We start from the raw sequence: 53,665 nt of genomic DNA, 5'->3' as shown, positions 1-53,665 counted from the left end.
TGCTCTTCTGTATAGATGTTTTGAAGCATCCAACATGTCAACTCTCTTCTCTCCCTCTTAGTACGAGCGGTACCTGCAGTACGGGGCAGAAGAGTGCCTGCAGGAGATTGGAGGACTCATGTGCCCGTCACCTGGCTGTGGGGCGGGGCTTGTCCCACTTGAGGGCAGCAGAAGGGTGGAGTGTGACAGACAGCTGGGATGTGGCTTTGTCTTCTGCAAAGACTGCAGGGAGGTGTACCATGAGGGGGTTTGTCACACAGAGCCCGTCCCACCCCCAGATGAAGCCTCACAGGTGAGAGAACCCATCAATCAAGGACAAATCAGCCGTAGACCATTAACTGTAGATTCAGCACTAAAACAGACATCTCAGTGTGAGTGCAGCTTACAATTCGGTCGTGGACCTTGGCTACCAATTCCAACTCCAAATTCATATCTGAAGTTGTTAGTCATACTGTAAACGTTGAATAACACACAGAAAAGGATGTCGCCGCCCATAATATGCCAGCTTCAGTGAAAGCCGCAGTGACTGTTGCTCCCAGAGACAAAATTACAATAATATCAATATACATTTTAAAAAATAGATCAGCTGAGCTGCAGTTTTGACAAAAATGTAGTCAGAATATTCCGTGTAACACAGACATGCACACATATTGGGTCACTATTAATTTTTGCAATTAATAGTGAAGCCCCCCCCCCCCCCTTCCTCCCCCTCTATACCTCTCCTCAGGGTTTTGTTTTGGAGGAGGAGGCGTCCCTCAGAGGGAGGTGGGATAGAGCCTCCCTGCTCCTGGTGCAGGAGTCAACTAAACGCTGCCCTAAGTGTTCAGTTCCTGTGGAAAGAAATGGTGAGACATGAGCTGATCCTAACTTGTTTGAACTGTTGTGAACTAATGAGAACAGATGGATGTACCAAGAAGCCAGTTCATCATACCCTGGCTGTCTGTCAAAAGGGGGTGTGTGACGCATCATTTGACTCTTCTTTCGCACAAATTGTAGCAATCACATGCCGCCTACTTCACTCAGGCTGTTATAACAGACAGCAAGAAGAAATATTCAAATTCTCACAAACCCTGCTACTTCAATTGAGGAAATAGGGGAATGCTGCGGAAAATGACCTGACAACTGTGCCAATTTGAGCTTCTGAACATATTTTCAAGAGAGTCAACAAGAGCACGGTACTGACTCAAATCTGAAACTATGAACATTACCAGCTCCAGATCAAGTCACGAGTGCAACATGAATTAGCAAGGCGATCCAGTCAGTTACCAATAGAGCCATAATCGTAGCACTCATTAGAGAAAACAAAGAGAATTATCCATCCTTTTTTCAATTTAAGACACATTTTTTTCCCTCTCTAGAGCTTATTGTTAAAGATAAACTTTATTGATCCCCCTTTGGGGGACATTTTTTTATTACAAACAGCTAAAAAAAAACAGCAATATAATTAGCAAAAATAGCAAAAAGTTAAAAACTAAACATATTTACATCAATTAAGTAAAGGGAGAAAGATACAATAATAGAAACACACTAGGTATGTACACTTTCACTTGCGGAAAGACAGTTATTAAGAACACACACACAGTGTGTTACTGTGTCTTTTAGTTTTATTTTGTCAGTTGTTCAAGCACTGAAAGCTATACATCAGTGCTGGGAATCAACTTAGCTTTGCTTTCCAGGCTGAGCAAAGTCTGCAGGAACCTCCTCCCTCTCTTTGTTATCTCTAAAGGACAAATCAGTAACCCAGACAAGATAATGAGAAAACATAAGCTATGGTGAAGAATTAGAGATTTCAAACTGAACAGTTACAGGTCAGAACATGCCTGCATCACATCTGTGTTCTATCATGATCTCAAAACATGCAGTTATTTGATTGAAAATGTGTTTTTTTCTGTGTGGGAGATGTTGTGAGTTATAGGTTTGTTATGTTTTGTCTCCCTCTTCAGGCGGCTGTATGCACATGCAGTGTCCTCTGTGCAAAGCAGAGTGGTGTTGGCTCTGTGGAGTCACCTGGAACAGAGAGTGTATGGGAGACCACTGGTTTGGATGACACCAGATGTTCCCAGTTGTTGTCCATAGACACTTAAGCACCTGTAAGAAGAAATGAAACCACTGACCCGGCAAATGCAGCTGATAATCAAAACTTTGGGGGTGGGGTCCTTTCTGGTTCCGGCAGGTGAGTTTGGATCTGAAGTCTGTTGAGCTTATTTATTATTCTTTTACTAAATAATAAATTGGAATAATTGAGAAGAATTTTTGAAACAAACAGATCATTGAGGACTTGAGAAGTCGCTGATTAAAGTCTATTAAACAGAGAATAGTTTGTGTTTTCTGTGGCCGGGGATGGGGGATGCACATTTTAAACACTGACTGTGTATTTTGGATTGTTGTCATCAATTCAACACTCAACCAAAAACTGTGAATCCATTTACAAAAAAATAAACTGGATTATTCAAATCAAGGATTCCATCTTTCCTTTCTTTAGTGTGCAGGTAGATTATAACAAACTCACACTAACACAGTCTTTATCAAGTGATCTGCATGTTTGTCTGTTCACACAAGGCTCTCTATCCTCTGCTCTGACATTCACCTACCAGCCCTCTCAAACACCTTATTTATCAGTGTGGGTTTTTTGACAACATAAGGTCAGGACTCAGAGCGTTGTATTTGTCAAGCTGAGAGAGTTTGTCTTTTTGTTTCGTATTTGTACAAAATATTATCTAGAGCTGATTATCTATATAGCTAGCTATAGTGTATTGTGGGATGTAGATAAATAGTGTTTGCCAGGGTTGGATTTTCTGCTACTTTCTTCTCCTATAGCCACTTCACTTCATCTTAGAGAAAGATTGAATACTTTTCACCTCAAATCAGAGATTCAGATTGTTATAAATAATATCAGCTACTAGTTGAAGAAGTTTTGATAAATGATCCAGCAGCATATGGAGTAGAAAGGAGATTCACCTGCTGTCACATTAAACTAACAGAACCAGACAGATAAAAGGACCCAAAAATACAGGCTGACACAAAGCAGGATACAATAAAAAGGCAGAAAATCCAAAAATATCCAAGAAACAAATCCGAGAGGATCAGGCAAAAGTCAAACACTAGAAAACACTACAACCTGACAGCATTAGGGAAGATACACAGGGATTAGACACATTCAGGGCATAACAAGACACAGCCGCGCATAATCACAATCAGTAAGGCACAAGGCGAGAAAACAAGGAGCAGATCTGAAAGACAGAGAAGGGTACGTTCAAAATAAAACACGAAATGACAATAATACTAAAATAAATAGACAGAAACTAAACATAATCTTAAATAACTTACAGGTTAAATAATGACAGGTTATGTCATAAACACATTAACATGTAAATTGATATAATACAGTATTGTATTTATTCAACTGAAAAGTTAATACTTTTACGATTGGTACTATAGATTATGTCCAGGTGCTAATATTTTTTTTCTTAAATTCTTCACTGGAGCTTTAAAAAAAATCACTGCAACGTTTTTATTTTAGATGTCCCTCTGTTGTAAATATGAAGATATCTATTTTGTGGAACTCACAAGTTCAAAACAAACAAACCAGTTAACCAAAGTGTTTTTTTTTCTTTTACATATTTAAAGTTCTCTAAATAATATGTGTAGGTCAGCTGTTTGTTAAAATTCAGCCCCTCACTGATGGAGGGAAAAAAAACTTAAGTTCTGACAATTTTGTTTAGATTCTTCTAAATGATAGACCTGAACCTGGACCTGAAGCCTCCACCCTCTGATAAGACAAACCATTAACCTTTGAACAGGCCAGCATGCTGATGAATGTCACTGTCAGCGGACTTTATGGTTTTGTTTTGATCACCTACAAAAACCATGAGGTAAAGACTCAGACAGAGCAGCTGGTCATGCTTTCTGAACCACCAGGACTCCAGCAGGATTCAGATTCAGTAGTGCCTGCCTGAACTTCTAGGCCAAGCTAGTTTCAGGAGGAGAAGCTGGTCTATCAGTGTGGGAGTCTGGAGTTCTGACCTGAGGAGCGGACACTCTAAAAGTCAGGATGAAGAGGGGGAACCAGAGTGGACTAACAGGCCTGCAGAATCCTGGATTGGAGCTGGAGATGACTGAGAGCACCAACACAACCCAGGTGAGATCAAACAGCAGTCGGGTCCACATGCAGTGTGAGGGTTTGTTTCAGTCTGCTGGGAGTCCCAGCTTGGTGGAGCTTAACCCGTTAGCACTAGAAAATATTTTTACATGACACACTTTGAGATTGAAAATACATAAAGACAGCAAAGTTAAACAATAAAAAACCACAAATGTTAAGACAAAAACAGTACACTCCATCGTCCTTGTAAAAATAGAAAGATAACAGTGCACTATTGCGATTTTTTGATCCAGCATGAAACCAAAACAACTCGCGCTGCATTGTTGTGTTAGCATGCTAATGCTAGCGATCTTTATTATGCTCGTATCTTCACACTGCATGTAAATTTACCTGAAATGAGCGTGATCTAGAAACACAGTTAAGCAGTGAGTACAGTATGTTATTCTTCTTTTCTCTAGTCCCTCAATTAAACAACTTTTATACACGAGGGGAGGAGTCAGCCGGCCGTCCTGGTGATGTAAACAAACTGAAGATAGGACTCTGAAAACTCTGAAAACATCACAGACAGTGGGACTCGGGTGTTACACCCATTGTAGACAGTCATGACTCACAGAGTTATTTTCAGAGGATATACTTCATTTATATTATATTTAAGTGTGAAAAATCACATATAAAGACTTTAACTGTTTTCCAAATCAAGCTGATGGGTAGTCGTGATAGCAGAATTTGAAATGATGACCTGGACTGAATGACTATATTAAAATCTAATTATATTGATACTTGTTTATGCCATGGCAAAAACATTGTAATTCTTTGCCAAATATTGGGTCATTTCTTATCTTTTATAATCAAAAAAATACATATAAACTCCTGTACCTAAATTGCAAAAATAAGTTGGCAATGTTTTTATACCGAAACATTTATCTTTTCAATTTAGAGAATGTGCATTAGATACTTACAGTTTTTGATGAGTTCATTCCTCTTCTATTCACCTGTTTTAAAAAATAGATTTGGTTTTACTCTTAAGCTTTGGCACTTTTCATATCTATCGTTAAAATAACAAATATTGTATTCTTTTAAAACGTTGAAATCCAAAAAAGTATCGAAACACTTGGGAACCTTATAAAAACTATTACAATCACAATGTTATTGCTGCACTTGTTTTTGCCTTCAGGTTACTGGGTGTACTGTCGTGGATTTTTCTGTTTGATGAATAAAAGATCTCAAGTCAAGCCGTTTGTCTTTGTGTATTTTATTGCAGATAATAGATGATCTTTTGATCTTGTGTTAGTGTTATCTATGAGTTAGCACTCATTGTTCTTTCACTGTAGCGCACCTACATGATGCTCTCGTCCATCTGACGCACAAACATCTGTTGCAAAGCAAGTCAGTGTGACTGAGGTTATGTACGGTCACAAATAAACAGCAGAAGTGAGCACAGTATTTTTCCACTACAGTACTCAGGACTTTGATTTGCCCTCAGGTCTCAGGGAGTCCTCTGGTAGTCGGGTCTCTTCAAAGGTCCAAGTCCAGGATGGCAGAAGCAGTCAGATCTGCAGCTTGGTGGACTTTGTACACCTGCAGCCGCTGGAAGCAGAGAAGAAGAAAACTAGAAGGTGAGACTGAGGCTCTGAGTCCGAGCATATCTTCAAGATCTGAATTTTCTTAAAGTTTCAATGTTGTGATGAACATGCAGGTGTTCAGTTGGAGACACGGTACAGAGGTCTGGCTGAGGACGATGAAGGTGATAAGGAGCAGAGGGATGAAACTGACACAAGTAAAAACCAGCAACTGAATAGAAAACTTCTTAATCACTTCAGACAGCTGGCTGCTTCTAACTACGACACTGACCAGGTAACACAGAGCATCCTTAACCGACCAGGTACAAATATTAGAAAGGGCGTGTACAGACATTTTAATCTGGGGTGGTTTTACTGGGGCACCGACCTATGCAGGGGGAGGGGTATGTGTGCAGGCATAAACATGAATAAATAGCATGTATTTTTCCTGTTTGTATCCACCCCCCCATATCAATCAATTCAATCAATTTTTATTTGTATAGCGTCAACTCATAACAAGTGTTATCTGGAGACACTTTACAAGAAGCAGGTAAAATACCTTACTCTTTGTCTGTTAACATTACAAAAAGTTTTTTAAAAAGTGACTTTAAAATAATAAAATAGCACTTTGACTATCTTTCTATCCATACATTACATCTCCCCCTCCTCTGCTCCTCGCTGCTTCCAGACTGTTAACTTCATTTTAAAAGATCTTAAAAGACCTTACTCATTGTTATGTTACAAAAAGCAGGTAAAAGACCTTACTCATTGTTATGTTACAAAGATCCGGCCTATCCATCATGAGCACTTTAGCAAAGCAGCAAAAGTTACAGTGGTAAGAAAAAACTGCCTTATTAAAAGGCAGAAATCTTCGGCCGGATCCCCGGCTCATGACGAAACAGTCTTCACAGGCCTAGACTGCACCATATCTACTACCACTTCTTACATTGACGCATCATACAGAAGTTATATTACTGCCTATCATGTTTTAACATTAAGAGTTAGAAAACATAGTGGGGGTCAAGTTATGTATGGTTTCACTCAGCTCCTGCCCAAACTTGATAAAAGGCTTGGTTTCACATTAAAGGACGTTCAGGACAACTCATCCTATTTTCTCCATTTATTGAAAGTCACACATTATTTGTAGTTTTCATTGGAGCAATAACTTAAGATTATTAATCAGGTTGATAACCTTCGAAAAAGCACAAAAGAACATGTGTTATCATTAACAATCATCACTCAAATCAACATTTCTTTTCCACTACTCAAATTAATCAGACAGCATTGTCATCATTATTCTTACTGAAAATTAAAATGACTGAAAATTGTAAATTAACTTTCTGTCAGCACAACATAATTTCCTCAAGGTAACAGAAATCATACCAGCAGTGTCTTTCCTTGAATCCTTGAGCTGTTTCTTCTGACTCCTTCACCTCTATGTGTGTGACAGTGAAAGGTCCAAGCAGTTGTTCAGGATTCCCTGATTGTCTGATTGCTTGCTGGTCTCACTCAGAGCTGTTTGCTTCTTCTCCATGTAGACATTTTGTGAGTCACAGAGTTCTCCAGCTCCTTGTCGCCAACAGCTGGACTGGAGTTGGTACTGCATTCTCAACTCACTCCGTTTTGACTGAACACTGGGAATACATATTCTTAGCTTTTTTCTACACCAAATTCTGTACAGATGTCCAACCTCATGGTTTAAAGAACTAACGAAAGAAAATGAATTAAAAACTTAATTGAAATGCAAAGAAAGCTTACATAGTCCAAATAGTTCATTTTAACATAAGTCAACATAACATAAGATAACATAAGCCTCTGAAAAGGCTAATAGCCAATGATAGTTTAGGATTTTGAGGTGGCAGCTGGGGTGGCTAGACAGATTTCAAGGGGGGGCTATGCCACCCCTCTGGACACACCCATAGGAGACTGCCTAGGCTAAAACTTAAAGGTGACACAGACCATTTTCTCAATTATAACCACTGCATAAGTACAAAACAAGGTCTGAAAGAGATGTAAGCGACTTTGTACCCCAAAGTTGTGTTCAATGACAATAACCTTGAAAGGCAAATGTGCAAACTGGGAAGCAAAATTTGACCAATGCTACAAACATTTTGAAGGCAGTGAAAATGTGTGACGTAGATGGTGAGGTGTTGAATTGAAGCAATGTTTTTTAATTGATGAGTCTCAAACATTATATTTTAAAGGTGAGTATAATTGCTCCTCGACACCTTTTGTGTGTTTTTGATTAGGTTGACCTTCAGTTTCTGGATGAAGTGATTTCTGACGGGGCTGATCCAAACAGCTGTGACCGATATGGACAGACCATCATGCACGAGGTCATCATATGACTTTTTCCATTTTTTTTAATTCTACATTTTTTTGTTTGGTTTTGCTTAAGATGTTTACTATAACGGGGTCATGCTACAAAAAATACAGTACAATGAGTCGCAATCCTCACATTGAATTTAAGTGTTTCTTGAGGTGCGCTGGTTAAGCTGAATTGGTAGAGCAGGTGCCCCAGGTACAGACTACAGTATAGCCCTCATCGCACTGGTCTTCAGGTTCAACTCTCGGTCCTGGCCCTGTTTGGAGCACAGCATCCCCCACTCTCATCTCTCTCAAAACTGTTCTATCAAATAAAGGCTATAAGCTCTTAAAACATTTTGTGCCAGCAAGTGCCTTTTAAGAGACAGTCAGATAAAAATAGAATTAACAATTTTTTTTTTTTTACAAATAAAAGTTTAATTGCGCACACAAACACTGCTCTGTTGTTATTTTTCAGATTTCCAGGGCATGGAGTGTGGATGTATTGCGATTCTTCTTAGACCGGGGCGCAGACCTCCTCCGACCAGATCAGTTTGGAGTCACAGCACTTCATGTGGCCTCGGCGCTGGACTATCAGGACATGGTTCAGTTCCTGCTAGACCATAACGGTTAGTGTGAACAGACAGAGTTAAATGAAGGCTTTGGGACTATAGAGAACACAAGGAGACACAAAATGACCAAAATGATTCAGCTGGACCTTTTGCATTTCTCCAAGAGGTTGGCTGCAGGACTATGGGGGGGGGGGGAGGGGCTATTTTACATTCTTGTGCCTAAGGTACAATTCTCGTAATATGTCCCTAAATTATTTTCAACATTGTAATTAATGAAAACCTGAATCCTGAACTTTTCTTTCCAGGCTATATACAAAGTTCAGCTGCCTACATAAACATTGTAATAAAATCAGTGATTGTTTAAAAGCATTGAACAACTAACACTCCTGTACGTTTCTATTTTGGGAAGAATATCGGAAACTGAAATTGTCCAGATTTGTTCTGTTTATTCAAACCTGATCTGATCAAAGGGTTTGTGCATTTGCTGTCCTCAGCTGACCCAGAGGCCCGGACTCTTCTGGACCAGCAGACTCCTCTTCACTATGCTGCCAAGAATGATGCTGCAGGTTCAATCAGACTGCTGCTGCAGGCTGGAGCCTCCATCAGCTGCATCGACTGCAAACACAGAACTCCACTGCAGCTTGCTGCCAACCTTGGTACTACCGTCATCATCAACCATAACAGACATCCCCCCCCCTACTTCTACACTCTTATCACCACTGATATCACCATGACTACACAACTGATATTACCACTTATTCTACCGGATCAATACTAGCTGTGTGTGTTTTCAGAGCGCAGTGAAGCAGCTCGGGTGCTGTTGGAGCTTGGAGCGGAGGCTGGGATGATAGACTCTGACGGACAGCTCTGCATAACTGCTCTGACCAGTCGGATGAGCCCTGTGGTAACAATTACTTAACTACTTACTAATTTACAGGGTTATGATTGGTCCAATAATAAATGAGTATTGACTTACAGTAAAAAGAAGAGAATACAATAGAACAGGGTGTATCTTGTTTGTGAATAATGAGATTGTTGTGTTCAGGCCCTGCTGGCACTCAGCCAGTTCCATGTGAGCGACAGATTAACCAGACAGCAGTTCTACTACCTAAACCTGCTGGAACCAGAAACAACCAAGGCACCCCAACAAGGTAGCACTAACACTAATGCATTCATTTTTCACTGGTCCATGACTCTCCATGGCATCTTTAATGGTCTTTTACAGGTCATTTACTGGTCTTCCACTCACTACCAATTGGTCCAGAAGAAAGATGAGACCAGTATAGTTTTAGTCTTATAGTCATCTGGGAAAATACTGCGATGGCATTGTTGTCTTTCTTACTGTAATTGATGTTAGTATTAAAACTGCTGATACTGATACTGCTTTTTTCCATGTACTGTATGATTGTATACATTTTCACTTTTCTGATATTCTGTCTGACTGACCATCTTTGTGTTTTAAAGAAGCCGTCATCAGTGAGCCAACATCTCCAGTAAGTTTCACAAATTAACTTCAGTTTATTATAGTGTGTGAAGTTAGCTGAGCTGGAAACTATTAATCAATCAATCAATCAATCTGTATTTGTATAGCGCCAATTCATAACACATTTTAACACAGGGGCGGCTGTGGCTCAGTTGGTAGAGTCGTCGCCTCTCAACCGGAAGGTCGAGGGTTCGATCCCCAGCTGAGCAACATATGTGTCCTTGGGCAAGACACTTAACCCTGAATTGGTGTATGAATGGGATTAGTTACCTCTGATGGATGATACTACATAGTGATCACTACCATCAGTAGTCGGAAGACTAGGAAAGCGCTATATAAACTCAAGTCCATTTACCATTTTATCCCAAAACACATTACAAAAGAGAAGTTAAAGACCTTAATTTGTGTTATAGTATTTAAGAATATAAGACCCAACATTAATCCATCATGAGCACTCAGTAACATTTAGTAAAGTTACAGTGGAAAGGAAAAACTGCCTTATCACACTACATTGTCTTGCACCGATTTCAGCTTTCATTGTGCAGGTAAGTGTATGATTTAACGAACTACAGAGCGCAGAAGTGTTAAAATTGTATGGTGGAACTTAAACAGTGTGCAGTTTATAGTAAAGGAAAATATAATGTGCAGTGAGGTAACAGTATAACAAACCAGTAACCAGTGTGCAGTGAATATAGTGCAATGTGTACTCACTTCAGTGTGCACTGAACATTGATCATTGTACTGTGTGCTGTACAGATCAATATGAACATGTGTACAGTGTATAGTGAACAAACCACAGTCTGCAGAGAACATACAGTTAGCAATAAGAGTTTACAGTGAAAATTGTGCAGTGAACAGAGTAAAGTCTGCTGCAATCTGTTTACTGTGAACCATGTTTTATGAACCATGTATAGTGAACAGTTACAAATGACCTGTGTAAAGTTGGAAAGCGAGTTTGTCTTGACCCTTGTATATTGAACAATGTATAGGGCGTAATGAACACTGTATTGTGAGCGGTTAACAGCAAACAGTGTAACTTAAACAAATCTGTTTGGTCCCTGCTCTCAGCTGGAGGTGGTGGTGCACCAGGGGAAACTAGACCTCATCATGCATCCAGTCTTCCTTAAACTGATACAGATCAAATGGAAACTATACGGCAGGTAAAGTCTAATCTGGTTTTGTTTAATTCACTGTAAATCTTCACTGAGTCAACCCTTAGATGATCATATCCCTGCTCTACCTGCCTGTTTGTCTCTACCAACCTGTGTGTGTGTTGGTGCCAGACTGGGGGCTTGGCTTCTCCTTATCCTCAATATCCTATTCAATGTCTCCTGGACGACTGTGGCTATCTCTGTGTCTGTCCACAGAGACTCACCCGATCGCTACACCCTCCCTGAGGTGATGTATCTGTCTGTCCGTCTTACTGTCTTTACCTTGCTGACACTTTTTTTTAACCATCTGTCTGTTCCATTACTTTGTCTGTCCCACTCAGGACTGGTGGCGGGTCTTCTCTGTGGTCCTGGCACTCGTGTTGACTCTGGAGGAGGTGCTAAGGGAGGTGCAGGACATCCTGTGCTCAAGAAAGAGGATGCACCTCTGGCGTCAGTGGGCTGAGCGCCGTCTCCATGATGACCTGCAATGCTCACATCCTATGTGGCCTCAGGTAGGAAATCACAGGTTCAACATGAAGTAAAATCTATTTGTACCAAATATGAATCTACGACCACCATCTGGATTTCAAAGCTTGTAGAATACAAGTGTGTGTGTGTGTGTGTGTGTGTGTGTGTGTGTGTGCGCGTGTGTGCGTGTGTGTGTGTGCGTGTGTGCGTGTGCGTGTGTGTGTGTGTGTGTGTGTGTGCGTGTGTGTGTGTGTGTGTGTGTGTGTGTGTGTGTGTGTGTGTGTGCGTGTGTGTGTGTGTGCGTGTGTGTGTGTGTGTGTGTGGGTAGGACAGAGTTTTCCTCTCAGCTCAGAACCAAAGGATTTACAGAATGAGAGGAAACTACCGTCATGACCTCTGGTATGACCCATATACACACAAACACTTTTTTCTCAAAGGTAACATTTTGAATAGTTGTATATAAAAAAATAAATTCAATGATTACAGTGATAGAGTCAGACTGTCATAACAACAATGCTTTTATTTCACATGAAAAATTCATCAATTATAGTCCTAAGACACATACCAGAACAAAAGAGTTTAGAATGTTCTTCTCAAGGTGTTTCATGATGTAATGAAATTATAAACAAATTAATTATTGTTTTTAATGTTGTTTTTGTTGTTACGTAAGGAGGCCAAATAACTACTGTGTGTGTGTGTGTGTGTGTGTGTGTGTGTGTGTGTGTGTGTGTGTGCGTGCGCGTGTGTGTTGTGTGTGTCAGGAATGTGTTTGATTGGGTGGTGTACTCTCTGCTTACAGTGTCGTTTAGCATCCACATGGTCGACGTGTTTCGACCGTCTGTCACTCTTCATACCCTCAGCCTGCGTCTGTTCTCTGTCAGCATCATATTTCTGTGGCTGCGGCTGATGAAGCATGTCAGAGCCTTTAGGTAGGCAGACACCTGTTTAGTTTCACGGTTACAGACTATTGTTTAACAGTGCTCATGTTCCTTTGGGAGGGATAGTCAGTGGTCAGGTTACGTTGGGATCATCGTCTTTGATACAGATGTTAAAGGGTACTTTTTCTTTCAATTAAATTGCCTCCTCACATCCTCTCTCCTCATGACACCAAACCATTGCCCCTCTGCAACCATATAGAATCTCCCATTCTGTAAAGGCCCCTTACGCAGCTGAGGAGAGAGGGAAAATGCTCAGGGTCACAGATCATGTATCCTACCTTGAGGTCTTTTGACGTGACTCTGATGTGGAAGTGGAGCAGTTAGAGGAAGGAACCAAAACTCAAAACTCTACAACAACCATTCTCTTGATGTACACAGCACATCCCAGGGCTGATCCACTGAAAATACACATGTCATGAATCTATCTATCTATCTATCTATCTATCTATACATTTGTGTGTTTCTGTGTGTGCAGGTTAATGGGTCCATTCATTGTCATGTTGGGAAACATTGTCGGGGATGTGATGTGTTTCCTGTTCCTCTACGCTGAGATCTTCATTCCCTACGCATGCAGCTTCTGGATCATATTTGGAGGTCTGTGTGTGTGGGATCTCCAGTTTTCTTTCTGAAGCTGGTTTGATTGGTTCCTAAATTTGTAAAAATAAAAAAATGGCTGGACACAGACATAGGAAATAAACAGCAAAATGTAACACATAAACTGACCTGAAGTCAAAAGTGTAAAACTAAAATATGCATATAACACCCACAAGAATACAATACTGTACTTTTTCAACTTGTCATCAATCAATCAATCAATTTTTATTTGTATAGCGTCAACTCATAACAAGTGTTATCTCGAGACACTTTACGCTTTGTCTTTTAACATTACAAAAAGCAGGTAAAAGACCTTACTTAATGCTACTTGTGTAATTTTGTCTTTAGCTTAGAGTACTTAACTTGCTATTTGAATTAAACCCTGCTTTTATTTTGAAATAAAGTAAGGACCTTGAGGTAGATCGAAGGTTACGACATTAATTTAATCACAGAGAAAGGAACTCGCTACGGATCAAAAACTAATGGAGAACAGCTCAAAGGAAATGTAAAAAAGTTAAATGTTTAAAGTCATAAGGCTTTGACTTTAGACTCGTCAGCCAGGCTACGGTGCAGCTAAAGGGACAAAATATTTCAGACCTTATTTTAACTGCGAATAACTAATTGATGCTGACAGCCCTAATTTACACATGAAAGCTAGAACTCAACCATTGACAAATTAGCTGCTGTTTAGATTTCTTTCAACCAACTGTCCCTTTTCCCTTTTCAGGCTCCTCATCAGTTCCCAGCATGCAATCTGTCTCAGGCTTGCTGTTTAGTCTATACCGTATCACTCTGGTGGATGAGTACGAGTACACTGCAATGAATGAAGTGGACAACGTCATGGCTCCTCTTCTGTGTGGGACCTTTTTGGCTGCTTCCTCCATTCTCTGTGTGAACATGCTGGTGGCCTTGCTGACTGACACCTTCCAGAGGTCAGAGGTCATATTTGCTCCATCCTCAAAACATATTTCTAAAGGCTGAAACTATAACTGAGCAGAGATACCCATCATTGTTTTCACACTCTGTGACACAAAGTAAAACTGATGATGATGGATTGTAGTCTGACATAAATCAGCAGCACTTTAATTTGGGTAGTTTAAAAAGTCAGTGAAGTGATCTTCAGTTTTATATATGCAGTAACATGATGAACATAATAATAATAAACAGCTAATGTGTGAAGATTACCAATGTGATGACTGTAAAAAGTGTTGCATTGTCCAGTGGTTAAATGACGTATAACTCACAGGCTGAACTGGAAAAAGCTTCATATGCCAATGGGACATGAGTGCACAATGCAGAGATTGGAACTGATCATTAACTGGTCTGCAGAATTTATTTTATTTTATTTTATTTTTTTTACCATTTTTGCCTTTATTTGACAGTACAGGGATTGTAGGGGATGTCATGCAGCAAAGGGACGTGGCTGGATTTGAACCCACTACTGCTGAGACTAGGATTGAAGCCTCTAACCGCTCGGCCATTGTGAACCCTGCAAAAGTTGTTCATATTTTATTAGTTTTTATGCTTTTCCTGTTGTGACTTAACACCTCACCTGGTCTGGAGGAGGTTATAATGAAAACTTCTATTAGATTTGTCTTTAAACCCCTTTGGCTTTAAAGCCCTATCCTTCCACTAATGATTTTCCCTATGATGTTCTCTGTGAGCTTAGAATATCTCAAAGAACAATTTGTTATTGGTTAGCTCTTCTTCAAGTTTTGGAGATCTACAAAAAAGATATACATTTAGAAATTAGGAGGCAATACGAGTGCATCAAGTGATACAAGTTAACATAAATGAATGCATTGCACAATACATTTCTGCAGCATTCGTCTCTTTTTTTATTTGAAGCAGTCATGGCTTTTGGCTGCAATGACTTTTTTTACCCTTAATTTATGTTTGATTTAACTGACTGAAGTAGACAGCCCACAATTGCTCCTTGTTTTGGAAGAAGCATCATATGACCCACAAAACACACCCTTGTATGGGAACACACAGGGCCTGAAGAGGATAGCCTTGGTTGGCAGAGAAACCTTTGATACATTGTCTCTAACTGGGGCTCTAGGTATTTCTTATTACTCAAAGAATCCATGGGTATGTCAAACTTTCTTTGTGGGTCAGCCGGCAACTAATCTCTACTTGACAGCTAATTTGTGATAATAAATGATAATAAAACTGCATTCAGTAAACACAAATGTTTGCATGAGATTAACTGAATGTCTGCTGACAGTGGCAGTGTCTGTGTTTTTGTGCATGTATTTGTTTTTATGCATGCGTATAGGGTGCATGATAACTCGAAGGCAAATGCTGTGATGCAGCAAGCCGCAGTCATCCTGCAGGTAGAGGAGTCCATGCCCTTCCTCCGCCGTTTCTATGACAACCAGTACATCGCGAACCACTGTGCACCACTGGCCGAGGCCTACGACGATGAATTTACAACAAACCCCCATTACCATGATGAGATGGGCCACATCACAGCCCAGATTAAAGTATGTAAGATAAAATAATTAATTTTGTTTTAAAGATGAAGTTGAGGAATTAGGAGGACTGTAATTGTGTGTTTTGTGTCCTGTAGAATACACTGGATCAGTTTCTTGATCTGCAGAAAGACAAGGACCCAGTAGGAGGCCCTGGGTGAGAATCACTCACACAAATCTATCAACAGATGTGGTGACCAAATTTACAAGGATAACACAAAAGAAAATCAAACCATGGTCTATCATAGTTTACAGCTAATCAAAACACAGTTTACTGTGTTCACGTACATGAACTGAGTGAACCCATCTGTAAAGAAAAAACCTGATGCATCATTTAAAGGTCACATATTATCCCATTTTTCAAAATGTTTAAATTAGACTCAGACCTCCCCTAAACATATCTGTGAAGTTTCTCACAAAAATCGACTCCTGTATTTCATCTTGCCTATAAACCCCTCTATTTCCGCCTTGCTCAGAACAGACTGTTTCTGTGTCTGTAGCTTTAAATGCAAATGAGCTGTGTCTGACCACGCCCCCTCTTTGGAAGGGGATGTCGCTAAGGCTTACTTGCACCATGCCCTATTGTTTACAGTGAGAAGGCAGACTCAGAGGGCAGAACAAACACCTAGCTGTGGGAGTGTAACACACCTGTGGGAGAGGTTACTGCCCTTTGTGATGTCATGAAGGGAAAATCTCAAAACAGCCTGTTTGAGCACTCATTTTCTGAAAAGTGGAGCAGGCAGAAGATTGGAGATAATGGATTTCTCTTTTATTTGGGGGGGTTTTAGATAGGCTAGGTACACATATACAGTAAGTGTTAGAAACGCATGGTAACGTGTATTTTGCATAATATGTGACCTTTGAGTTTCGCAACTTATCAGTGATATATTCTTCTGATGGTACTCTTCGAAAAAAAAACCTATTGGTCAGAATATCTATAGTAAATAACAGACTAGACAGTGTACAATGTAAAACAAGCAAGTAAGTATACAAGTACATTTACTCAAGAACTGTACTTAGAACTAGAATTAGGAATTGCTTTTACTCATGTGAGTCTTGAGTGTACTTTTTTCTGCATTACATTTTACTAGACACTTTTGATTTTTATAAATAATATGCAATATATTATTGTTATACTTGCTGATAAATGATTATACAAATTTACAGATTAAACCAAGCACATTAATGCATTACTAATATGAATAATATTGTATAAATATATATATATATATACATATATGTACTTCCACAAAAGCGTCCATCGATACTGACTCATTACGTTTCAGGTCTTTTTGTAATTTGTTCCAAGTAAAGGGAAAACCAAACTATTAACAAGTACTGTTTATTTCAATCCTAATTGATGTTCTTGCAGTGTGCGACAAAAATACATACATCATTTATTGTATTCCCCCCAAATACTCACTCAAAATGACTATCGCTAAAAATAGTCCCCAACAAATGTACTATTTCCTTCTATTTTTTAAATGAAAACTGAGTAAGCAGCTCTGATTGCAAACAACAGACTGTTCCTTTAAAATCAAATTGACCAAATGTTTTTTTTAACCGGCAGCAGCAATGTCCAGAAAGACCAGAACCTGGACCAGAACCTAGACAATCAGGAGCTGGGGGACCATAACCTACATAACCAGGAGCTTGAAGACAAGAACCGACACAAAAAAGAACCACAGGAACAGGACCTGCACAACCAGGAGCTTCAGGCTATAAAAGAAGAACTAAAGCAGCTCCGGACTCTGGTCCAGCAGCTGGTTCAGACCAGGTCTGACTGTCAAAGGTTCTGAATCTGAGGAGATAAACCTAACTGATCTGTCCAGATCATCCAGGACCAGACTAGAACACAATAAGAAAGCAGTCCTCCTCGGATTTTATATAATAATTGAATAAAAAGGAGTGAATTTGTAAAAGTGATCTCAGAGGTTTGAACATGAATTGAGTTTTAGTCTTGTATGATGATCAGATTACATTTTTTATGTTTACAATACAATGCATATTCCTTTTACTTTGACATGTAGGCTAACTATAAAAGAATACAATTGAGTGAAAAAAACGGATTTAACATGTGATGACAACTTTAATGCAACTGCTAAATTTAAAGATAAAAATGTTTGATGTATTTTAAAGCTGTCTTCTCATAGTGAAGTAGGCTATACTGCTGATAAATGGTGAATGGCAGCCATTTCCACAATATAAGACCACAAAAGTGACTCACCAACAAAAATACACCCATACAGGCTTCAGTACTGTTTGAGCTGTAACCATAGACTGTAGAACTGTAATATCTAGCCCCGCCCCCTCAGCTGTTGATGATTTCCGGATCCGGGTTGTTCTTTTTTCCCCGTTGAAGCCACAGAGCAGCAGAGGGAGGAAAGATGGCGGCGGCCCAGTCCGACAGAGATCTTCCATCCGCTTTATGTGCTGAATTCCTGAATTTCTCCGCCAAAGACACCGCGTCGGTAAGCGGCACCCCGAATTTAAAGCCCAGTTGACCCTCACCTGAGCTGTCACTGTGTCACATTTAGCTGTTTCATTAGCTGAACGACACATTTAGTATTTCAACTGCCTGCGCCTCGGCTTGTTTTTCAGCCTAGCTACTGTAATGCTAATGCTAATGCTAGCTTCGCTGCTCGCCTCGGAGTGATCTTTAAAACATCTGGAAGGTGTCAAAAACAGCTGTCAGTTACCCCAAGCTCACTGCCAAAACACCGACTGTCGATCTTATGCCAACAATTGTGTTTGGCACCTTGTACAATGTTTATTTTAAATTACAACAGCCTCTAAACAGCCTCGTAATGTACAAACCTCCGCACTGGCGTTAAAGTAATCCGGGGGCACAGGATCAGATAACAGCCATTCTCTAATTTCTAACTTTGTTGATCCAACATTGGGCTTTGACAGCAATCAAAATAGATCAGGATCATTGACAGGACAGTAAATGAACCTGGACCAAATCACACGCAAAGACGTGACGGTGTGTTTGAGTTTATTGAGTTCAAGTCTCAATTCACAGCACAATTTACACCTGACAATATCTTCATTTGATTTTGTAAAACATATGTTATGACATACAATAAACCTGAGAAGTGACTGTAAAGGTAAACCAGGGTTTGGACAGTTAAATGTTGCTGCTTTAATCGAAGGTAATCCTGAGTGTGACACAGAACTACAGACAGATGTAGGAGCCTGAGTGAGAACACGTTTTAGTTTAATTTGACCTAATAATAGCAATCATTAAACATAATCGTATTTCAGGCTTTTCAATTACATGCATGTCATAATGAATTGGACCCTGGTATTTAATATGCTCATGTAAAGGGATGAAGGAGAATGTGTTATTGATGTTGAGTTATAAAATATAAAACGATATAAAACCCCCCTTACCCTTCTTTCAGAGGGAGAGTTTCCATGACAGTCTTAAGAAAAGGATTACAAAACCTAAAGCCTGCCTGGTCTGAGTAACTTGTATTATGACGTTGGATTTCAACTTTCTATGTTAAACTGAAGCTTTCTGTTTTGCTCTGTATGAAACTCTCTTTAAAGGCCTGTTTGACATGTCATGTTTCTTCGAAGTGAAATGTGAAAGTTGTGGGTGGCCTACTTCAGTTAGCCTTCTACAATGAACAGCAAAAATTGACAAATTATTGTGGAAAAAAGCCAAAGTATTGCAACAAATAGGACAAGAGAGGGTCAGGGATTTAGCGTTGTTTAAGATTGGAAATGGATAAGCTTTGATTTATTTATCATACAATATAGGGCAGCTCAATTTAAGCAAAAATCATTATCTTCATAATTTTGATTGGTATGGAGATTATGATTTAACACAATTACTCGTAGATTTTACAACATCTGGATTACATGCATTTATCAAACTTAAACACTTGTTTAATGCTTTAAAGGTTTTATATGCGATTTTTTGATCCAGCAGATGTCGCCCTTGAGCACCAGCATGAAACCAAAACAACTTGCGCTGCATTGTTGTGTTAGCATGCTAATGCTAGCGATCTTTATTATGCTCGTATCTTCACACTGCATGTAAATTTACCTGAAATGAGCGTGATCTAGAAACACAGTTAAGCAGTGAGTACAGTATGTTATTCTTCTTTTCTCTAGTCCCTCAATTAAACAACTTTTATACACGAGGGGAGGAGTCAGCCGGCCGTCCTGCCGATGTAAACAAACTGAAGATAGGACTCTGAAAACTCTGAAAACATCACAGACAGTGGGACTCTGGTGTTACACCCATTGTAGACAGTCATGACTCACAGAGTTATTTTCAGAGGATATACTTGATCTCTATTACATTTAAGTGTGAAAAATCATATATTAAGCCTTTAACATTCTGAACACTTTGAAAAATAATTGAAAATAAATAAGTGAAAAAATCTAAATTTACAATAATAATAATATGAAATAAAAAATAATTAAGAATGTTTTTGAGGAAATGTTGATGTTTTATTGTGGCCAAGATATAAAATCAAACGCTGAAACATTTACCACACATGACAAAACCTTTCAACAAAATGAGCACAACACATGCGGCACAGTAATCGAAATTGGAAAAACAAACTCAGTTGCCCAGCCCTATAACGCATTCTCAGTGCCTCCTGTTTACTAGCAAACTGCAAATTGTAGAGCTCTCAAACTTTAAATAATATTCATGATTCAATATTTTTGACAACAACTGCATTTAGCCCTGACAAAGTTCCTTCATGAAGAATGCATAGGAATCCCTGTAGCATTTGTGCAAATCAAAGTGTAATTGATTAATTGTATCAGATCAGGACCCAGCATCAAACATAATCTACTGTGGTCTGTAGCTGCTGTTCCTTTATTGTTCTTTTGGTGTACTAATGATCTTGTACTGATGCTGCAGGTCGTCCTCAGATCAGATCTGTGATCTCAGGGTCAGGATTAATAATCAGGGTTTGACGCTGTGGAAGGGTTAGCTAGATGTTAGCCTGTTGTCACCGTGATGAGGGCACGTAGTAGCTGGGTGCTATCCTGATAATAGCTTGATATAGGTTTTTTATTAGTTAGGTGTTCCCCTGAGTCTAACTTTGCTTAAGCTCAGTATACGCTGGATAGTAGCTTGATGTTAGCCTTATATATCTAGATAGTTGTTAGCTCAGGGAGAGATTAGGCCAGTGTGTCACTGAGCCTCAGCAGGTAACACTAAGTGACTGTGACAGATAGCGGATTAACCTACTGCGGATCACTGACTGCTGCTTCACTAAAGGAAAGGGGCACTGCAGCAAATGATTAGACAGTCCAAGTACTACAGAACATTAGTTATAGTTTCCTCAAAATAGCTCTTAATTTGGAACTGTTAGTCCTGATTGTAGTGTGTTTAAGATTCATCGTTAGACGAAGCTACATGTCACGGCAAAGCTATACCTAACAACTGTAATTGGTCAGATTGCTGGCATCACACGAAAACTACTAAGAACACTGTGCTTCATGCTAGTACATACAACCTGCTACTGTCTGTTGACTTTCACATGAAGTTAAAACCTGAATAGTGATTGCAAGTCCCTGTAGCCATATGCTTATTGTGTAAGCTCCTCCAAATAGAATCAAGTCATATGGTGTCATTTTTTTCTTCAAATCAAAAAACAGAATATTCACAGCTTACATGATACTGTTGAAATCAAAAAGGTTAAGTTGATTCACAAGACGGCTTATGTATTGAGTGACATACAAGTGGAAACCAAATACAAATATCACTGTATACATTAAATCGAATCCTTGTCTTTAAAGATCGGGAAACTTAGTCTAGCCTCTTTTGCATATGAACACCTAATGTTTTCTAGAACATTTCAGGACCAACAGTAAGGAGTGAAACTCCATGTCTTCATCAACTAGCTCACAAAATGTTGAATACAATTATCTGTTGCACCCACACATCGGTGTCACCCTGACTTCACACAGACCCTCCACTTAGGGACTGGCTAGAAAAAGTCTGACAAGCAGATTCAGCTGTTTGTGTTCACACATGCATTCCACAATATTGGTAAATTTTTATGAGCAAAGAGCACCTGTGAAGAGATTTCAATTCTGATTACTTTTGTAACTATAATCACAAGAGATTTTCCATTGTACATTGTGATATTAGGTCATTTATGTACTGCTCTCTCCACGTCCCTCATCTTCCTCTGCCTCCTTCTCAGCGGTGGCTGGTGGCGACAGATCTGCAGCAGGAGGTGTACCGTCATCTAGCGTTGTATGTACCCAGAATCTTTTGCCTGGGCCCAAGCCGGGGCAGCAGCAGGGAGGAGCAGAGGGAAGAACAGAGGGAGGAACTGGCTTGTCAGCTACTCCTCCTAGCTCCCCTGGAATGGCTCCTGTTGGGGGAGGATCCGGCTTCTGGCCTGGCCCTCCTGCAGGAGAAGAACCTGCCATCACCACTGTGTGGACATGTGTTCAAAGTGGGGGAACCCACCTACTCTTGCAGGTAAGCCAAACCCACACAAAACACACACATAGAACAAAAACAACAACAACACAGATCTGGTATTTATTACAATGTGTGTTTGTTTGTGTGTGTTTAGAGAGTGTGCAGCAGACCCTACCTGTGTTCTGTGCATGCAATGTTTCCTGGGCAGCGTTCACAAAGAGCATCGGTACAGGGTAAGTTCACACAAACACACACAGCAGCTAGTTGATGTGACACTGTAGAATCCTAAATAGTTTCAGGTTCACACAGACTGCACACAGGAACCCCAAGTGTTTACCTGATGCTTTGACACAAACAGAACTAAAACAAAGAAAATACAATTGGTTTTAGTCAATATTGAATGATACTGTATTTATTTTAGTACTTAAGATGCAAAGACTTATTCCAGTAGTTCATTTGGTCTTAAAACTCTGACCAGAAGATGGTATGTGTTCTAATCTATTTTCAGGTATTTGTATAATGTTCAATGATACAATGTAAGCTTAGAAAGGACACATTAAGAACATAACACAAATAACAGTGGCCCATGAAACTGCCACAGACATAAACAACATGTTTCATACTTCACCCTATACATATACAAAATAAAAATGAATTATATTATGAATTAACTTCCACCCATGTTTAATATGAGCCCAGGTTTATTTATTTGCCGATACCAAAAGGGCTGGGGCTTGGAAGTAGAGTGAGTTGTCCCTTATCTAATCAGAAGGTTCATGTTGAAGAGTCCCTGAGAAAGACAGTGAACCTCTGTTTGTTCCCACAGGCATAGTCAATGTTTGTGCATCAAATGGGATTAGATTTGATCCTGAAAAGAAACCTGGCACTTTGCAGAGCCCAGAAGTCTAGAAGTATGCTCTGTAATTGCAGTCCAATAAATCATTTGCGGTTAAGTATTTTTTAATCTTATGAGGCAGCCATGGCTCAGTGGTAAAGCTGTTCCTCTTTCAACTGGAATATCAGGGGTTCGATAGTGCTGTACAAGTTCAGTCCATTTTGCATCTACCTTTGCACACAGAGTCACAGAGTACACAGAGTTTATTTTGTCAGAAATTGCCCCATGTGTAAAAAGAAATACAATCTCATGTTGTGTCAATCCATTTTTTTGGGACAGGTTTGATTTCCTGTGTTTTTTCACAGTTTTGTGTGTATGTGTCCCTACTTCATGAACCATTGCTCCGCAGAAATCGTTGGTAGAACCACAAATCCTCTCAGTGCTTGATGTCTTCATGTTGTCTCGTATTTCCAATTTGGCAATGATTACAAAAATAAATGCATCAGACTCTGTGTGTAAGGTTTTTTTTTTATCAGAAAAACAGACTAAGTGTGCAAAGACATTAAGTCATAACATGGATGAGGTTAAACCAGATACCTGTAAGGTCCTCAGCAGTTTGTAACGGTGCAGGTCAAAGGACAAAGGACAATCTGTCAGCTGCTGAGTCTGAGACACTTAACCTGAGAGCCTGTCTGCTGCATGTGACGCTCAAACACATACACATTCGTGAAAAAGTCATCCAGATCATCAGCCTTTTCCAACGCTAGCTTGCAGGAATCAGGATATTTATATAAATATATTAGGGGAGTGCAGAGACGTCATTATCTGTATTTTTCAACTAAAAAGTTATCCATCTGTATTCAGATATAACTGGAAAGTGTGTGTGTGTGGCTTTTACCAGAAATGTTTTTTTTAGCTTTCTTGCAACAATAAGGCTATCATAAAGGATGAGAACAGACATAAATTTCAATTGCCAGTGCCTGCCTACAGTAGTTTCTGTCTTTGCCTCTATCCTACTCAATGGCTACGCATGTACTCAGAACTGGCCTTTTTTAAATGGAGGATATTAGTATGGTTAAAAACTAAACGCTCTAAGCGTAAAGGAAGAATATGCAATTTTTTGATCCAGCATGCTTGAGCACCAGCATGAAACCATAACAACTCGTGCTGCATTGTTGTGTTAGCATGCTAATGCTAGCAATCTTTATAATGCTTGTATCTTCACACTGCATTTATATTTACACGAAATGACCGTGATCTAAATACGCTTACATGACATTAAATTAAGCAGTGAGTACAGTATGTTATTCTTCTTTTCTCTAGTCCCTCAGTTAAACAACGGCCGGCCGGCCCAACGATGTAAACAAAGTGTAGCTACGGCTAGGAAAGCTGGGAAAGCATCACAGACAGTGGGACTCAGGTGTCACACTCATTGTAGACAGTCATGACTCACAGAGTTATTTTCAGAGGATATACTTCCTCAATACGAGACAGTGAGAGATGGCTACGGCGCATGTGTTCAGCCTGCGAGTACAGAGATAAAATTACTTTCATAATGTGGACTATTCATTATGTGGACTAAATGAAACTATTTCAGACTTGGGGCTTTTAAAAATGGAGGATATTAATACATCTTGATAAAACGACAGTTTCTTAGCTTTATTTTGCTGTACGTTCTGGAGGTTTGACTGAAAAGAAGCTACAGCCTCAGTGAATGAATGTAGCGGGGGAGGGCAGACTGGAGCTGCAATGACTCAGGCAGCGCATGCTGCGTCATTGAAGTGTATACATAAAAAAAATAAAATGTTTTTAATTCGAGCGTATATGGATATAAATGATATCCGTATCCATCTCGTATACATACATAAGGTCACATTGACATACAGACATGCATACAGTCAGTGTATCTGAGTGTGTTCTAGGGGTCCAAAACACAAGGTATCAGTTCCAGTGGTTATATGTAACTGTGTGTTTTACAGATGACAACGTCAGGAGGTGGAGGTTTCTGTGACTGTGGAGATGCTGAGGCCTGGAAGAAAGGTCCTTACTGCAGCAAACACACACCCACAGAAAGCAGCATGCACTCACAGGAGGTGAGACGCATCCCTCTAAATACCTGTGTCTCTCTTTACCTTTGTCTATCTCTTCCCGTCTCTGTGTCTCTTTCTGTCAATTTTCTCTGCCTGTCTATTTCAGGAGTTGTCTCTCTTCACTTGTTTTTAGTGTAATCATTGTTTTGCTGTTTGCCCCTTCAGGATCCTGTAGCTCAGTTACCTGCTGACATGGTTGCCCGTAGCTACAGCATCTTCTCTATCATCCTGAAGTACGCTGTGGACATGTTGACCTGGGAACAGGAGGGCCAGCTACCTGATGGACTCGCGCCACCGTACGCATGCATACTTTTTACACACACACACACACACACACACACACACACACACACACACACACACACACACACACACACACACACACACACACACACACACACACACTCACGCACACACAAAATAAAAAAGTATCCTTGAAATTGGCCTAGTTGGTTGTCACAAAAAAACTTCAAACCTTTACAGCTTTATCTATTAAATTGTCCTTGTCTTCAGTCAGTGAAGCTGTGAGAATAAGAACAGAATGTCAATAGCATTAACTAAATGCAGCTGTTATAGTAGCTGTTGACCTCTCATTCATGAGCACTGATCTTTAAAGGGGCTTGCTAAGTCTTTTTTGACTCCAGTGCTAATGAAGAAGAGTACACACTTTCACAATGCTTGTTAAATAAAAGACTCATTTATTACAACACATTATGTGATCATATTTTCAAATATCCCCTACCTTATTACCTAATTGTCCCTCATTATCCTTTGCCAATCATATGCATGCAATAAACTGACTTTTACTGAAATGTAACTTCCAATGTTGGTGTGTGTGAGCATGTGCATATGTCCATGTCTTTTCAGGGAGAAAGAAGACACTTTCTACTGCATGTTGTTTAATGATGAAGTCCACACGTATGAACAAGTGATCTACACTCTGCAGAAAGCTGTCAACTGCAGCCAGAAAGAAGCCGTCAGCTTTGCCACCACTGTGGACCGCGATGTCAGTACTCTCCTCACTAATATGTTGTTCAAATAAAAAATATTTGGCCAGTCTTGAATGTCATACAAGACTCAGTGTATATGTATTCAACACATTCATGATTATAAACAATATATATAGTTTTCACTATCATATCATAGAAATCACACTTACTATACTTCTTAGTTATTATATTCCCATAACTTAAATGACTTTCTGTCTTTGTTTGTCTGCAGGGCAGAAAGTCGGTTCGATATGGAGATTTCCAGTTCTGTGAGCAGGCCAAGTCTGTTATAGTGGTGAGTTAATACCTCCTTATTAACTTAAGAATTACTTGATATAAATGCTTACCGTATATTCAAACAATATCTCACTGTAAATATGTACATTTTTATTTTGGGAATTCTTTGTGAGAGTAATCAATTTAAACGTATTCATCTCATCTGTGTGCCCCCTCACATTCTGTCTCCTACAGAGGAACACCAGTCGTCAGTCGAAACCTCTCAGGGTTCAGGTTATGCACTCATCCGTTGTTGCTCATCAGTGTTTTGCTCTGAAGGCTCTTTGCTGGTTGGGACAGGTCATCCAGTACTCTGGTATGTCTATATTCTTTGCCCACAATCCATCTGTGAGTGTGGGTCATGTCTGCAGGCTGACAGTTTAACTGTTGTGCTTCAGATGGTCTGAGAAGGATCCTGTGTCAGGTTGGCCTGCAGAGAGGTCCAGAAGGAGAAAACTCCTCTCTGGTTGACCAGCTGATGCTCAATGACTCCAAGATGTGGAAAGGTACCAACACTTACTTAACTTATTTATTTATATATGTAGCGCTTTAAATACTCTTTAAAACATGAGATATTTCACCTCTATAACCTCCCTCTCCTCTCTCTCTCTGTCCCTGTCCATCTCTGTAGGAGCAAGGAACATCTACCACCAATTGCTGATGAACAGCCTCCTCATGGACCTCAAGTACAAGAAGATCTTTGCCATCCAGTTCGCCAAGGTAACACATCTTATACTAATATAACGTATCTAATGAACTGTTATCTATTTACCTGACCAACACAGATGATCATTACATTTGATCACAATGCTCGACCACTACACATGATCAATTCTACTGTATTCTCTGTATGTTAAATTAGTGTTTATTGTTCCTTAATCATAAAGCTAATCTGACCAGCTGCTTTCAAAGTTCAAAATTATCTTACCTCAAAGGTTGTTTGGCTTTTGATTACTTTAGATGAGCTGCTTCTGCAGAGTTGTGAGAAAGATGGTGTGATTTGATTAAAAGCTACGTGATATGTTCTGCATTGTACCACTTATTCGTCCATACCCACACGTCCCATAATTTTCAATTGTTTGAGTTTGGAACATTGTTAATTGATCCACCTGTGGTGGTTTTTAAGAATCCACGGTTGTGTTCAGTTTACATGTGTGAAACTCTACATTATCATTACATAAATCAGAATCACCCGTTCACCACATGGACCTGCACTAACTCACTCACAATCATCAGTATTCACAAAGCTTTACAGGAAAACATGAAAACACAATTTAGAAGAAAATATAATCATTGGATTCCACGGATTGAGGTTCTCATACTCTGGGTTACATGTTGATGTGAAAGCTCCTGGTTTTGCCTGCTTCTGTTTGTGCTTGACTGAGTGAGACTCCTCAGGTGTGACCTGTTTTTCTTAGACTGGAATTATTGAGATTAGCCTTCAATCCCTGTGAGCAGCAAAATGTGACTGGAGTAGCTTTCAAACACAAAAACATTTATTTCAGTTAAGAAACAAATGCAGTAAATAATCCAGGGATCAGACTTTGTAGTTTTTAAATCTTATTATCACAAGATAACTCTGAAGGGGGCACTAGACGATCAACAGAACAGGAAAGGAGGACAAAAGCTCCTGTAAGGACTTTTTTGTTCCTGCTGACAGAGAGATACTTAATATTTATTTTCTGATATTGTATTTAAATGCATAAGTAAAATAATCTCATGATAAGAAAAATTTAAATAAAGGCTTTTTGGCCGGGAAATGTAAATTGCCTCAGTGATGACGGGCATTTACAAAATCTGAAATGATCTTTCTGTGAAAGGTTTCTAATATATATGTCATATAGAGGCATCAGTATAAATTTCAGTCTGTCTTCCAACCAGCTAAATACTCCTCACTGGGGGTAAGCTTATTCTCTTTTTCAGGCGTCTGTTTATTATTTACCTTTTTATATTTATTTCTCCAGAACTCCTAAAAATTATTCAGTTAAATCACAAAAAACGTGAGCAGTCATTAAAAACTGGTGAGGCGCTGCCAATAGAAGTTGGATCGTTTAAACAATCAAAAAGATAAAAATCAAACAAATAGCAGCCAATCAGCAGAGACCTCTGACCCAGAGGTGAAATGTCGTCCCCCCCCTCTAGAACTACAGACGCCTCCAGACAGATTTTATGGAGGATGACCACGAGCGAGTGGTGTCAGTGACCTCTTTATCTGTTCAACTCTTCACCGTCCCAACCATGGTGAGTACAACTCCTCTCCTCCCCACCTCCACACACCTTTCTCTCTCTCTGCCTGTCTCTCTCTCCTGCTGGTAGAATTATGAACGCTTGCAGTGTGACTACGTGAGAGATGACCACGACCGTGAGTTCTCCATCACTGACCTGTCAGTACAAATATTCACCGTCCCGTCGCTGGTGAGTTCAGTCTAACTATTTGTTGAGGTGAGGAATGTTGGTCCCCGCAGCTGGACAGGGTCTCCTCTTATACCCTTACTGTCCAAAGATGTTTACATGGAAGAAATGGTCGAAAATAAATACTAATTAAGACGCAGCCAAAGACTTGCAACACTATGCCTCATAAATATTTATTTGTTTGCTATGTGCATTAAATTAACAAAACGTTTCGAGCCCCACTCGGCTCTTCTTCAGGTGCTGTACGAGGAAGAGCCGATTGGGGCTCGAAGCTTTGTGTTCGTTTAATGCACGTAGCAAATTATCGTCATAAGTATTTGGGAGCCATAGTGTTGCGAGTCTTTGATGGCATCTTACTTGAAAGACATGCACATTTTCTTAACAATATGCAGGGCTGTTGTGACAGTCAGTGTTTTTGAATTCATTATACAAACTAGTATGATTGAGGTTTCCTTTGTAAAAAATGTATCTAAATGCATTTCATCATAAGACTGCAGGTGTCAAAGTACTGATCAATAGCAAAACGAATACAGTCATCTGTGAGAAGCTAGAGCTCACAACAACCTCAGGGGGGATACATTTAACAACAAAGTGTTAAAGGGCAAGAAACCAATCAGTGACCATCAGTAACTGGATCACAAGAGCAACATACAGTAGGGCCTGATGACCTGATGTAAAAGCTTTTTTTAATGTTTTAGAACATAGGCTATTAAACAGTTGATAAAAAGCAGGGAAGAAAACAATATTTTGGTTAATCCTCATAAGAACTCATGTGGATTTCTGATAGGACTGATGGGTTTATGGAAGTAATTAGGGCTACTGGTCCTCAATGCAGAACAGACACAACACTAAGACTAGCCGCTATTATTATTGTCGTCCTTTATTATCTTTGTGATATTTATTTAGGTAGGATACAGTGATTTACAGTTTTTGCATAGGGGCCTTCCAAGCAACTGAAGGCCTAATAATAAACAGCCCAATTTACTCCAATGTCAAATGAGACCTGAAACTTCTGGCGCACATGTGCTGCTCTTGTCCCATTTTTGGAACTACAAACATGAAATCTACCTTAAAACAGTAGGTACACTCCACTGTTCCAGAACATATGAGGTCACAATAAACACTTTTAAGAAGTGAGCTTTCACTTTTTATTTTTTAAATCTGCCGCCTCAGGTTTGTGCTGTGTAGCTCTCTTATATCTCTCTTGCTGGCCTTCTTTGCTCCCCAGGAGACCCCAATCACCATACCACTATGTCTGTCTGACAGTGTGTCTGTTCTTAGCATTTACATGTTTAATAGATATGCATATGTATGGGAGTCTTTAACCATGCTCATTTATTTAACTGACTGTACATTTTCTTTTTCTTTTTTACAATAAAAAGTTCATAATGACGCCTGGTGCAAGTCATTCTACATTTTGATTTGACATTATGTGTTTTTCAGCATATTTGTTAACTGTAATATCCAACACTTTGATTTGTGACACTTGTGTCAACATAATTTGAGTCATTGCTTGTATTTTTTCATCATTTTGTTAAATATGCCACCATCATTGTCCTTCTAGGACTAATCTAAGGAAATTAGTCATTACATTTTTGATGTCATCATTGTATTGTTAATTTTTCATTATTGTTAGCACTATTTACAAACTAGTGCGAGAGTGTGAAGTACTTATAATGTAATAATTCTGCTTACTGGTCAATTCAGTTGATCTATTGTCTTATGTTCTGTGATATTTCTTGTTATGTGCATGTTGCAGGCCCGGATGTTGATGGTGGAGGAGAACTTGATGACAACCATCATCAGAACATTTGTGGATCACCTTCGTCACAGAGACCTGCAGGGACGCTTTCAGTTCGACCGCTACACCGCCCAGCAGGCCTTTAAGTTCGGACGGGTCCAGAGCCTCATCGGAGACCTCAAGTACGAACCAGTTCATGCTTTTATGTACAAGTTTAAAAAACTGTTATTTACTACTCTTATACATTTTCTGTGTATTCTTGTTGTACGTCAGTGGCATGGTAAGTTGAACCAGCAAGTTTGTGTTTTGCAGGTACGTCTTGATCAGCCGTCCCTCTGAATGGAGCGATCAGCTCAGAGTGAAGTTTCTGGAAGGTTTAGACGCTTTTCTGGAGCTTCTCAAGTGTATGCAGGTAACACAGACCTCAATCCTTGTCTGATACTTCCCTGAACAGGGAGAGTCCTGTTTCCCTTAGACTTAGACTTTATTGTCCCCAAGGGGAAATTCTTCTTCGCAATCACAATAAAATGCGATTCTGATTCTAAACACAGAAAAATGAGGGAAAAACAGTTAATATTACACAGTAAACAAAAACACAGCCAATTCAACAAGGCCTGCTGTTAAAGGCAGTTATGGCTGCAGGGATCTGGCTTTTCCCAAAGCCCATCTTCCTGCACCTCAGTGCTCTGTTCCTTCACCCAGAAGGCAGAAAGAGTACAGAGTGTGTTGTCACAGCAGAGCACGCGCCATGTGTTTAGGGAACCTGTCTTTCTATAAATATATCTGTCCCTGAACCTTTCAATCTTTAAACTGGTCTTTTCTGTGTCTCTGTAATTGTGTGTCTATTTCTGTACCTGTCTGTATCTGTTCCTGTTTGTATATGAATCTGTCTCTCTGTCCTTCTCTGAACCTTCTTCTTCAGGGTATGGATCCAGTGGTGAGACAGGTGGGGCAGCACATAGAGATGGAGCCTGAGTGGGAGGCAGCATTCACTCTGCAGATGAAGCTGACTCACATCATTTCCATGATCCAAGAGTGGTGCTCCACTGATGTAAGACTAATACTACTACAACTGCCACAAATATTGACATAATAACCGCTAACAACATTATGACTTATTACAAACAGTGAACAGGTAAATGTTATTCTATGTCAGTCTGTATTTGTTCATCAACATTGATTTTTAATGATGTTTTCTTTCACTTATTTGTTGTAACAGATGTGTTTGTGTTTAGTTAGACATATGAGTGTGTGTATACACACACTGTATATCATGTGTGTTTCTTCCATGTGTTTCAGGAGCACGTGCTGATTGAGGCGTACAGGAAGTGCCTGAGTGCACTCAGTCATTGTCATAGCAGCCTCCCAGATGGCGAGCAGCCAATCAGCTTGAGTCTGGCAGGTCACCATGTTGAGACCTTCAGGTACCAGGTGTCTCAGGATAAAGTGTCTATACACTTGCCGGTCTGCAGACTGCTGGCAGGTAAATACACCACACACCGTCACACACAGAAGAGCGAGGGCAAGGCTTTAACCTTCCGCATATTAATACCTGAAGCTAAGACAAATATACAATTATCAAGAGTTTAATAGGAAACATAGGCCTAGATGTCTTAAACATACTGTGTGTCATGAATAATAAATATATAATAAATAAATCATAAATGATCCCCCAGGGCTCCATGTCCTCCTCAGCAGGACAGAAGTGGCCTCACGTTTCCCTGAACAGCTTCCTCTGGTCAGTCATCACCCTGTTTGCCTGTCTGCATGTCTGTCCCTTGTAAAATGAAACAGATAAATACACATATGTTTACGTATCCTCAGGGAGAACTCAGCCCCCCTCTCCTGATTGAACTGCCCCTGCGCTGCCTGGTGCTCTGTGCTCAGGTGCATGCTGGGATGTGGAGGAGGAATGGGTTTTCCTTGATCAACCAGGTAAGTTGCTACCTGATAACCTATACTGACGTTGGGAAAGTGGGTCCCTTTTTTATATACAGTTATTCTAAATGCAGTGATGTGACTATTTTATAAATGTTGTCATTTTAATTATTTTGTCTTATTATTAATAGTTAAATTGATGTTATTGAGAATGGCTTTCCACCAAATTAAGTTTTATTACCTTAAAGAAAATGATTTTAGTGTCAAATTTATCAAGGTGGTACATTATCAGCGGAAATCGAGTTATGTTAGTCGACATCTATAAAGTATAAGTGTGAATAAAGTTATTTATAAAAATGAATGTTCAATGAACTTTTAGTACAATGATGTTACTCAAAATAAAGATATGTTGGTTTAAATTCTGAAGTGTCGTTCTCTTAGGTTAAATGTAATTCCAGTCATGTTAGGGTTAATGAAGTCATTTCTCTCCATAAAGAATATCTATAAGTTATCTTGCTGTGAAAGGTTAGCTAGCTCTCAAAATGATGTTTAAGTGTGAATACGTTTTGTTTTTAAGTAACAAACTATTCTGTGTTTTTCAGATTTATTATTATCACAATGTCAAGTGCAGAGTGGAGATGTTTGACAAGGACATCATCATGCTGCAGGTAGAGACACACTTCACCGTGTGACCTAGCCTGACCCTGCTTCCTCATCCTAACTATGCCTGACAGAACTCATTAAGCCTGACCCAGCTTGACTCCACTGACTCAGGTGGACTTTACTGTCACTGCCTGATTCTTATTTCAGTCTACTGACCAAGCCTGACACGACTGCTAACTCTGCTAACTCTTCTGCTTCTACTGTTCTCACTGGTTCACTGACACAGCCTTCATATTTTACTGATACCACACTCTACTGACAAATCCTGACTGAACTGTTAACTTGACTTACACAGCCCGACTCTGTTGAATCTATCAACCCTATCTTACTCTACTGACGCTTCTACCCCTACTGCTCTACTGAAATGTCCTTTGTCTACTCATGTTACTGACGCATAACTTGAGATTATTCACAGGTGTAGCAGCTGTTATCTACACTTCTGAGTGTCAATAAAGCTGTTCACCCTGTTGGCATGTACACAACCGACAAAAGCTAAAGTTTCATTTCTATACTTTCAACTGACTCCACCTGTAATCTGAAGCCCGGTAGACTTCTGACAGTTGTGTCTGTTCCCATGCAGGCAGGAGCGTCTATGATGGATCCAAACCACTTCCTGATGATTGTTCTGAGTCGATTTGAACTGTTTCACATATTTAGCTCTGCAGATTGCAGAAAAAGATACAGGGAGGCTAACAAGGTGGGTACTTAATCTCCTGTCTCTCTCATGTCACTCTGCTAACATACTATGGATACTCCTGTGACACTCTTCTGTCTGTGTTTGACAGGACGTCGTCCAGCAGAACAACACATTGATCGAAGAAATGCTTCACCTCATCATTATGGTTGTTTGTGAGTCACTTCTCTTAGCTGCTGCAACTTAAGTAAAATACAATTTTGAACATTTCACGCAAGGAACAAAGAAAGTGGTCTCAGTTATCATGGCAAGCTCGAAATTAATCTAACCACAAAGTTAACAACATACCCATTGTGTGTGTGTGTGTGTGTGTCTCTGTGTGTGTAAAAGCTGAGCGGTATGTGTCAGGTGTCGGCCAGGTTGAGCCATTTGATGAGGTCAGAAGAGAAATCATCCACCAGCTGTCAATCAGACCAATGGCTCACAGTGAGCTGGTGAAGGCTTTACCTGAAAATGTAAGACGCTAACCTGCCTGTCTGTCTGTGAATCTGTTGATGTGTTTGCTTGGCTGTGTAGTTGATTGTCTCTCTGCATACCTTTCTGTAAATGCTAAATAGACTTGAACTTGTATAGTCTTCACGCTACTCAATGCACTTTTTACAGCGCAGGTCAGCAGAGGCTGCTATGGAAAGTGTCCATCAGTATAAACTAATTCATTCATTCACGGGACTAATTTGGGGTTACGTTTCTTGCCCAGTAACAGTTTGACATGTGGCTGCAGGAGCTAGGGGTAGAACCCCCAGATATCTGATTGAGCGACCGTCTCTACCACTGAGCCACAGCCGCACATCTGTTTGTCCCTGTACCTGCCTGCCTGTCTGTCCATGTGTCTCTGTCTGTGAACATGTCTGCCTGTGTACCTACAGTTGATCTCTGACTGTTTTTCTCTTCAGGGGAACAAGGAGACCGGTCTCGAGAGAGTCATCGACACTGTGGCTTCATTCAAGTTAGTCTACTTCCTCCATCCTTTCCACCTTAAATTCATATTCACATTAACAACGACCACCACTTTATCACACATCCTCTTAAAAATCAACAGTCCACCTTTAATAGAAGTTGAAAACCTCCTTTACAACCTTAAATCCACATTGATCATCAGAATCAGAAATACTTTATTAATCCCAGAGGGATGTCTGTCTTTAATTTGCAGTCCCTTTACTAATATAAGTCCACCTTAAAAACACATCCACCATATTAACCAGCAGTCCCCTTTCAACAGACCAATGTTCACACTGTGACTATTTCACTGTAACTTTAACTTTAACTAGGGTGGGAAAATTGATGATTTCTTATTGCTTAGTCCTATGTTGTAAGTCATTTAAACATCAAGAATTTGACGTCTTGTTTTTATTTCATCACTTCCCAATAAATAAGCAACTACAAAGACGGTGGATACTGAAAATCCAGACACAAAAATGTAAGGCCACATTTAAGTTGAAAAAATGCGATCTGATGGAAAAAGGGAAAAGGAATAAACTAATTCTTGATATTGAGGCTATTCTTCTTTAACACATTTGTATAAGCCTGAAGTTAAACTCACGTGATATATTTTAAGCTTACAATGGATCAGTAACTGTGTAGCTCTCTCTTCAAGCTTCCCTGTTATTTTCACATTACTGTGTTATTGATGCAGTGGATCAAATAAATAACTTTTTGTTCTTTTAAATGTTTGCAAAAGTAATAGCAACAAATTGATTAATACATTACCTGACAACTTTAGTAGTGCTAAAATTGATTTAAATATTACTGTTAATTTTTACTTCACATTAACTTGACAAAAATAAGATGTTTACAGAACAACATGGGGCAGATTAAAAGGACTGTGTGAATATGATCCATATCAGCCAATCAATCCTAATTTATAAAGCGCTATATCAGTACAAGTGCTTTCTCAAGAGACTCTACAGAAAGAGCAGTTCTAGATCGTATTACTTGTTTTGATATTTGACAGGTGTGAAATCAAGAGATCTGTAGTATTCACTGTAGCACTCTGTTTTTCCACTCTGCAGGAAGCCAGGTGTGACAGGTCGAGGTCTGTATGAACTGCGTCCTGAGTGGAATAAACACTTCAACCTGTACTTCCATCACTACAGCAGAGCTGACCAGTCCAAGGTATGTGGTCATTTTAACAGGTTTTTGACTGGGGTATTGAAAGGGTTGCTGGTCAGGGTACCCTACAGCTTTGCTCTTTGATCCTTCTGTCATGGTAATATTGTGTGATGTCTGTTTCAGGCTGAAGAGGCTCAGAGGAAGCTAAGGAGACAGAACGGAGAGGACACAGGTGAACATAACTTATCAGTGTGTCCAGTTAGTATGATAAATGTGTTCAGGTGTGACACCTGTCAGTCAAACTTAGTTGGGCTTTCAAGAAACCAGACTGAGACTACCTGATCTAATTCTAGTTCCAGATGGACCCTGGCGTGTCACTGTTAGTCACAGAGCAAAAAGAGCACAAAATAATTTATCGGTAACTCCACTTATGTTGATGTGATGAGGATGTGGTCTTTTACTCAATCAACAATGCATTTATATTTAATAGGGTTGTCAAAATAAGGCGTTTGTTTGAAAAAATTAATTAAAGAGAAATTCCCTCAAGTAAGCACTATGCATTTGATTTTTTTTGTATGATCAGTTTTGTAAATTGCTTGTCAGGACTTATTATTAACTGACTAGTTATATTTTATTATACATCAGTATCAATAACATGTATTTACTCTGTGCGTCTGTGTGTGTGTGTGTGCGTCTGTGTGGAACAGCTCTGCCACCCCCTCTCCCTCCCTCCCTCTGTCCTCTGTTTGGCAGCCTGGTGAACCTGCTGCAGTGTGACGTGCTTCTGGCAGTAGAGGGCGCTGTGCTGCAGTGGGCTGTTGAGCCCAGCGGGGGCTGCTGGACCGAGTCCATGCTGCAGCGGGTGAGACTCAAACAGAATCTTTCAGTAACAGTGTGGATAGTCAGTCCATAAGATAAAAAGGAGAAAGACTGTCAGTACTCAGCTAGACCTAGTTCAGTTGTTACCTCCTGTCATCCCCTATGACATTAAAGAGCCCATATTATGCCCTTTTTGGGGTTCTTATATTTAATCTATGTACCTACTTTTGTACGTTCACAATAGCTAAAGTTATAAAAAAGTGTCTGTTTTCATGTACTGCTCCTCCTTGCTCCCTCTACGCTCTGAGTCCGTCAGCTACGCTCTATTGAGCCCACACTGTTAGACCCCACGTGGGCCAAGTCTGCTCTGATTGGTCTACCGATCCGCTCTGTCGTTATTGGTCAGTTGCTCAGCACGCTTCTCGGAAATTTCAACATGAGCTGCTGGGCTTGCCACAACGAGCCAACGGGCTTAGATCAGTGATCTCACACTAACAATGACACATTGCACATAGATGTGCCTAAACATGCACAGGACACTTGGAAAACACACTAAAGGGCATATAAAACCAGAAAAAGCATCATATGGGACCTTTAAGAAGCTGAAGACCTCATAATAGAGTCCGAGACAATTAGTCACTTTAACAGCCATTAGTAGCTTTTGTATTATGAAGTACTGTTAGCAGTATTTGTCTCTCAAACAGACGGATTCTAAAAGGGTTTCTTTTTAGTCCAAATATTCATTTGATTGAATAAAGAACAAAATACCAAATGTCAAAACTGGAAGTTTGGACAGGGTCATGTTTACCACTCTGTTGGCTCACTTTTCTCTTGAAAGCGTTTCAGTCATTTTGAAAGTGCAAAGTTTTGCTTAATGTAGGATGTCAGCTGTTCAACAGTCCAAGGTCTCTTTTGTCCTTTTTACGCTTCATTAATTATGTCTCTTTCCCGAAAATGTTTTTTTTAAATAGAAAGTGATATAACGGACTGGTAAACATTGCACATTTTTTTGGACGATTAAATTCCAAATGGGAAAATCTGTTTTTTTAACACAATTCAATTTCTCAGTTTTCAACATTTGAATTGTTTTTCTTTGTGCTACTTTCAATTCAATATGGGTCTAAGGGTTTTGCAAATCACCCAACATTTTTGAAGAATTGGAGTTGTACTTAAAAAGCTGCTCTTCCCCCCCCAACAAAAAAAAAGTAAGTGCTTAAATTACTCTAGAAAAACGATTAGGACAGTACTCCAAAATTGTATTTAATTTGCCACACGAATGTTTCAAGCAGACGATTTTGACTTTTTTTGAAATTACTCTAATCCAAATGTGTGTTGTGTTTCTTTGTTTTTCCAAATGGCTATGTCTTTTTCATACTCAAATAATGAAACCGTTCATATTGCCAGCGTTAAGTGAAGCAGGATATACAGATGACATTTGTTTTAAAAGACATTTCTAAAGTATCAGCCTTTTATTCTGAAAGTAAGCTAATAGGGAATCATTGAGGTCAATTCAAACAAGGCTTTTATTCTGAAAGTCAGATATCCAAGTTCCAAATGCCTTCAGGTTTCTGCTCTCAGTAGCCATGTTTGTTCAGTTTGACCTTCAGAGGCTCCTGTAGTTCCCAGTTGAGCAAACTAACATGTAGTTACTAAACGTGTGATTAAACAATGTAATCTCTCTTTATACTATGTATCCTGTGTGTACAGGTGCTTCACCTGGTGGGCATGGCTCTACTGGAGGAGCAGCAGCAGCTAGAGAACAGCAGCAGAGACGATGACATCACCTTCAACTACATCTGCAAGATCACACGTCAGTACATACAGTTCAAAGAGTGCACTTGTGGTACACACAGCAGTAGAAGTAGAGATCAGTACAAAGTACATACAATATACTGTACATGTCAATAACATAGAGCAGTGATTTGAAAAATGTGACTACCTTCTTGGTATGAAATTCCAACATGCAGAGGCTGGTTACATGTTGGTTACATCAGTGGGAGACCAGGAAGTGTTCTTAATGAACCAGACAATTTAAAAGAAGCACATTTTTTACTATGTCCAGCAGTCTTGTCTACGAGGAAAATTCTACTGGAGGCCTGATTAGCTTGCAAGAGACACCATTAAGTACATAGACAAATGAAAAACTCTGCAAGTGCTACAAGCCAAGAGAGTGCAGACATCAATAAGCACTAATTAGTAGTGATGAAATAGAACTAGAATTTCCCTTCTCAGTAAATTAAGATATATGAATGAAAAAACTTCTCCTAAAATTTGATAGTAATTTGAAGAAACCTACATATTTTAGTTTGTGATTTCTTTACTCATAGTGTCCACATACCTGTGGGGCGGCTGTGCCTCAGTGGTAGAGTCGTCGTCTCTCAATTGGAAGGTTGAGGGTTTGATCCTCAGCTCCTGCAGCTACATGTTCAATGTGTCCTTGTGAGACAAGTTGCTGCCGATGCTTCGTCTTCGGCGTATGAATGGGATTAGTTACTTCTGATGGTCTCACTGGATGGATGGTGTGTGAATGTGTAGGTGTGACATAAGGTGTTAAAGCGCTTTGAGTGGTCAGAAGACTAGAAAAGCACTATACAAGCTTTATCATTTACCATGCCTAACACCGTTTTTGGTTACACAAAATAACACTAATAACTAGAAAACACCTTTGAGGTCAAGTTTTCTGACTTATTGAGATGCACCTAGCACACAGTGGCACCGTCTTGTCACTCATAACAACCAGGCCACTAATATTATGTGTTGGTGTGTTTTCAGGTCCAGGTGAAGCTCCCAGTACCTCAGGAAGTGTTCTAGCTCTGTTGGAGAGTTTGCAGAACGCTCCCCACCTGGAGGTTCACAAAGATATGATCACATGGATCCTCAAGGTAAACACTGATGTCAACATTATATCATCACAATGGCACATTTTACTGAATTATATGCTAATTATCTATCAATCTGATCAGATCCTAAATGTTTCATTCAATCAGGTTTTGTTTTTTCACCAGACATACTTTTGTTTATGTGTAAATCAGAGAGGAAAACTTATATTTATTTATTATCAATGTTATTGTGTTTTAGCTGTTTAAGTGGAGTGTAAATGATTTTATATTGCGGAAATGTTATACACTTCACATTAGGGCAGTAAAAAATGTTAAACAGGTGATTTGGTAACATGACAGATCTGTTATCAGGGCCTCTCATGGGCTCTCTCTCCTTTGCCCATTATTATTATTTTCAGATAATTTCTTATTCACAATCATATCTTAAAGGACAAGTTTGAGGTAAAAATCTAAGTAATCCTCTGGGTCAAAAATTCTCTCTCGATCATCTTGATGTTTCTCTTATTGATGTAAGGTTCACTTGTGTTTTGCAGATGGTGGCAAATATCAAGACAATGAGAGAACGGACAGCATCCACCTCCACTGTCACCATCAGCCAGGGACAAGGCCCCGAGGAGGTGCGTAACACAAACTCTTAAAAACCATTCAAATAAAAAAAAACAAGGGGATGAGAGCAGTGTTAGTTTTGGCAGCTATTTTAGATTTAGTAAGTCTTAGTTTTTAGACACAAATTCTTATTAATTTAGGACACATTTTAGTTTGTAATTGATTCTTTAATACCTTCCTGGCTAGACAACTGTAATTCCCCTTTCCTTTGCAACTATAAATCATACCAGGAACATCTACACATGGTCCAGAATGCAGCTGGAAGGCTTCGACCAAGACAAATCCCAGTATTAGATCATCACACTTTGATTGCCTCCTATCAAATTCAGGAGTAATTTTAAAATTGTTGTTTCTACTTTTAGAACTATGCATGATCAAGCACTTGTGAATATATCTAGCAGTATATCTATCACTTGGGTATTCTGACCTGGGCCTTACAGGTCATTATGCCTGAATGAAAAGCAAAGGGTGAATGTAACTTTACATTTGTGGCTCAGACATCATGGAACAATCTTACTGCAAAACATGCGCTCTGCGGTTGATAGCAACTGACAGTGTTATTTATCAAAATGGCCTTTATAGATTTTAATGTTGGCTTCAAAGTCTTATTCAAAGTCTGTTGTTTACATTTTCTTCCTGCAGACGATTCGAGACAAAGACAAGGCTGAGAGGAAGAGGAAGGCAGAGATGGCTCGACTCAGGAGGGAGAAGATTATGGCACAGATGTCTGAGATGCAAAAACACTTTATCAATGAGAATAAAGAACTTTTCCAGCAAAGTCTAGAGGAGCTTGAGGCCTCAACATCTGCTGCTGCAGAAACCAGGTACACCTATCCACACTGGTCCACCCCTGTTAACGTCTGCAGCTGCACACAGCAGGTACCAGGGAGATCTTGATCAAAGTGTTTTGGCCCTCATCCTGATCAAAGGCCTTTAAAATAGTGTATTTGTTTATTTACCTAATTCATCAGCTATACATTCAAACTACAAAATAATATATTTTAAACTGGGCCATTTTTCAACAGGCCCCGTTAAAAAAATATTATTTGTTAAGTTATGACAGAATATTAAGATGTTCTATCCCCCCGCACCCCCCCCCCCCCTGCCAAAACCCAGTCCTCCCAGTCTGGAGGATACCTGTCTCTCTCAGGTGTGTGTTGGTCCCAGGAGAGTGTGTGGAGCTGAGCGACGTCAACTGGTTACCTGCATATTGTGTCAGGAGGAGCAGGAGGTCAGAGGTCACGGTAAAGCCATGGTTCTGGCAGCGTTTGTCCAGAGATCCACAGTTCTGTCCAAAAACCGCCAACGCAGCTTGCCTGAGCCAGGTGGGTGGAGCTTTTGTCTACATCGTCAGGGCAGCCATCATTCAGGGTTAACTAAAGTAAATTGACTGATGTGAAATGGTGTGTTGCAGAGCGTCACGACCCCCTGCTCATGCACCCTGACATGTCAATGGGGATTCACACGGCAAGCTGTGGACATATCATGCATGCCACCTGCTGGCAGAGGTGAGTTCTGTCCTACGTGAAGGTGTAAAGTCTGTCCTCAACCCTAAAATGAAACTAGTCTTGTTTGTTGTTTTGTTGCATTACCAGGACATAAAGTTCATCTCAGCCTGTAGAGCGTAATGTCCAAACTAACCAACATATTCTTACAGAAATTAATTTTAACTTCATGTGATCAATCAGTGAAAAACATTTTTCTTAATACAGTGTTTGTAACAGTGTTTCATTTGGGGCCCTTTTGTCTCTAAATGGACTAATGATGGAAAAAAAGTGAACCAGCCTTTCAAAACAATAAACCATGACAACAGTAGTTTACTGTGAACTTTACACCTACTAGGTGTAAGATTTGATGTTTTATGCCTGAATTGGAACTATCTAAGCTGGTGCAACAACCTTAAATATAAGTAGTGATTAAACTATGTTCAAACTAGGCCACATTTGAACCTAAAGCCTAGCTGTTGCAACCCAGTGCTGTCTTTATAAAGGTTGTGTTTGATTTAAAAAAAGACAACATTTGAGAGAAACTAGTGTGCAAGAACCATGTGAATGTTAGTTTTTAGCACCTGCTCTTTTTTAAAACTATTCCTTCACCTGTGTTCAGGTATTTTGAGGCAGTGCAGCTGAAGGAGCAGAGACGTCAGCAGCGTCTTAGGGGTCACACCAGCTATGACGTGGAGAATGGAGAGTTCCTGTGTCCACTGTGCGAGTGTCTGAGCAACACTGTGATCCCTCTACTGCCCCACACACACTCGCCTAACCCCAGGTACACACACTTCACCACAGCTAATACACACAGCTAACAAAAGCACACGGTTGCTCAGATGACCACATAGATGCACATAAACATTACCATATATATACACACTTATCGGTAACTGGCCATAGGTATACAAACACTAAACCAGAGGTTAACACACACTTGTGCACAAGTTTTCAAATCTGACAACAGGTTTACTCACCTAACCCTAACCTACACTTGAAAAGGATAAACACAAAAGTTAAGCCTTCTTTCTCTTACTTTCTTCTCAGTGTGGATCATCCCAGTCTTGAGGCATGGCTGAAAACAACCAATCAGCAGATAACAGTACTACACTTCTCTCTCAGGAAGCAGTCTGGCGGTTAGTCATTTGTCATCTGAAGGCAGAGTCACATGATGTACTTTGTTTTGAAATAAAGACAAACATTCTAAATGTTTATATAGTAATTCTTGTTGTATGAGATGTAGCCAGTGTGTAATGAAACCAGAGCAAAACATCAGACGTGTTTGTTTCAGATGTAGCAGAGGGGGAAGAGCCTGTTGTTCCTGAAGGATTCAGAGTCGACTTCACTCCACAGTGAGTCACAAGTTGTTTGTATTGTTCCTGATCAGGGTTATTTGTGTCTATAAATACATAAATAGATACATTCTACAAACTCAAATCTGTACAATCTGCTGTTCTTCTTACATATGTTAACTGTGTTTGGCTTAGATTTTGCATATTTTTGAGGTCAACATTTTAAAGTGTCAAATACATACAAAATTGATGGTTTCCTAATCTGATTTGTGATTTTCATCATCAAGGTAGCATGCTGATGTTAGCATTAAGCAAAGAGCGTGTATTTGTATAAATAAATAGCTAAAGAGCTCTTGCTTGAATCTGGTGTAAAAACACAACAGGGCTGCTGCCTGGCTCACATCAAGCGGGGCACACACTACAAGATAATCTGGCCGATTTTGGGAATGGAACAATAGCCAATAAGGAAGCAAGCTGACTGAAGCAGAAAGCACAACAAACATAACCATGGCGATGAGAGCAAACACAAAGCATATAGTTAGATGGACGTCATAAATTCAGGACCGACTTGTTGATTTGTGGCAACAACTCGAGTGTTTATACAACATGTCCTGTAAAACAAAACACAATCCAACTGACAAGGACCAAAATGTTTCCCGTAATAGATGTACCAGCTAACAGCTAGCCACATTTAGCTTGACAATCACGTTTGTTTACTATTTTTTAAGTTGTGTTTGAAAACTGTTCATTCTGTCACGATTTGTTGTCATGTGTAGGGTCTCTCAGATTTAAAAAATAATTTAAGATTTTCAAAATCTTTTATTATGTGCCAGGCCTAAGACCTTCAGGTGAGTCCAGAAATTCAGGTTCATATAACTAAACTGGACTGAATGTAGTTCAGTGTCCTTATTCTAAAACTTTCCACTCACAACAGTTTTGTTATAGTAAGTGTAAACCCCTGCACACACTTAGATAACGTCTGATGTCCCTGTTTCCCTCAGTAACCCATTCTCAAGCAGCATCAATGAGATGATCACCACGTTCAGCATGTCCACCTACAAGGTGGGGCTGAAAGTGAACCCAAACGAACAGGACCAGAGAGTCCCTGTGTTGATCTGGTCCTCCTGCGCCTACACCATCCAGAGTATAGGTATACACACACACACCTGAAAAGTACACACACACACACGAGAGGTATATATTCATGTACAATTATACTTGAGACACACATATATTGTAACTACTGTATGTCTTGTACTTATAGCTTTATATCTTACTTACTTTCCTATTTTATTCCTATTTTGATTGTATATAACTTTATTTCTACTGCTATATTGTTTGTAAGAGCAGCTGTAACAACCACATTTCTCTGGGATTTATAATTTCTGATTCTGATTAACACATTTGGAAGATATGCACACACACACCTGAAAGGTGAATGCACACATGATGAGAGGTTTTGTTGACAATTTATTTCTTTGCAGAGCGCCTTCTGATGGACGAAGAGAAGCCGTTGTTTGGAAGTTTACCTTGCCGACAGGTGATGATATCAATCTGTGCATGTCAGGTTAAGAGAGACAAACCATCACATTGGGTGGGAGTAGTAGAGGGGTTCACTGATACCTCCTGGAAACTGTATTAAGATCAGTTCAGCTTGCTGCTGATAACTCATCTTCTAGTCAGCCTTGTTTGTCTCAGTTGGAGGGAGGTCCGACCATCAGGTGTTTATTAAACAGAGCTGATGTGAAAGATCCCAGCTGATTGATCAGATATTTGATCACAAAACAATGGTCTGATATTTGATCAAGAAAAAACAAACAGCTGATTGATCAGGTGACTGATCAGAAACAAAACAGCGGTTAATAGAATAGAATAGAATTACTTTATTGATCCCAAACTGGGAAATTGTGGCATTTGATCAGATGTTTAACTTCCAAAGAGGCTGATAAATATTTTAAAGAACAGAAGTTTAAAAAATAAACTGCACTGAATGTGGTGTGGAACATTTGCTTACCTGATAGCCTCTGGTACATCATGACTGAGGACACATATTATCAAAGTAGTTAAAACTCAGGTGTGTCCCTTTATGTGTATGTGTTACAGGACGACTGTCTGAGCTCTCTCGCCAGGTTCAGTTCAGCCTGTTGGACTGCAGCTCCAATGACAACAGTTCACTCACACTTCATCAGGCTGCTCTCAGGTACACACATTCACACATCAAAATAATGTACACACACACACTACATTGTACTCAACCCTGTGCGTACACACAACATTTAAACAGATATTAACAACTGTACAAGTGTATAAAAGACAAATGTATGTGACATGTGTGTTTTAGCCCTGGTTCCTGACTCTCAGGTAGAAAACACTCCGTGTATCCTCGACATTGACATGTTCCACCTGCTGGTGAGTTTCATTTTATATCCACCTTACACATCATTTATTCATTGTACTCAGAACTGAAGTTTGCAACCATTACCGTTCGCTGTATGACCAGTTTATGTCTAATTTGGAACAAGTCTATGTCCGATTAATTTCCAGTTTAAGTTTGTATTCAGTAAAAATCCACTCCATGTCCACTTACGGTACATGTATTTTCATCAAGTACATCAATTTCAAATCCAGTTAATTTTAAATTTTAGTCCATTTGATTCTGGTTTAAACACTGTATTTTCACATTTAAATTAAGTAGGTAAAACAGCTGACGCCCTGATAATGGTTGGAAGTATAATTCTTGTGAGCTGTTGGTGTAAATGTAGTCGACAGGGATGTGATTCATCCAGAATTCTGAATTTAACCAACATGAAATTAACCCATAACATAGCCAATCCCATCCCCAAGTCAATGTTTGTGATGTCCATTTACCAGCATTTTCAATGTAATAAATGTTCTGTTAAATGTAGGGTGAATCCAGGTGACTCTAAAGCTCTGTTTACACCTGGTAATAATATGCATTCTGATCAATCTGACCAAATGTAGAGAGTCTAAGAGAAGGTGCAATCATAGCAAGCGGCAAACTCTAGTGTTGAAAAATGACGCCAATGTGTGCAATGAAGAGCAAAATCCTGCAGTTCATCGAGTGTCCACTAGAGGCTGGCTGTAGAATCACCAGAAGTCACATACACACCCATTCAAAAACTTCTGTTTTTACAACAGAAAGGAACACGTACAGCCTGGTTCAAAGAACAAAATTACTCTGAATAGTTAATGTCTCGATCAGCACTCACTGTACGGGGATGCATTTTTTGAATATTCATCCGTTTTGATTTTACAAAGGTTAAGCGTTCTTCACAATTAGGGGTAGCTGACCCGGCGGGAGTGGTGTAACGGTTTGTCAGGAGACTTAAGACCCGCCTCAGCTCCAGCTCTCAGCCTGTCGTTAGGTTGAGAGAGTATTTCCAGTATGGTGACTGCCATCAACGGGCTTCCAGTGCCCCCTGTGGGAACAGATAAATGACGTCACTCAGGCTTGTTCCATTCACGGTTACAGTCTTTAGTTTACAACCAAGATGCATTGAGGACACATTGAGACCTGATCACACAGGCCATAGTTTGTCCATATGTAGTTTCAATGTATAAAACTGTCGAAGTTGAATTACTTTTTTAATCCAGTTTAAATCCACTTAATCGTCACTATATATCCACTTTGAATCCATGTTTGATATATAATGAAGTGTATTTTTCTCTTTGCAGGTGTATAGTGTATTGTCGTACAGCTCAGTTTACAGTCTAGACCAATCAGGGCGGAGTGGGGTAGACTCGGCTCACCTCCACCTTCTTTACCTCGTAACTGTGGCTCACCTGGTTCAGATCCTTCTCACCTCCACCACAGGTGATTAACACAAACACAAAGCATTCATTCATACATAAACACACATGTTGGTACCAACTACTGTCTATTTTTGAAGGGTTCTCTCTAACCTGTAATCTTTGCCATACGTCTCTGTCTGTAGAGGAGGTGTGCATGGATCAGGACAGTGGGGCATCAGAGGAAGAGGAGCTCACATGTAAGCTCTACAACACGCTAAGGAAACACCTGGGCAGGTAAGCACAACCACAAAAACACACACACTGACATGTCACTACCTGTCATTCTGAAATAAAAAAAACAAATCTGATCCGACAGATCTTGATATGTCCATCTGCTGCTTAATTATTTAGACTGAGTGCTTACTTAAAAACAACACAGGAATAGCATCTGAGTTGTGAGTCCTCTGTACACTGATACCAACAGCTCTGTTTAATAACACACCCTGTATGTTTGTTTTATATCATTAAAGTGTGTTACCTGAAGTCTCCTCTGGGTGGCAGTTGTTTCATTGTGTTAAAGTGGGCATTCTGCCATTCCTCCGAGCTGCTGCTCTCTTCTTCCACTACCTGAACTCTACAGCGCCACCTGCTGACCTGCTGGGTAATTATACACAGCACACAGTAATACAACAACACACATGCACTATAAACTGAACACACACATTCTCCCACACTCATAGTCTGGTCACACCAACAACACAGTAATACACAGAAAACAAAACTGACTGAACAATAACACTTTTATACACACATGAAACACTCAAAACATGAAGAATCATACAAGTAATTAACATAGAACAACAAGAAGAAGAACATAGGGTGTAGATTTAAAAAAAAAAAAAGATAAGAAGATAAAGAGCTGATCTCAGGTTACACAAAAAGTGAATGTTTGTGAACTCTGCTGAGTGCCATCAGTGTCACTATTGGATAACCATCGCAATTCATATTCACTCCACACTTTTTGGTCTATCCCCATACTTTAGATATGAATGTGGTCTGGCTGCTGGTCATTTTCTCATTTGCCAAAGCTAAGCAGCAGCACTAATCTGTAAAGATCAGGAACAGGTTCAAAAGAAAATCTAAGCGATTAAGTGATGATACGTTCTATTCTGTGTTTGTGCATTCTTGTTACAGTTGCAGGTCCTGGTCAGTGGGAGGCACTGTGCAGCTACCTCAGTCTGCCCTCCAACCTGCTGCAGATCTATCAGAGCCATCACACTTTGCTGGAACCACTCATACACAGGTAACAAACACAAGCTAAAACACACACTCACACATAATAAAGTATGTATGTGCATTTTGTATGTTCACAACCCTTCAGAGAAGTGTCAGTCTCTTAGAACATGGTCCCTGGAACAGCTTCTACATCTCCCATGATTCACTTGAGTTGAGCTCACTTTGCCACTCGGTCGGAGAGTGTATTCTGTTTGTAGTAAAACTCACACATTTTCAGTAACGTGCATTATAAAAAAATATTTGAAATAAAGCTGTAAGCTTCAGGAGAAACACCTTTATCTCTGGCCTCAGCAGGTCATAATCATGGTTTCATATCACAATGTTAATAAAAGGTTAAATGAGTTATTAAAATCACTCCCTGAAAGAACATAAAAAATGATCCTAAAAGCATTTTTGGTTCGTTGGATGAGTCACATGGACTTGAGATTTGTATAGCGCATCTTCCATGACGAACAAAACACAGTGGTGCACCTGCTCAGTAAGCCGGCATTAAATGAGACTATCTGTAAGAGGGAGTAATAAACCACTCCCACACTCCACACTCCACACTCCAATTGGTTTGGGATAGCACTTATGGCAAATCCCAAATGTCATCAGCTGTCACTATGTAACATTTAAGGACCGCAGGACTCAGTGTGTGTGTGTGTGTGTGTGTGTGTGTGTGTGTGTGTGTGTGTGTGTGTGTGTGTGTGTGTGTGTGTGTGTGTGTGTGTGTGTGTGTGTGTGTGTGTGTGTGTGTGTGTGTGTGTGTGTGTGTGTGTGTGTGTGTGTGTGTGTGTGTGTGTGTGTGTGGGCACTACAGGTGGTGTTGTCATCCAGCGGTGAGACAGGCGCTGCAGGGGGGTGGAGTCATCGTCAGGTTCCCCAGAGTGTCGAACCGACTGATTGAATTGCCAGAGGATTACAGCGTCCTGATCAACCAGGCGTCCAGCTTCACGTCAGTACTACATAGACAGATTTGTATAAACTCTCTAATCTACATCTTTGTTTTTTTTCTCCTGTATTTATTGAAGAGCACGATGTTTCCGTTTGAGAGCATGCTTTGATTGCTTATCCCAAAAGCCCTGCCCTCACACTCATACAATACCTGTATGTTTCATTTTGGTTGCTAGTGCTTAAACTTTATGCTTGCACTCAGATATATTGTAGCTACCACAGATATCCAGGTCTCTGGCCCAAAACCTTATCCTAAGTCACACTAAAGCCCCTTCACACATGCACTGCACTCCTGAAAATATCTGCATTTTCTGGGTGGGTGCTTGTGTGATTTGAGGCAACACGGTATAGATCTGTAGGGTGTTTGATGTGTGGCAGTCTCTGAGCCCAAGTCATCAGCCAGCCAGTGGTTATAGCCATTGACTGTTTCATAAGGCTCGGAGAGAGCTTTTATGGAAATCTGAGGACATCAAATGAAAGTTTGATGAAAACTATGCTAGGGCTTATGAGGGAGAGCATACTCTTGAATAAAGATAGGAAAAAGACCAATGTGTGATCTGTGTGTGATCCGTGTGTTATATATGCAGGTGCCCGCGATCAGGAGGAGACAAGTCACGGGCTCCCACCCTTTGTCTGGTGTGTGGCTCCATGTTGTGTTCTCAGAGTTACTGTTGTCAGACAGAGGTGGATGGGGAGGATGTGGGGGCTTGCACAGCTCACACCTTCACTTGTGGAGCCGGGCTGGGCCTCTTCCTCAGGTGAAATATTCTCCTGCTTACACCACTGAAATGTTACTAGCTTAGGTTATATATTGATATAAGGTTTTTATATATTAATTGTACTTTACTATCTTATTTCAGTTTGTGAAAAAATTACTTAATCTGCTCATCTGAACTCTGTTCCCCTTCTATTCTCTTATCCAGACATGCACCCACACATACACACTCTACCTTTTTTTCTCTCTCTCTTTCTTGTGCTTGTGTGCATTTCTCACGTGCAGTGAGTTAATTGATAAATCAAAAAAGGTCAGGAAAAATACCTGAGCGGCCCACCCAGGTATTGTCTTTGTGTGGGAAACACATTGTCATTGTAAGGTTTTTTTATTGACAGATTAACATAGGCCACCCTGTGACCTTGTGGAATTGTAATGAGCCTTTTTCAAAACTTTCTCACATTTTGTAGACCTAATGTTTTGTGTGAAAAAACTATCTGCACATCTAAAAATGAATGCTGGTTGCATTCCTACACCTATTTCCTACTAGCATGACTGCACACCTGATTACCTATTAAGCTTAATTGAACAACTAGTAAAATCCTCAGGCTCAGATGTACAATGTTGAAGTGTTCATTTTGTGTGTGTGTGTGTGTGTGTGTGTGTGTGTGTGTGTGTGTGTGTGTGTGTGTGTGTGTGTGTGTGTGTGTGTGTGTGTGTGTGTGTGTGTGTGTGTGTGTGTGTGTGTGTGTGTGTGTGTGTGTGTGTGTGTGTGTGTGTGTGTGTGTGTGTGTGTGTGTGTGTGTGTGTGTGTGTGTGTGTGTGTGTGTGTGTGTGTGTGTGTGTGTGTCTGTGTCTGTGTGTCTGTGTAGGGTCAGAGAGAGCCAGGTGTTGTTTGTCGCTGGTAAAACAAAGGGCTGTTTCTATCCTCCACCATACCTGGATGACTACGGAGAGACGGACCAGGGCCTTAAGTAGGTGTACACATACACAAAGATGTGTAACAATTTGTTCATTACTCTGTTATTATTGTGTTTCACTTCATATGCGGGAACATGTCCCTGCCTTGGTCTCAATGTGTGTATTCATGTGTGCATTAATGTGTCTGTTGTGTGTTTCCCTGCAGGCGGGGGAACCCCCTCCACTTGTGTTTGGAGCGTTACCGGAAGATTGAGCGTTTGTGGCGTCAGCATGGCGTGGCTGAGGTCATTGGTCATGCCCAGGAGGCCAATCAGACGCTGGTTGCTATCGACTGGCAGCACCTGTGATATTTGCGTCCGCCCATGCTGAGAACCGTGGCGGGTAATTGGCTGTTGATGTTGTCCTGCCCCTTTTTTTTTCTTTTTAAAACAACTCCTCCTTGACTAATCAGCTTCGCAGCGCTGAGCTCAGATCAGCTTTCAGGGATTTTTTTTTTTTTACTTCTGGCTTTTTGGTTTCTGTTTAATGGAGGCTTCTTACCTTTGACCTGTTACCTGAGAGAGGCGATATTTAACTGACTCCACATTTAGTACTTCCCTCACACAGTCAAAAAGTTATTATTAAGTTTTTGTAAGAGTTTTAAATTAAAGGTTTTTTTTTAATTATTTGTCAACCTTTGAAATCAGTTCCACTGAAATGAAAATGTAATGACAGGCCACTTCAACCTGTTCATCTTAACGTTCTAATGGATAGGTAAGGATTGTTAAAGGGGGCCTGTTTGGGACCTTGGTGTCATCACGCTCATATCAGCAGCTCATTGGTATTGCAGTACTTCCAGAGACAGAATGTCAACCTGATAAATGAAAGACATATTACAAACATAAACAAGTCTGTAGATACTTTAGAAATATCTTACTACAGATGCTTCTGTTGAGATTCCTGATTTTTAAGCATTTTCAAGACAACAGATCAAGGAGTTCTGAGCATCTTCTGCAGTAACATTGCAAGCATCAAGAAAGACCAGTGGAAACAGGAATATTACTTATCGTCATATGAATCTGTCTTATCGATCAGTTTGACAATATATCAAACCACATATCAGACATGTGTGTGTGTTGTTTAGGAATGAACAGCAGATCAGATGTCAGCTTCAGTTTTTTTAAGTTTAGTTGGTCGTTTTAAGTTTCTATTTAAAGAGGTGTATGCTTTTTGTGTGATGTCACTTTCTGTTGAAATGGGTTGAATGTGTTTTTTATTTTATTTCTTTTAGTTTGTGATGTGAGATACCGACATCCTTAACAGACAGAAACAGAAATCTTCATTTATTTATTTATTTATTAGTCTGGAAATAAAAATCATGTTGTTTCTTTGAATAGGTGATATTTTAAATGATCATTTTATTTCTTGTTTCAGACTTTCTGTTCATTTGTGTTGACGTTTAAAAAGGACTTTCCGATCAACAAACATGTTCACAGCATGTCGCCTTCTCACACTGCATCATCTGTAACAGCTAACTTGTTAATATGTGAATTTTTGTAAAATGGACTTATGTACATTATTGTATAAGAATAACAAATAAAAACCTTAAAAGAAATGTATTGTTCTTTACTTATTATTACGTTTTTACCTCAAAACAGTATAAAAAGATGGACAACATGATGGCTCTCCTGAAGTGAAGCCAAAATATTAAGCACTTCCTCTGCTAACTGGCAGCAGTATAGGTCAAAAGTTTAGTCTCAACGTTAACAAATGGGACACAGGTGAAACTATAAAATCAAAATACATGTACAAAAAATTAATTATAGCTGGTAATGATGATTTATTCCCAAGTGTTTCTTTTTCTTAACAATAAAACAATAATTGACAGCTCTGTTGACCCCCCTGGGATTAATAAAGTATTTCTGATTCTCACAAATACCGCTCCTGAGCAAGCAGTATCCTCCAATGTTGATATATGAAGCCATTTGGAAGGAAAAAACTGCCGTCCTTCAGATGTCCACCTTGGGCAGCTGGGCTCAGTGGCAGTCGTCTCTCAACCAGATGGTAGAGGGTTCGATCCCCAGCTCCTGCAGCTAGATGTCTGATGTGTCCTTGGATACGACACTTAACCCCAAGTGGTTTCTGCTGCTTTGTCAGCAGCATGTAAATGTTTGTGAATGAGATTAGCTTGCTATAATGGCCACTTTACATAGCAACCTCTGCCATCAGTGTGTAAATGTTGTAAAAGCGCTTTGAGTAGTCAGAAGACTAGGAAAGCATTACACAAGCTCAAGTCCATTTATCCTTTCACTTGAGACAGGCTCCAAAAGACCCAAACACACCCCATGTTAAATGTCCATGTTTATAGCCTTATACCAAAACAATTTGGTCAGAATAGTTCATGTTTTTGACACACTGTATGGGGGTGCTGATCTCTACTGCACAGACTCTACAGCCAGTGGTTCACCCGCTGGAGCATGGTGGGTACACTGGGGCTAGGAGCTAAAGCCTCTTCACAAAGCTGCTCTGCCCTCTGTAGCCCCTGGGGGTATGCTACAAAGAAAGATTAGAGGGTTAGCTGGGTCTGTTCAGCCGGCTCTCTTTTAACCTGGATTGTAATTTATACTACTGCCTCTGTGGAGAAAGGACGGTGATGTTCAGAGCTTCAGGTTTAAATCAGCTTTTCAATAATTATATCCTGATGATGTCCTCTGTGGGTATATACAGATCCTTAATATGTGTACAAAAACATTTGGAACCCTTAATGTTACGTTCATGAAGCCACAGAACAAAGCCATGCAGTTACAGAAGCACATACTGCATGCATCTCAACACATGGCCCATGCCTCCAGATAGTGATGAATACATCCATACCTCCAGTCTCTTTTCTGTTTGCTTCAGGTAATATTCATCCTTCATATTTCAGAAGATCATCCACACAGTAAAGGAACGTTAAGGGCACTGCATCAAATCATTATGTTTTTATGTTAGATTCATGTCCATTTTACACAACTGTGCAGTAAAACATTTATTATAAAATTCATTACTTTGAAGGTATTAATCACAGATTAACTTAAACCACTAAATTATTTTACTTCTATACTTGACTTTGGCAAAAGTAAATCAGAGTGGCTGGTTGCCTGTCTCTATATGTCAGCCCTGACTGGCAAACAGTCCAGGGTGTAACCCCGCTTCTCACCCAATGACAGCCAGGATTGGCTCCATAATTTCTTCTGGAGACTAGATCATTATCTTGTGGGAACAAGATAAATGAGTCAAGCCCAGATGATTTAATATGAACTATCCACAGGAAAAAAGCTTGTCAGGAGATAAACCTTTCCAAAGA

The 53,665-nt window shown here is 39.9% G+C and overlaps 3 protein-coding genes across 6 annotated transcripts in view; all 3 read left to right on the top strand.

Annotated features, from left to right (window-relative positions):
• Positions 1 to 2,454, top strand: part of prkn (parkin RBR E3 ubiquitin protein ligase) — a 9,125-nt gene extending 6,671 nt beyond the window's left edge. Inside the window, exons 9-11 of the mRNA XM_061040881.1 lie at positions 62 to 292; positions 728 to 845; positions 1,944 to 2,454. Of these exons, the coding sequence (XP_060896864.1) occupies positions 62 to 292; positions 728 to 845; positions 1,944 to 2,047 (453 nt within the window). The 3' untranslated portion in view covers positions 2,048 to 2,454. The remainder of the gene's footprint in view (positions 1 to 61; positions 293 to 727; positions 846 to 1,943) is intronic.
• Positions 2,455 to 3,851: 1,397 nt separating this feature from the next.
• On the top strand, positions 3,852 to 17,568 carry si:ch73-193i2.2 (transient receptor potential cation channel subfamily A member 1). Of its 3 annotated transcripts, XM_061040872.1 has the most exons (19): positions 3,856 to 4,138; positions 5,583 to 5,715; positions 5,796 to 5,953; positions 7,908 to 7,994; positions 8,441 to 8,591; positions 9,029 to 9,190; positions 9,329 to 9,438; positions 9,580 to 9,685; positions 9,999 to 10,027; positions 11,086 to 11,177; positions 11,301 to 11,415; positions 11,510 to 11,680; positions 11,965 to 12,035; positions 12,398 to 12,565; positions 13,050 to 13,168; positions 13,896 to 14,100; positions 15,447 to 15,654; positions 15,741 to 15,799; positions 17,213 to 17,568. In XM_061040872.1, the coding sequence occupies exons 1-19, from the start codon at positions 4,052 to 4,054 to the stop codon at positions 17,439 to 17,441; spliced, it is 2,460 nt and encodes an 819-aa protein (XP_060896855.1). In that variant the 5' UTR covers positions 3,856 to 4,051; the 3' UTR covers positions 17,442 to 17,568. The 3 variants fall into 3 exon arrangements, with proteins under 3 accessions (XP_060896856.1, XP_060896855.1, XP_060896857.1); XM_061040874.1 differs by lacking the exon at positions 3,856 to 4,138 and having other exon boundaries at positions 5,580 to 5,715; positions 5,804 to 5,953; XM_061040873.1 differs by lacking the exons at positions 15,447 to 15,654; positions 15,741 to 15,799 and having other exon boundaries at positions 3,852 to 4,138.
• Positions 17,569 to 17,702: 134 nt separating this feature from the next.
• Positions 17,703 to 50,755, top strand: ubr2 (ubiquitin protein ligase E3 component n-recognin 2). Of its 2 annotated transcripts, none has more exons than XM_061040871.1 (46): positions 17,703 to 18,113; positions 21,825 to 22,108; positions 22,206 to 22,284; positions 24,866 to 24,979; positions 25,142 to 25,272; positions 25,844 to 25,982; positions 26,198 to 26,260; positions 26,437 to 26,557; positions 26,640 to 26,747; positions 26,873 to 26,961; positions 28,558 to 28,656; positions 30,413 to 30,576; positions 30,707 to 30,806; positions 31,317 to 31,445; positions 31,694 to 31,877; positions 32,071 to 32,132; positions 32,219 to 32,329; positions 32,875 to 32,940; positions 33,516 to 33,632; positions 33,721 to 33,784; positions 33,960 to 34,084; positions 34,523 to 34,575; positions 35,639 to 35,741; positions 35,862 to 35,910; positions 36,386 to 36,540; positions 38,205 to 38,307; positions 39,270 to 39,379; positions 39,871 to 39,954; positions 40,586 to 40,767; positions 41,060 to 41,268; positions 41,358 to 41,451; positions 42,050 to 42,211; positions 42,478 to 42,566; positions 42,722 to 42,782; positions 43,724 to 43,872; positions 44,207 to 44,262; positions 44,826 to 44,922; positions 45,064 to 45,131; positions 46,419 to 46,557; positions 46,679 to 46,769; positions 47,006 to 47,136; positions 47,670 to 47,778; positions 48,574 to 48,708; positions 49,295 to 49,465; positions 50,292 to 50,393; positions 50,546 to 50,755. In XM_061040871.1, the coding sequence occupies exons 1-46, from the start codon at positions 18,030 to 18,032 to the stop codon at positions 50,685 to 50,687; spliced, it is 5,277 nt and encodes a 1,758-aa protein (XP_060896854.1). In that variant the 5' UTR covers positions 17,703 to 18,029; the 3' UTR covers positions 50,688 to 50,755. The 2 variants fall into 2 exon arrangements, with proteins under 2 accessions (XP_060896854.1, XP_060896853.1); XM_061040870.1 differs by lacking the exon at positions 28,558 to 28,656 and adding an exon at positions 28,384 to 28,482.
• The last annotated feature ends 2,910 nt before the right edge of the window (positions 50,756 to 53,665 follow it).

This window comes from Labrus mixtus, chromosome 6 (assembly GCF_963584025.1).
Source record: "Labrus mixtus chromosome 6, fLabMix1.1, whole genome shotgun sequence".
Taxonomy (NCBI): domain Eukaryota; kingdom Metazoa; phylum Chordata; class Actinopteri; order Labriformes; family Labridae; genus Labrus; species Labrus mixtus.
Note: the sequence above shows the minus strand (reverse complement) of the source record. Positions and strands in the feature narration are given on the sequence as shown.

What these genes read in the sequence shown, in the direction of transcription:
- si:ch73-193i2.2 (XM_061040872.1), top strand. Translation starts at nt 4,052, where the DNA reads ATGAAGAGGGGGAACCAGAGTGGACTAACAGGCCTGCAGAATCCTGGA. An exon ending in CTAACTACGACACTGACCAG is followed by an intron (nt 5,954 to 7,907) that starts GTAACACAGAGC and finishes GTTTTTGATTAG; the next exon opens with GTTGACCTTCAGTTTCTGGA. An exon ending in CTTCTGGATCATATTTGGAG is followed by an intron (nt 13,169 to 13,895) that starts GTCTGTGTGTGT and finishes TTCCCTTTTCAG; the next exon opens with GCTCCTCATCAGTTCCCAGC.
- ubr2 (XM_061040871.1), top strand. Translation starts at nt 18,030, where the DNA reads ATGGCGGCGGCCCAGTCCGACAGAGATCTTCCATCCGCTTTATGTGCT. An exon ending in ACAGAACGGAGAGGACACAG is followed by an intron (nt 35,911 to 36,385) that starts GTGAACATAACT and finishes TGTGTGGAACAG; the next exon opens with CTCTGCCACCCCCTCTCCCT. An exon ending in ACACACTCGCCTAACCCCAG is followed by an intron (nt 42,212 to 42,477) that starts GTACACACACTT and finishes CTTTCTTCTCAG; the next exon opens with TGTGGATCATCCCAGTCTTG.